The sequence below is a fragment of the Rhinolophus sinicus genome, chromosome 18, assembly GCF_057876585.1.
Source record: "Rhinolophus sinicus isolate RSI-liver-muscle chromosome 18, RSI-T2T, whole genome shotgun sequence".
In the NCBI taxonomy this organism is placed as follows: Eukaryota; Metazoa; Chordata; class Mammalia; order Chiroptera; family Rhinolophidae; genus Rhinolophus; species Rhinolophus sinicus.
The window spans coordinates 68,930,424-69,002,512 of record NC_142518.1 but is presented as its reverse complement, the minus strand read 5'-3'; the positions used below and the strand labels follow the sequence as shown (position 1 = coordinate 69,002,512).

The 72,089-nt window shown below is 44.3% G+C and overlaps 2 protein-coding genes across 2 annotated transcripts in view; both read left to right on the top strand.

The window, feature by feature from the left end:
- Positions 1–29,631: 29,631 nt before the first annotated feature.
- LOC148754656 (glycine receptor subunit alpha-4) lies at positions 29,632–55,143 on the top strand. The gene is made up of 9 exons (XM_088794880.1): positions 29,632–30,089; positions 33,632–33,762; positions 34,032–34,099; positions 34,753–34,976; positions 35,115–35,197; positions 36,729–36,869; positions 39,617–39,831; positions 44,495–44,644; positions 54,054–55,143. Exons 1-9 carry the CDS (start codon positions 30,019–30,021, stop codon positions 54,342–54,344), a joined length of 1,374 nt encoding a protein of 457 aa, XP_088651006.1. The 5' UTR covers positions 29,632–30,018; the 3' UTR covers positions 54,345–55,143.
- A 16,909-nt stretch (positions 55,144–72,052) lies between these two features.
- Positions 72,053–72,089, top strand: part of MORF4L2 (mortality factor 4 like 2) — a 13,209-nt gene continuing 13,172 nt past the window's right edge. Inside the window, exon 1 of the mRNA XM_088795270.1 lies at positions 72,053–72,089. This exon is cut by the window's right edge and continues 4 nt beyond it. The gene's annotated coding sequence lies outside the window, so the exon portion shown is untranslated.

The following is a 72,089-nucleotide window of genomic DNA, read 5'->3' as shown; positions in this document are numbered from 1 at the left end:
AATAGAATTTCTGGAGATTAAGAACTCAATAGAAAAAATTAAGAATGAAATAACCAGCTTAGGTAGTAGAGTTGACCAGATGGAGGAAAGAATCAGTGACATCGAAGATAGAAACCTGGAAATGACACAGATAGAAGAAGAAAGAGACTTGAGACTTAAAAGAAATGAAAGAACTCTACAAGAACTTTCTGACTCCATCAGAAAGAGCAATATAAGAATAATGGGCATACCAGAAGGAGAAGAAAGAGAGAAGGGAACAGAGAATATATTCAAACAAATTGTCGATGAGAACTTCCCAAATTTGTGGACAGAACTGGACCCTCGAATCCAAGAAGCAAATAGAACACCTAGTTACCTCAATCCAAACAGGCCTTCTCCAAGGCACATTGTATTGAAGCTGTCTAAAATCAACGACAAAGAAAGAATCCTCAAGGCAGCCAGGGAAAAGAAGACGGTAACATACAAAGGAAAGCCCATTAGATTATCATCAGATTTTTCAGCAGAAACTCTACAAGCCAGGAGGGAGTGGAACCAAATATTCAAACTATTGAAAGAGAGAAATCATGAGCCAAGAATAATATATCCAGCAAAGATATCCTTTAGATATGAAGGAGGAATAAAGACCTTTCCAGACATACAGAAGCTGAGGGAATTTTCTAATACACGACCTGCACTACAAGAAATACTAAAGGAGGCTATTCGACCACCATCAACAGGGACAATTTGTGGCAAACAAAACTCAAAAAGGGGGAGAGTAAAGGCCTGAACCGGAATATGGGAATGGAGAAAGTAAGCGTGCTGAAGAAAATGGAATACTCTAAATATCAAACTTTCTTTTACATAAACTTAAGGGTAACCACTCAAAATAAAACCAGAATTGAAATATATACTGAAATAAAAGAAGAAACAGAGGGAAACATCATAGAATACCACCACACAGAAATAATAGACAACAACAAAAAGGCAAAGAAACAATGGAGACACAGCCTTACCAGAAAACTAAAGATAGAATGACAGGAAATCCTCACATATCAATAATCACCCTAAATGTAAATGGACTGAACTCACCAATAAAAAGGCACAGAGTAGCAGATTGGATCAAAAAACTAAACCCAACCATATGCTGTCTACAAGAGACACATCTCAGCTACAAGGACAAGCATAGACTCAAAGTGAAAGGGTGGAAATTGACACTCCAAGCAAATGGTACCCAGAGAAAATCAGGTGTAGCCATAATGATATCAGATGAAACAGACTTCAAGGTGAAAAAGATAACAAGAGATAAAGATGGACATTTCATAATGGTGAAGGGGACTGTACAACAAGAAGACATAACAGTCATCAATATTTATGCCCCCAATCAGGGAGCACCGAAATACACCAAGCAACTACTAACAGAACTAAAGGGAGAAATTGACCAAAACACAATTATACTAGGGGACTTAAATACATCATTGACAGCTATGGATAGATCATCCAAACAGAAAATAAATAACGAAATAGTAGCCCTAAATGACACATTAGATGAAATGGACATAATTGACATTTATAGAGCACTTCATCCTAAAACATCAGACTATACATTCTTTTCTAGTGTACACGGAACATTCTCAAGGATAGACCATATATTGGGACATAAAATCAGTCTCAACAAATTTAAGAAGATTGAAATCATACCATGCATATTCTCTGATCACAAGGCTTTGAAATTGGATATCAACTGTAAAAAGAAAGCTGGAAAAAACACAAATACATGGAGACTAAACAACATACTTTTAAAGAAGGACTGGGTCAAAGAAGAAATTAGAGGAGAGATCAAAAGATACATTGAAACAAATGACAATGAAAATACATCCTACCAAAATTTTTGGGATGCAGCGAAAGCAGTTTTAAGAGGGAAATTTATCTCATTACAGGCCTATCTCAAGAAACAAGAAAACTCTCAAATAAATAACCTCATGTTACACCTTAAAGAACTAGAAAAAGAAGAACAAGTAAAACCCAAGGTCAGCAGAAGAAAGGAAATAATAAAAATTAGAGCAGAACTAAATGAAATAGAGAACAAAAAGACAATAGAAAAAATTAATGTGACAAAGAGCTGGTTCTTTGAAAAGATTAACAAAATTGACAAACCCTTGGCTAGACTTACTAAGATAAAAAGAGAGAAGACACTGATTAACAAAATCAGAAACGTAAAAGGGGAAGTTATCACGGACACCACAGAAATACAAAGGATCATCCAAGAATACTATGAAGGACTATATGCCACCAAATTCAACAACCTAGAAGAAATGGACAAGTTCTTAGAAACATATAGCCTTCCAAGGCTGAACCATGAAGAACTGGAAAATCTAAACAGACCGATCACCAGTAACGAAATTGAATCAGTCATCCAAAACCTTCCCAACAGCAAAAGTCCGGGACCAGATGGCTTCACTAGTGAATTCTACCAAACCTTCAAAGAGGATCTAATACCAATTCTGCACAAACTCTTCCAAAAAATTGAAGAAGAGACAGTACTCCCTAACTCATTTTATGAGGCCAACATTACCCTGATACCAAAACCTGGTAAGGACAGCACAAAAAAAGAAAACTACAGACCAATATCTCTAATGAATACCGATGCAAAAATCCTAAATAAAATTCTAGCAAATCGAATACAACAATGCATTAAAAAGATTATTCATCACGACCAAGTGGGGTTCATCCCCGGGGCACAAGGATGGTTCAACATACGCAAATCCATCAATGTGATACATCACATAAACAAAATAAAGGACAAAAATCATATGATTATATCAATTGATGCAGAAAAAGCATTTGACAAGATACAACATCCATTTATGATTAAAACACTTAATAAAATGGGTATAGAAGGAAAATACCTTAACATAATAAAGGCCATATATGACAAGCCCTCTGCTAATCTCATAATTAATGGAGAAAAACTGAAGCCCTTTGCTCTACGTTCAGGAACACGACAGGGCTGTCCCCTATCACCTCTGCTTTTCAACATAGTGTTGGAAGTCCTTGTCAGAGCAATCAGGCAAGAGAAAGAAATAAAAGGCATCCAAATTGGGAATGAAGAAGTTAAATTATCACTCTTTGCAGATGACATGATGCTATATATAGAAAACCCTAAAGACTCCACCAAAAAGCTATTAGAAACAATCAACGAATACAGTAAAGTTGCTGGCTACAAAATCAACGCACAAAAGTCCATTGCCTTCCTATATACTAACAATGAAATCTCAGAAAAAGAAATACAAAAAACAATTCCTTTTGCAATTGCAGCAAAAAGAATAAAATACCTAGGAATAAACTTAACCAACGATGTGAAAGACCTATATGCTGAAAACTATAAGACATTTTTGAACGAAATTGAAGAAGACACAAAGAAATGGAAAGACATTCCGTGCTCATGGATTGGAAGAATCAACATAGTTAAAATGGCCATATTACCCAAAGCAATATACAGATTCAATGCAATCCCCATCAAAATCCCAATGGTATATTTTAAAGAAATAGAACAAAAAATCATCAGATTTGTTTGGAACCACAAAAGACCCCGAATAGCCAAAGCAATCTTAAGAAAAAAGAACTATAATGGAGGTATCACACTTCCTGACTTTGGTCTGTACTACAGGGCCACAATAATCAAAACAGCATGGTATTGGCAGAAAAACAGACACATAGACCAATGGAATAGAATTGAGAACCCAGAAATAAAACCACATAAATATGGACAGATAATTTTTGACAAAGAAGCTAAAAACATACAATGGAGCAAAGACAGCCTCTTCAATAAATGGTGCTGGGAGAATTGGATAGCCACGTGCAAAAGAATGAAACTGGACTGCTATTTGTCACCATGTACCAAAGTTAATTCAAAATGGATCAAAGACTTAAGCATAAGACCTGACACAATAAACTGCATAGAAGAAAACATAGGTACTAAACTTATGGACCTTGGGTTCAAAGACCATTTTATGAACTTGACTCCAAAGGCAATGGAAGTAAAAGCTAAAATAAACGAATGGGACTATATGAAACTTAAAAGCTTCTGCACAGCGAAAGAAACCATTGACAAAATAAAGAGGCCACCAACTGAATGGGAGAAGATTTTTGCAAACAGTGCCTCCGATAAGGGGCTAGTATCCAGAATATACAAGGAACTCATGCAACTCAACAACAAAAAAACAAACAACCCAATTGAAAAATGGGCAGAGGACTTGAAGAGACATTTCTCCAAAGAGGACATACAAATGGCAAATAAACATATGAAAAAATGCTCAACATCACTAATCATCAGAGAAATGCAAATCAAAATCACAATGAGATATCACCTCACCCCAGTCAGAATGGCTATCATCAACAAGACAAATAGAAACAAATGTTGGAGAGGCTGTGGAGAAAAAGGAACCCTCATACACTGTTGGTGGGAATGCAGACTGGTGCAGCCGTTATGGAAGGCAGTGTGGAGGTTCCTCAAAGAATTACGAATAGAATTGCCGTATGACCCAGCAATCCCTCTCCTGGGTATCTACCCAAAAAATCTGAAAACATTTAGAGATAAAGACACGTGTGCGCCAATGTTCATTGCAGCTTTGTTTACGGTGGCCAAGACATGGAAACAACCAAAATGTCCTTCGATAGATGAATGGATAAAGAAGTTGTGGTACATATACACAATGGAATATTATTCGGCAGTGAGAAAAGATGATATAGGAACATTTGTGACAACATGGATGGATCTTGAGAGAGTAATGCTGAGCGAAACAAGTCAGACAGAAAAAGCAGAGAACCATGTGATTTCACTGATATGTGGTATATAAACCAAAAACAACAAAAGAACAAGACAAACAAATGAGAAACAGAAACTCATAGACACGGACAATAGTTTAGTGGTTGCCAGAGGGTAAGGGGGGTGGGTTTGGAGGTGAGGGTAAGGGGGATCGAATATATGGTGATGGAAGAAGTGACTCTGGGTGATGAACACACAATGGGATTTATAGATGATGTAATACAGAATTGTACACCTGAAATCTATGTAATTTTACTAACAATTGTCACCCCAATAAATTTAATTTAAAAAAAAAAAAAAAAAAAAGAAGTTCCATATGTTCAGGCTTTTTTCATTCTAAGGGGCAACCCAGACCACTGCAAGAAATGTAAAGTTGATTCAGCTCTTTTAGCTGTGGTCACTTGTCTCCCTCTTCTAAAAGAGACCCATTCAAAGGCACCTCCAATGGGATCCTCCTCCCTAGAGGGGGCCCCCACAAGAGGTACCCAGTCAGAAAACCATTCCAGAACCCTATACGCTAACTTTCCTCCTGAGCCGGCTCCTGTCCCGGCTCCCTCTAGTTGCCCTCCATATCCAGGACCTCCCGTACAAAAGTGCTCCCAGCTTGGAACAAATCTCCTTCCCTTACAAGAAATGCCGGGGGAATTTGGGCCTATCAGGGTTCAGGTCCCTTTCTCCCTACAGGATCTCAGAAAAATAAAGGGAGATCTAGGAAAGTTTTCAGACAGCTCCAACAAATATATAGACGCTTTCGAAAACTTAACCCAGGTCTTTGACCTCTCTTGGAAAGATGCCATATTAATAATCTTAAATCAGACTCTCGCTAGTTCTGAAAAACAAACAGCCCTATGAGCTGCCGAAAAGTTTGGAGACGATCAGTTCCTAGTATATCATGATAGACAGACAAGACAGGACTCCATTCGGGAACACTGCCCTACGGGAAAACAAGCAGTCCCACTGACGACCCACAATGTGATCCTGATACAGCCATGGGAAATTGGCAAACACTTCCTGGCATGCATCTTAGAGGGACTAAGGAGAGCTAGGACCAAACCCATCACTTACTCAAAACCATCTACGATTAGCCAACATTCAGAAGAAAATCCCTCAGCCTTTTTAGAAAGACCTGGGGAGGCCTTACTTAAATACAGTCCCATCAGGCCAGACTCCCCCGAAGGGGAAGTTATGTTAAAAGACAAATGTATAATTCAGGCTGCCCCAGATATCTGCTGAAAATTACAAAAATTGGCTATTGGCCCCACAAAAACATTGGACCAATTACTCAAAGTAGCCAATACTGTCTTTTACAATCGGGACCAGGAGGGAGCCCAGGATAAAGAGAGGAAAATAAGAAAAATGCAGAAGTATTCGTGGTTGCGCTGCAGACTACACCCCAACAGGGTACCCAGGGGAAATCCAGCTGCCACCGTGCGGGCAGTCCGGACACTGGGGAAAGGAATGTCCACGGCGACTAGAGCCGACCCAGAGACCTCCATGGCCCTGTCCCATCTGTGAAGGGGATCACTGGAAGTCAGACTGTCCCTGGGGGTCTCCACCCCCAAGGCCAGCCTCGTCCAGCCAGACTCCCACATAGGACTGAGGGGGCCCAGGACTTCTAACAGAGGCTCCTTCGTCCCATCTAATCATCGGGACTCCCGAGCCCTGGGTAACCCTAGAAGTAGAAGGAAAATCCATTGATTTCCTTCTAGACACAGGAGCCACCTTCTCCATCCTCCTCTCCAACCCAGGGACCCTCTCTAATCGACATGTTGCTGTCTGTGGAGTAATGGGCAAGCCAATTACTAAATATTTTCCCCAGCCCTTAGGCTGCCTATGGGGCGACCTAATGTTTTCCCATTCTTTCTTAATCATGCCAGACAGCCCCACCCCATTATTAGGAAGGAACTTTATGAATGAGATGGGAACTATTATTCTCCTAGCCCCTGGAAATAGTCCTAGCTGCCTCCCGGTGATAGGGGCCGGCATCAACCCGTGTGATGTTTGGGCCACACGGGGCTAATTGGTCATGCCTTAATGGCCACCGCAGTCCACATTCATCTTAAGGACCCCACTCTATTTCCTTGCCAGAAACAATACCCTCTAAAACCCGAAACATGGAAAGACTAATACCAATCATTATCAATCTCAAATGACAAGGCCTTCTTAGAGAATGCAGTAGTCCTTGCAATACCCCCACCTTAGGAATTCCCAAACCAAATGGGGAGTGGAGGTTAGTTCAAGACCTCCGGGCCATCAATGAGGCAGTTATTCCTATACACCCTATAGTTCCAAATCCGTACATACTCTTAGCCCAAATATCTGAAACTGCCACATGGCTCACAGTTATAGATCTAAAGGATACCTTTTTCTGCATGCCTGTACATCCCAACTCACAATATATCTTTGCCTTCACAGGCTTCACAGCTCACATGGACAGTCCTCCCCCAAGGATTTAAGAATAGCCCCCATCTATTTGGACAGGCTCTCTCTAAGGACCTATCAAAATTTTCTTAGAACAGTGGTACGTTTTTACAATATGTTGATGACTTCCTATCATGCGCTCTATATCTAAAGACCTCATCAGCCGAGGCACCACCACTCTTCTAAATTTTTTATCCTCCAAGGGCTACAAGATTTCCAAGGCCAAGGTGCAAAGGTGTCAAACTTCTGTCAAATACCTTGGGCTAATTAATTATCTCCGAAGGGACTATGGCCCTGGGAGAAGACAGGATCCGTCTCATCTCCACGTAGCCCCTACCTAAGACCCTTAAACAACTAAGGTGCTTCCCGGGCATCACCAGCTACTGCCGCCTTTGGATCCCGGGATACGGAGAAATAGCCCACCCTCTATATCAACTGATCAAAGATACTCAGATTGCAAATACCCACCTGTTGTTACTTTGGAGCCCAGAGGCAGAACAGGCTTCAGCCTTTTTCAAAAACAGGCACAATTAAGTGCCCCAGCCTTAAGCCTTCCCATAGGAAAATCCTTTTATCTATATGTAACAGAGAGAAAAGGAATGGCTTTAGGAGTCCTAACGAAATCCAGGGGACTCTCACAGCAACCAGTGGGCTATCTCAGTAAGGAACTAGACCTCGCAGCGCGTGGCTGGCCAGCTTGCCTTCGGGCCATAGCGGCGGCTGCTCTCCTAGTTCCCAAAGCCACCAAGCTCACAATGGGACAAGACTTAAGCGTTTTCACCCCACACCACATCTAAGGGCTTTTAAATGCTAACAATAGTCACCGGCTTATAGATAGCCGCCTCCTACAGTACCAGGCTCTTTTATTAGAAGGTCCTGTAATCCAAATACGGACCTGCTGCACCCCTAATTCGGGCACATTGCTCTCTGAGACAGAGGAGGAAGTAACTCATAACTGCCAAAAGTTTTAATGCAAATTTATGCTGCTAGAGCAGATTTACACGAAACACCCCTAGATAATCCAGATTGGACGCTCTTCACTGGTGGGAGCTCTTTTATGGAAAGTGCATACAAAAGGCTGGATATGCTGTGGTGATTCCACATAACATCTTAGAAAATGCAAGTCTTCCCTCTTGGGCCAGCACACAACAGGCTGAGCTAATAGCTCTCACCCAAGGGCTAGAACTAAGTAAAGGAAAAAGAGTCAATATATATATATATATACTGATTCAAAATATGCCTTTTTAGTATTACGTGCGCATGGAAGCATTTGGAAAGAAAGATGCTTCCTAACAGCCACCGGGTCACCCATCAAATATCACCAGGAGATCAACCGACTGCTACAGGCAGTACATACTCCTCAAGAAATAGCAGTCATATATTGCAAAGGACACCAAAAAGGAAGTAATGAAGTTTCTGAAGGCAACATCCGATTAGCAGACCGAGCAGCTAAAAACGTTGCCAACATGGGTCTCGACCCTATATTAGCTCCTCTGGTTTGGGATGAATCCAGAACTCAAATTAAGCCCCAATATACTCTAAAAGAACAAGATTGGGCCAAAACAAGGGGCTATACTGCCCAACCCACGGGTTGATCTGCTCAACCTGGAGCAGATCAAAAACCCCTATTTAGTCCAGGAGATTAAGTCTACACCTCCCAGCTGCCAACCAATGGAATATTCTTAAAATCTTCCACCAAACCTTCCACCTGGGAAGGGACAAAACTTTACAAATGGCCCAAAGATTATTCAAAGGAAAAGATCTTCAGAAGACTATACAATATATTCTTACACCTTGTGAAGTCTGTCATAAAAATAACGCTCAGACACCCATAGGGGTACAAAGACAAGGCAAATGCCCAGGGGAAGACTGGCAGTTAGATTTCACGCATATGCCCAAAGCCAAGGGATATAAACATCTCCTAGTATGAGTAGACACCTCCCCACACTGGGTCGAAGTCTTTCCTTGTAAGACAGAAAAGGCGATGGGAGTAGTTAAAGTCCTAATCATGGAAATTATACCTAGGTTTGGCCTCCCCAGGTCTCTCCAAAGTGACAATGGACCTTCTTTCAAGTCTTTAGTCACTGAGGGTGTATCCAAAGCCCCAGGAATAAACTGTCACCTCCACTGTGCTTGGAGACCACAATCCTCAGACAAGGTAGAAAAAACCAATGACATCATCAAGAGACATCCTCAAAAGCTATCACAAGAAACCAGTCAAAATTGGATAGCTCTACTCCCCATCACTCTCCTTCACATTCGAAATACTCCAATTAAGTGTGGCCTCAGCCCTTTCGAAATGTTGTATGGGAGACCGTTTTTTCTAACCAATGACCTCCTGGTCAATCGTGAGGCTATAGAATTAACCCAACATATAAACTCTCAAGCACAATTTCAGCAAGCCATCCAGCAATTGTCAGAAGCTCAACCCGGAGCAGATAAAAAAGCCCTATTTAACCCAGGGGATGAAGATCTTATTAAACCTCTCCCTTCTCTGCCTCCAACGCTAGATCCAGTGTGGAAGGGATCCCACACCGTGATTCTCTCTACCCCCACGGCAATAAAAGTCCCAGAATTTGACTCTTGGATTCACCACTCTCGAGCCAAGCCCTAGACAAAGATATCCCCAAAGAAGAAAGAAGACAAAAGTCCTAAATATTCCAGCCAACCCCTAGGGGACCTAAAACTCCTTCTGTGTCGTACAGATAAATACTCAGATGATAAAATTTAACTTCAAAAAAAGTGTACTGGGGGATTCATTTTTCTAGCTATAGCCTTTATTCTCTTCTTTATCGCTTCACTTACGTGTGCTGTCCTAGATTCGGCTCCCCCTGCATGTCATTACCTATCTTGGGTGGGTCTAGTATTAGGAGTAGTCTGCAATATATTCCTAAACTGAGCTCCCGGATGGCTCAGTTGGTTGGAGCGCGTACTCTCAACCACAAGGTTGCTGCTTCAACTCCCGCAAGGGATGGTGGGCTGTGCCCCCTGCAACTAGCAACGGCAACTGGACCTGGAGCTGAGCTGCGCCCTCCACAACTAAGATTGAAAGGACAACAACTTGACTTGGAAAAAAGTCCTGGAAGTACACACTGTTCCCCCAATAAAGTCCTGTTCCCCTTCCCCAATAAAATCTTTTAAAAAAATAAAAAAAAAAAAAAAAAAAAATATATATATATATATATATATATATATATATATATATATATATATATATTCCTAAACTACATTCTAATCAGCCTATGGAGATTCTCTGACCTCTAACATAATATACCACCTTTAGGCTTAAGAGCTGTTCAACAGACTCACTCCGTTATTCCAGTAAAACTCTAAAAGATTTAAAAATGTATCAATATCAATTCTTGCTCTTTTTAGTGGCGTTCCTAAGGGGAGTTTCAGATAGTCCTATAACCTTCCAAAAAAATGAAAACGTGTGGGTTTATTTAGTCAAACATATAATGAATGTATCAGATTTTTGTCTCACTGGAGGAATCTATGTAGAACAAACCTTCACCTCCTGCCTAGTAGGGGTTTGCACACCCTTGAGTCATATAAAAAAATTATACTATCTTTCAGTTTATTTGTAAGCCCTTATCTTATTCTGACATCTACAATTGGAGTCCCATCTGCACTCAAAAGGACATAAGCATGTTTTCTCTCCAGGTAAGAGCCGTAACTCTGGCGGATAAATGTGTTAATTTCACTGACTGCTCCAACCAGTGTTTTAATCTTTCGGCAGTAACAGCTTCAACTATAGTTCTACCACTTCTATGAGTTATGCTAACGCACATGTCAAATTGCCGGCTGGTGGTTTCTCATTTGTGGGAAGATTGCCTACTCTTGTGTCCCAGCTTACAGCACCGGAGGACCCTGCTCTCAGAAGATTAACTGTCTTTTCACCCCAGAAGCCTCATCAGGGTAGACATCGCAGAGAACTTACTTTGGACTCCGGTTGTAACAGAGATGTACATTAATCAGCCCGGCTGAGTATGTATCCTTATCCCTTTATGTAGTACCTGCTATGACCATTGCCTTAAATGTAGAGATTAGTCGAATAGCTTGCTCAATGGCAAAGCCCCTAAACACTGCCTCTCAGGCTATCCATGCCATGGGACAAGAGTTAGGGCAGGTCAGAGAAGCAGTTCTAGAGCACAGAGCTACCATAGATTATCTACTCCTCAGACACAATCAAGGATGTGAAAAACAACATAAAGGATTATGTTGTTTCAACCTCTCTGATAATTCACAGTTAATTAAAAATAAAGTTCAACAAATTCATGATATAGTTTCCAATATTAAACAAACAAACAAACAAAAAACCCACAGGATTCCTCAGCCTAGATTTTTCCTTCCTTGCTTCCTGGCTTCCCAGTTTAGTGGGACTTAAAGAAACTTTTCTCATTTTTATTTCATTCATTATTATAGGGATTACCTCATGCTGTTGCCTGCAATGCGTCTCGACTTGCAGACTACCCACTAGTTTGCTACAACGGCCTGCACGACTACAACAACTTCACATGGACTCGCTCATCTACCTGGGACCCTTAGACCTCTGGACAAGCCCTAGCTGCTGGTCTCTCTACACCCCTCCTCAGCCTGAAGTAGCCAGAGCGGTCATCGCCCCCTCCCTAACAGCAGTTAGGGTTTCGTCTCCAGAGAGGGGATTGAGACAGGTTAGTTGGCATGACATCAAGCCGTCAGGAATTCCTTGGTAGAATGAACAGAAACAGTCATTTTTTAAAAAAGATTTTATTGGGGGAGGGGAACAGGACTTTATTGGGGAACAGTGTGTACTTCCAGGTCTTTTTCCCAAGTCAAGTTGTTGTCCTTTCAATCTCAGTTGTGGAGGGTGCTGTTCAGCTTCAAGTTGTTGTTCTTTCAGTCTTAGTTGTGGAGGGCGCAGCTCAGCTCCAGGTCCAGTTGCCGTTGCTAGTTGCAGGGGCCACAGCCCACCATCCCTTGCGGGAGTCGAACCGGCAACCTTGTGGTTGAGAGGATGCGCTCCAACCAACTGAGCCATCTGGGAGCTCAGCCGCAGCTCAGCTCAAGGTGCTGTGTTCAATTTTAGTTGCAGGGGGCACTGCCTACCATCCCTTGTGGGACTCGAGGAGTTGAACCGGCAACCTTGTGTTTGAGAGCCCACTGGCCCATGTGGGAATCGAACCGGCAGCCTTCAGAGTTAGGAGCATGGAGCTCTAACCGCCTGAGCCACCGGCCAGCCCGGAAACAGTCATATCTTGAAAGACTTAGCCCTGAGATAACTCACTCCGACCAGAGCAAAAACATAAATTATGCTCTGGGGCTACCAGAACAGAAACTCTGGGGCAAGTACGTCATTTCAAAAGCCTCCTCCAGGCTGGGAAACAGAGCAAATCTGATAAACAGTACCATTAGGCGCAAGCTCTTCTCCTCGCTTATGCAAGAAAAAGTATAAAAGCAAAAGCCTTTTGCGTTAGCTAGTGGGCATCCCAGTTTCGGGTATCCGCTCTCGCTTGAAAGCTGTAACTCTTTGCTTTAATAAACTATCCTCTTCTACAAAACCTTACCTCTCTGGTCCGTGCCTCCATTCTTCGGTTCTGCGAGACCACGATCCCGGAGCACACATAAGAAATATCCTACATCAAAGTCACAGGGCCAGCACTGGGGTGAAGGAAATAGAAGCATTGAAATTGGTATGTATAGTAAATGTATAGGAAGCAGAACCATTAAAAGGCAAAGAAAGAAAGAAAAGAAAGCTTTCCAAAAGTCCAGAGATCCAAATAAAAAGGGAACTTAAAATCTCCATAGGGAGGGGGCTCTCCCTTATCACAAGGGAGGCAGCAATTCAGGGCCTGGGCTCTGAAGCCAGGCTGCCCGGGTTCACATCCCAGTTCTGGCTCTTTCAACTAAGTGACCATGAAAAACGTTTAGCCCCACAAAGCCTCGGTCTCCTCCTCTGTAAACTAGGAACAACAGTACCCAGCTCAAAAGACTGCAGCAATGCACGTACAGCAGTCAGCACGCGCCCTTAGGAAACACTGCAAAACGCTAGCTATTTGTCTCATCAGAGATCCTCATTCTTCAGCATTTGAGCTGTTGAACAGTGTCTGATAGACAGTTTCAGGTCTGTCATTTGTCCCAGTGTTCAGGTTACTGGGACTTGGCTTTTCATTCCAGAGAGAGCATGACATTCCAGCCATGAGAAGACTGTGGTTTGCACGGTGCCTGAGCCAGCCCTCGGAATACATGCAGCTCGATGCACATCACATGTGATTTCGTGCAAATGCACGTGTGGCTTGGCCCTCCTCATTTTTGAGGCTCCCTTGGGAACGGTGCTTTGGAGACCAAGGCACCGGGCTTTGAGGCCACCTGCCTACAACTGCATATGGCAGGGTAAGGGCTGTGGGGGAGGAAAAGTAAATTTCCCTCTACTCTTGTAGGTTCTTGGCTGAGAGCCCCTGTATTAAAAGACAGATTAACAGGAGAAAACACAAAGAAGTTTAATAACCTGTATACCTCCTGTATACGTGGGAGAGACACAGAAAAACTGAGTAACCCCTTGAAATGGCCCAAGCCACCACCTTAAAGAGCATCTGCAGTTAGAGACAAAAGAAAATGTGGGGCGGGGGGGGCAGGTAAGAGAGATGACCAGGCAAAGCACAGTGACCAGATTTAAGTCTCTGCCCTCTCCATTGATAAGGGTTTCTAGAGATTTTGTCATCTTCTTCCTGGTACAGAGAGGGAGACACCCTCACAAATGGAGATTTCCCTTATACACGTAAATGCCTCTCACAAAAGAGTAACTTCTACTCAGTTTTCAGAGCTTTCCCTGTGTCTGCTGATTTCAAAAATAATCAGCCTGAAATAATCTTTATGCCTAAATGGAACTTTTGGGGGCGGCAAATTCTGTTCCTCTTCTGTGCCCTGCCCCAGGGAGCCAGAGACGGGATAGGCCAGGGCTAGGGCAAGAAGGCAGCAAGGCCCAGGGCCACCCCCCTCCAGCCCAGCCTCTGGTGCCCAGCTAACCAGCTGGAAATGTAGTGCTTCCACTGGTCTCTTACCCCAGGCCTGGCTGCCTTGGCTTCTGTTTGCTTTACATGTCGGGAGTCACCTAGGTGACTCCCCAGAGGGGAGCCTACGAAGAAGAGGCCCTGCTCTGTCACCTTTCAAGTCCATTCATGGTGTGGCAAGCAACCTTGCCAACAGAGCAGCTAGGACTGTCCCCACGGAGGATTGCCACTCGGCACTGTCCAAGCTGGAGCTGCCACCAGTGCCTCCCCATGCATTCTTTGACTGATTCATTCATGCATTTGTTCCAAAATATGTAGCTGCCACTTTTCCTGTGCCTGCCCTGCACTAGGTGCTGCAGGGCGCTCAGCGATGAGAAAAACAGGCATGGACCTGGACCTCAGCAGCTTACAGTCTAGTGGGGACGGAGGCCTTTATGAAAACACACACATGCGCGTGGGTGCGCGCGCGCACGCACACACAGACACACACAGACACACACACACACACACACACACACACACAGACACACACGCAATGTGAGATCCCTGTTTGTGATAAACAGAAGAAAATAAAAAGCAGAATGTTGTGAATGTCTCTTAAGATAGAGAAGGAGGTCAGGAAAGAACTCTGAGTGTTGAGGCCCGACCCTGAGGAAGAGAAGGCACGGGCCAGGCAAGGAGAGCGGGGAGGTGGGTGCAGGAGGCTGAGGTGTGCTCCCACCCCCAGGTCAGGGCATTTCCAAGCCCGTTTTCCTTGGTGGAGTCAGGCTTTCTGAGTTCTGGACACATGTTGGCTTTCACTTGCCAACCTCTCTGACTGCTGTCACCCAGGTTTTTCAGCACCCAGCCCTCAGACAATGTGCATCACAGCTAGAAAGCTAGAGAAAATATAGATGCATGGGTGGCACTGCACTGTCCCCCAGGGACTTGTATTAAGCAAGTTGAGATGGGGCCCAAGAATTTGCATTTTTAGCAAGGTCCCCAGATGGTTCTGATATTACTGGAAGTTAGAAAACGTTTTATGTGCTATAGTATGGAGAAGATGATTTGGTGGCAAAAAAAAAACACAAAAAAACAATCTATGAAATTATAGCCATGTTTATGAGCCTGGGTTAAATAGTGACTTTCTCTCAAGAGCCTTCTGTGGCCCCTGAATGTGATATTTTCATGTCACGCTCTGAAGCGTATGGGCTCCCTTCATCTTGGACTATCTTTTTTTGCCCCTCCTTCTTCTGCCTCCTGCCCCCCCCCACACACACACTGCTTCAAGACGTTGTTTCTCAGTCTAGTAGGACACAGCTCCCTGACCCGTGCTGGTATTATGAGTCTTGCGCTCACCCCGGCTGAGGCAGTCGGTCGCCAGTCATTGGTCAGCAGCTCACCGCAGCCCAGCTCCAGGGAGAGCTGTTGTTCACAATCTTAGCTGTAGAGGGCGCAGCCCACTGGCCCATGTGGGGATCGAACCGTCGACCTAGACTTTAGGAGCACGGTGCTCCAACCACCTGAGCCATGGGGCCAGCCCCATCTTGGACATTCTGAGTGGGGTTTTTTCTTAGGGTTATCAACCATCTGGTTTGTCTGGGATTCTCCTACTGTGTAATAAAAGTTCCATGTCCCAGGAAATCCCTGTGTTGGCAAACCAGGATGATTGGTCTTCTTAGTTTCTTAGAGAACTGCCCACCTAGATTCACCTTGAAAAGGAAGGAGTGACTAAAAGCCCCCCCTACCCCATATGCCTCTGGCCAAAGTGCTCCTTACCTGCTAAACTTGCCTTCTCATCTGTCTGGAAAGAGCTGCACAAAGTGCTTCTCCCTCCAGCTTCTCAGCGTGCACCCTCTCCTTTGTTGTTTTCTTTTGTTTTGTTTTGTTTCTGTACAGGTTTTATTTCAAAAAGGAGTCCTGACAGCAAGCCAGCAGGTCCCACAGCATAACCAAAGTGCTGGACATGGAAACACCAAAGCTTCATCGAGGGCTAAACTCTGGACTTAGAAACCAGAGCAGAAACTATCAGCTGCCAGATTTGCAGTGTAATAGAAGACATATAGCATCACCATGGCAACAAGCCTCGGAAGGCCCCCAGCACCTGCTCCTTTCTACACAAGATTTCCCCAAACAGAGATATTTCTTACTTCCTTGTTTTTCTTTTCAATAAAGATGTTAATTTTATTTCCCCTCATTTGTGCTTAATGTTCCAATAGCAATTTAGCTTCTCCTGGGCTCTCCAGCCCCTCCCTGTCTCTCCCAAATCTTCTCTTCCCCTGTTTCCTCATCCTTCCTTTCCCTTCAGTCTATTTACTCTGTTTATTCTGCCTGTCCCCACAACTTCCTGTCCCCTCTCCCCCGAAGCAATAGTTTTAACCATCTCTCTTCTCTCAGAGCTAAGCCCTCATCCCGGATGTTTCATCAGCTGCAGTTCTATTAGCCTAGTAAGCAGTAAGCATTGGTCTTTGCTCTGGACAAACACTATGTGGTACTCCCTCCAAAGTCGGCATCCTCTGTTCTTGTAACCCCAGCTGGGGGCACAGTGCGGTAAAACTACTTCATCCCACAGGGAAGATAAAGGGAAAGAAGGTGTTCCAGGGTCCAGAATAATGATAGTTTGTCGAGTGCTGACTATGTGGCTGGCCCTATGCTAAAGCTTTATGGCTATTATCACATTTAATCTTCATGACAACCCTGATGGCACAAGTTTTATTATCTCACTTAACAGATGGGGAAACAGAGGCTTCGACTGGTTAAGCCACTTGTAAAAAGTTACACAGCTGATAAATGGTAGGGCAAGGATTTAAAGCCAATTTGCCTCGCACCAAATCCTGCCCCTTTCACGACTACATTCAGAAGAGGTTTGGGGAGGCAGATCTTGTCCTGATTCGCCGAATGAGAAGGGGTTAGGTAGGCCCTTTAGTCAGCATTATTTGGAGGGGTTCTGGTCAACAAATAAAAAGGTCTTGGATAACAAACACGTCTTTCTGCTTAGGTCCATGTGAACAGTGGAACAGAAAGAGGAGCATCAGAGTTGAGGAACCCTAGCTATGAGCCTCGTCCCCCTTCAGACACTCTGTTCATGCATTCACTCATTCTTTCATTCATCCAACACACATTTAGCAAGAATTTCCCATGACGCAGGCTCCACAGCCTATCCATAGGCATCTGTGTTGTTGTAGAAATGTTATCAGGAAAAAGATGTTGAAACGTTGGCTCTTGTCTTCTTGAAGGAAAGACTTCAATCAAGAGACAGAAATTAGCGCAGCATGAACGGCAGAAGTTTATTAGTAAAGAAAGTACACTCTGAGACGTGGAGCTGGCTGACCCAAGACAGGGAAGCAGCCTCGCCTTATATTATGTGAACGCTTTTATTTCCATGGGTGGCATTGCCTCCCCCCCCCCTCTTATCTCGCTTTCTTCCTGTGAGGTGCCTGGTCCTCTGGCGTTTAGCAGTACATTTCTTTGATTTAGGGGCATGTGTAAATATGAGCTCTGACAATTAAGTTCCTGAACGTGTTGCAACAACGTTGCTAACCTTTTTTTATATCAGAGGGATTATTCATTACAAATTTCTACCAACTGGACAGTTAACCAAGTTTACTATTTGGAAGTGCTGAAAAGGCTGCATGAAAAAGTTAGATGAAAATGACCTAAACTTTTCTCCAACAATTCATGGCTCTTGCATCATGACAACGCACCAGCTCACACAGCACTATCTGTGAGGGAGTTTTTAGCCAGTAAACAAATAACTGCATTGGAACACCCATCCCTACTCACCTGATCTGGCCGCCAATGACTTCTTTCTTTACCCAAAGATGAAGGAAATACTGAAAGGAAGACATTTTGATGACATTCAGGACATCAAGGGTAATATGACGACAGCTCTGATGGCCATTCCAGAAAAGGAGTTCCAAAACTGCTTTGAAGGGTGGACTAGGCACTGGCATTGGTGCATAACTTCCCAAGAGGAGTACTTCAAAGGTGACCATAGTGATATTGCACAATGAGGCATGTAGCACTTTTTCTAGGATGAGTTCGCAAACTTAATTGCCCGAACATGTACATCCCCTTGGTTTAGGGGCATGTGTAAACACATCCCTTTAGGGTACATGAAAACCTGGCATCTAGTAAGGTATTGGTGACAAACAGGATGGGTTCCTCCACCCCTTCTCTGACTTTTAACAACGTATCTCTTTGATGTACGTGTATGTGTAAGCCTGGAGTCCTGCTGGGCAGCTGCCAGGGGTCTTGACCCAAGTAGGAGCTGCAGCAAGGGGCTTTCTAACCAGGGCTAAATTTCTCCTTCTCTTGCTCATTTCTATCTATCTTCCTACCCAATCAGAAAGACTGTTGGGTGCTGGGAACCCTGTTTATGAGGTCTGGCTCTTTACTTACCATCTCTGAGCCTGTTTCTGGGGATAATAATACTTGTGAGCTAATGGAAACCATGACTCTAGAAGCACTGAATATGGTGCCTGACACAAGGGGTGGGGGGTGGGGTAAACTTTGTAGAGGTAGAATCACTTCTACAAGGGAAAGTTTCTCCTGTCACAAAGGGGAGTGGGGGCATGGTGCAGAATTCTCCCTGAGACGGGATGGGTCTGGAGGTGCTGAGCCCCCTACCAACTCTCTTAGGAGTGGGCTCTCTCAAAGCAAGGGAACCCAAATCTGCCCACAACATGTACCTACTTGCCTCTTGGAGCACCCAGATTCCTCTTTCCAAATGGCTTACTTCTTGTGGTCCAAGGAGAACCAGCCCTCTGTAGAACACAGCATTTGGTTCTGACACCAATCTTCTACGCTGATGAGGTCTCTGGGTAAAGAAAGGTACTGCCAGGGCAGCATCATTTTTATCATTATTAGCAGGACTGTGTGCGTCCAGGGAAATTGGCCCAACAGAACAGGATTACAGAAATGGTTTGGGTAAGACAGGGAGGTGGTGCCAAGAAATTCTCAGGAAATCTACTCATTCCTGTTTCTCTGTCTTGCTCTTTCCTCTGTTTCTTTGTGGTTTTTTGTTTGTTTGTTTGTTTGTTAGGAGAATGAATTATCGGCTAAAGAGTGGAGAAACCAGCTTATGTGTGCATAATTTAGCTGACTTGAGGCTTAATATAAAGGGACTCCCTTGGCCCTACTGCTTAACTTTTATTGCAAAGCAGCAACTCGGAAAGGCCAGATTGCCCAGGCCTATGCTCTAGTGGGAAGAGCTCCTGGCTGCCAGGTGCAGTGCAGAGTGTAGGTGTGCACATGTATGCATGGTGGAAGGGCCCAGGGGAAATGTCGCAGAGTCCAAAGCAGATAATAATGGGGACAGCAGAGGACTGGTTTGGGCTTTCGGTGGAAGGCAGAAATGTGACAGGGAGCCAGTGTCTGAGATCTACTCTAAGCTTTGCACCAACTAGCCAGATCACCTTCAACCTGTCATTTCACCCTTTTGGTCTTTTCTTTGGCTTTGAAGAAGAAGGGAGTGGGTTTCATCTGTAATATCCTAGCCGTTTCTAACATTCTATGCCTTGGTGATTGTGCATGAGGTTTTGAGGGGAATTCTAACCCCTGTTCTCCATTTGTCCCATTCAAGTATCTCCTATTAAATTTTAGTCTTTCCCATGCAAATCAAAACCACAATGAGATATCACCTCACCCCAGTCAGAATGGCTATCATCAACAAGACAAATAGTAACAAGTGTTGGAGAGTCTGTGGAGTAAATGGAACCCTCATACACTGTTGGTGGGAATGCAAACTGGTGCAGCCACTATGGAAAGCAGTGTGGAGGTTCCTCAAAAAATTACGAATGGTATTGTCATATGACCCAGCAATCCCTCTCCTGGGTATCTACCCAAAAAGTCTGAAAACATTTATCCATAAAGACACGTGTGCTCCAATGTTCATTGCAGCTTTGTTTACGGTGGCCAAGACATGGAAACAACCAAAGTGTCCTTCGACAGATGAATGGATAAAGAAGTTGTGGTATATATACACAATGGAATACTATTCGGCAGTAAGAAAAGATGAAATAGTGCCATTTGTGTAAACATGGATGGATCTTGAGATTATTATGCTAAGCGAAATAAGTCAGACAGAAAAAGTTGAGAACCATATGACTTCAGTCATATGTGGGATCTAAAACTGAAAGCAGCAAAGGAAGAAGACAAACAAAGAAACAAAAACTCATAGAGGCAGACAACAGTTCAGTGGTTACCAGAGGGTGAGAGGGGAGGAGAGATGGTAGAAGAGGGTAAAAGAGGTCAAATATATGGTGATGGAAGGAGAACTGACTCTGAGTGGTGAACACACAATGTGATATACAGATGATGTATTACAGAAATGTACGATTGAAACCTATTAATTTTACTAACCATTGTCACCCCAATGAATTTGATTTAAAAAAAAAGAATTTTAGTCTTTCCCCCCGTTCCTCACAAAATCAATATATTTCAGGCACCAAATGGAAGCCACAAGGCGCTTCTAAACCACTTATGAGGGCAGTCAAGACTGCTGCCATCTCTGCTCACGGTAGGCTGGGCCAAGCTTCTGCACAGACAATAGAAGAAACTTGAGAGTCAACCACATTTTCCTTCTACTCAGCTCAGGCAAAGAACAGGTTTGAAGAGGATTGGTGACAGGGAGCAAGAAGCAGTGGAGCAGAGCAGAGAAGAATCGTGCCGTTCAGGAAAAAAATACCTGCTGTGTTCATTTCATCCATGATTTGTCTTGTAGTTGGAAGGGTTCCCTCACTAGGATAGAAACTTCACCACTAACCACAGCAAAGTTTGATTTGGAAAGAAGTATTGAACGTGGACTGACTGTCCACCATCCCTTAATGTGTTAAGGATCCAGTTTGTTCTCACTTGACTAGAGCAGCCAGTTGGGTCATAGGCCTGCCTGGCTTTGTCTCCTGGCTTCATGGTCAACTCGTTTGACTTTTAGGGGAAAATGCCTATTCCACAGTGAAGTTCTGTGGAACGCAGCCTATAGATGTGTAATTTTTTTTCCTATGAAAGCCTCCAGAGTGGCCTTTGACTGCTAGGAAAGCAAATGAATAGAGGTCTGAGTAGGTGCAGAGCAGTGGAGAGGTTAGAATCTGAATATGGAATTAGACATGAGACAGACAGCTAAACATTTCCTGGACACTAACTACCAAAAAGAAGCCTACTGTCATCTTTGCTTCAGTTTATCTTATTGGTTGGCTTGATTTTCACCAACTTGTAAACATAATATAGTTATGTTTGGCAAAGTGGAGATGGAATGAGAGTAGAGGTACAGGATGTGAGACAGAGAAGACAGAGATGAGAGTGTTGTGCATCTTCATTTTCCCATCTGTAAAATGGATCTAGGAAGGATCAATAATGACAGACCAGATTGAAATTGAAGTTAAAATAAAGACACTGAAATGTATCTAATAATAGTTATGAATCCCACCATCTTGGAACAAAGAAGCTTCTTTAACTCTGACTATTGGAGGCACTTGAAAGTCAGAAACGTCTCTTCCACAGTAGCTAGAACTGCTTTGCAGTCTCCACAGGGACAAGAGAATCCTGTCAGAGTAATGGGATGAAAAGGGCCCTTTGGTGTCATTAGAGTCTATGGTGGATTCAGTTCTACACTAAGAGTCAATTGATGCAATTAATTGGCTTTCTTAGCACTGATTAACAGCTTCTCTAGGATTTGGTCTCTGGTCTGAGGCATATGTCTTTAGTTTAGCTCTCTCTGGGAATCTTCTGAGTACTGCTGGTTGCTACTTGATCTTGAATGGAATCTCAGCAAAATTTTTGCCAGAATCTGAGCCATCAAAAAAGAGTCGCTTCAAGTTCTCTTCCTCCAGCAGCTCAGGTTGAGCTGAGCTCCCCTGCCCATGCCTCCAGTTTCCTCCTGGGTTCTTCTCTGAAGTGTGAAAATGTCCACCCTTACTCAGTGAACCATCTTCATGGCCCTCTTCTCCTCCTTTGTACTATTTCATAGACCTGGTTCTGTACATGGAAAATAATCTGGTCTCCCAGGTGCTTTTGCTGAAGGTGATGCACCTGAGCCGACTTCCCGGGCTCTGGGCCACTGCTTGCCTGGAAATGTCAAGACCTCAGCATCCTATTTGTCTCCCCTGAAATTGGATCATAATTGAGGCTGGTTGTACTGGGGTTGCAGTTGTGAAACAGCACCTGCCTTTGACTCAGCAGCAGGCAGGCACACTGCTGTGGAAAGTGAGGAGATTATAGAACACGTGGGATGTAATGCATGGTAGAAAGGCAATGTGAAGGTTACAGAAAGAAATTGACAATGAACGGGCAGGAAAGGGAAGTCAGAGTTCTCAAAGCAACACTCTCTCGATGTCGAATAATGATGTTGCTGACAATGCATGAGTGGGTGGCAGCCAAAGCTAGCATGTGTGATCTGCTAAGGTTTGGAGTAGCCTGTTGTGTTCTTAGCATCTCTGGTGACTCTTTGGGAGTGCCTATCACTGATTAGAATCTGTCACTTTGGGCCATATGCAGCATAACTTTTGCAAAATGAATTAACCCACCCTGTACAGAGAAGTGATTCAATTTGGCACTTTACCTAAAGATTCCAGTTTTTTCTTCATAAATGACTGTGGCTGAAAGGGCTTCATTAGTGCAGTACATGTAGAAGCCACAGCCACAAATCAAAGAGCAGGATCCACTTGCACTCAGGATGAAAAGGACTACTCATCACACCCCAATGTCACACTCTTGGATAATAATTGCTGGCAGCAGGGACATCATCTTTAGATGAGCAGGAAGAGCTCTGTGTGGATGTGCTTGTCTGCATGCACACACGTGTGTATACTCTGACGGTGAACAGGAGTGCAAGATTAACCTAGTGCATCTTCCCTAATGTTAAATTTCTAATTCTTGTCATATAACATTTGCTGATTATTTAACTATAACTGTATGATTGGTATCATTAATGCAAATTCAGCTTTCTATGTAGCCACCAACTAAAATTTTCCTTACCTCAGTGTCCAACGCCTATTGCAGCAGACATTGAATATATTCACGGTACAACCAAAAAAAAGAAGAAGAAAAAGAAGGAGGAGGAGGAGGGGGAGGAAGAGAAAGAGGAGAAGGAGAAGGAGAAGGAGAAGAAAAGGAAAGACAAAGTCAGAAGGGAGGGATGAAGGGAGAGAGAGAGAGAATCCTAACTAATTGGAGATCATTTAGAGAAGCACCACAGCAAGAGTGCTCAGTGCTGTTAATCCCCCTAAGTCTCCCAATGAGGAAGGTGCTTATTAGCAGTCACACACAAATATGTATGCACCTCCAGAGATACTCATGGGCCTTGGACATGTGTATTCTATTTAGGGTTTGGGAGGATTATTGGAGGATAAGCTTCTTGGGAAGGTGTCTAGTCAATGATGATCTGTGTGACGTGACTAGCAGACAGACTCTGAGATGGATGGAAATGAAACTCATTCCTGCTTACTGAAAAGTAGTGTCTCTTTTGTCTAAGCCATGGAATAAATGCCCAATTCCCTGATGTTTATTGTGGCATTATTCACGGTGGCCAACACATGGAAACAACCAAAGTGTCCTTCGATAGATGATTGGGTAAAGAAAATGTGGTATATATACACAATGGAATACTACTCTGCCATAAGAAATATGAAATACTGCCATTTGCAACAACAGGGATGGATCGTGAGATTACTATGCTGAGCAAAATAAGTCAGACAGCAAAAATCAAGAACTGTATGACTTCACTGATATCTGGTATATAAAACTGACAACAACAAAGGAACAGACAAACAAAGAAACAAAAACTCATAGACATAGACAAAAGTTTAGTGGTTACCAGAGGGTAAAAGGGGGGGTGGTGGTAGATGAGGGTCAAGAGGGTCAAATATATGGTGATGGAAGAACTGGCTCTGGGTGGTGAGCACACAATGTGATATATAGACGATATATTATGGAATTGTACACTTGAAACCTATATAATTTTACTAACCAATGTCGCCCCAATAAATTTAATTTTTAAAAATGATGTTTAAAAATAAATAAATACAGGGTGGCCGGTTAGCTCAGTTGGTTAGAACATGGTGCTAATAACACCAAGTTTGCTGGTTCGATCCATGTATGGGCCACTGTGAGCTGCGCTGTCCTTAAAAAAATTTTTTTAAATAATTTTTAAAAAATTTTATTTTTTTAAATAAATAAATACCCAACTCAAATGCTGTGACAGGTACTGAGGCCCTGCAGCACTGCTGATGACGCATGCAGAACCTTCTTTGGGAAGGAATTACAGTTGATCCTTGAACAATGTGGGTTTGAACTGTGTGGGTCCACTTATACATGGATTTTTTTTCAATAAATACGCATATGTGTTTCCCTGAAAATAAGACCTAGCCAGGCAATCAGCTCTAATGCGTCTTTTGGAGCAAACATTAATATAAGACCTGGTCTTCTTTTACTATAATATAAGACAGGGTCTTTAATATAACATAATATAATAGAGTATAATATCATATCATATCATATCATACCATATAATACCGGGTCTTATATTAATGTTTGCTCCAAAAGACGCATTAGAGCTGATTGCCCAGCTAGGTCTTATTTTTGGGGAAACACAGCAGTACTGTAAATGGATTTTCTTTTCCTTATATTTTTCTTAATAATCTTTTCTGCAGCTTACCTTATTGTAAGAATACAGTATATAACACATATAATATACAAAATATGTGTTAATCAACAGTTCATGTTATCAGTAAGGCTTCTGGTCAACAGTAGGCTATTAGTAGTTAAGTTTTGGGAGAGTCAAAAATGATATGCACATTGTTTTGTATACCTGAAACTAATAGAAAAAATTATATGCAGATTTTTGACTGTGGGGGGGTGTCAGTGCCCCTCACTCCCACGTTATTCAAGGGTCACCATTACTACTCCACTAGATGTAGGCTACATGAGGGCATAGACTTCATCTGCTTTGTTCACTGTTGTATCTACAGCACCTAGAATGTCTGATACGTGATTTGCACTCAATAAATATGTGCTGAGTGCACGCATGAATTAGTGGGAAAGCGATCCATTCCACACGGTAAATATTTATTCATCTTTCCACGTTCTGTTGCTTTTATGTTATGTAAAGGCTTCACACCTTACATAGCATGGATGATCATAATCCCCAGATGAGTGAAATAAGGTATTCATGAGCGTGATCACAAGCAAAAACCAATTTACTTTTGAGGAGACGCGTGACATCTCCTAAAAAGAATGTTTCAGCGTTATGACAGCCAAGAGACAAGGAGAGTCAATGCAAACTCTGTGGAAACCTTAATGAAACTCTCCTGCACACCTAGTGAATTACTCTCAAGTGGCTGATGGGATGAGTGATGATTCTGAGGGCCCAGCAGAGGAGAAATGGTGCATACCTCGGTGCCAGTCGATATAGCTTCCCCGACTGGAGCCCTAGCTCTCTGTCATCCCCTGGACGCAAAACAGAGAGCCCAGCAACAGAGATAGGACCAGTGCTCACTGGTGCTATCCTGGTGCTGATACCTGGTTTGTCTTTGAAGACTGAGAGGGGTTCAATTAACCTCTCCATGGGCTTCCCTCAAGTTTAGATCCCCCAGGCTTTGTCTGCAAAACTCATGTCTGAAACATTCCATAACCAGAAGGAAGGCTAATCTTTGAAACATCAGACTTAAACCAATCACTCTCTAAAAGTCTTAGGAGAGCACTGAACATGTCTTTGTTCTTCTTCCTTCCTCCAGCTGAGTCGAGGACAGTGAAAATCCCACCGCCACGCAACCTATACATAGTATGCATGTTTCCTTGAGTCAGAGGGGCGAAAAGGCTTCCTGCATTGGCTGGCAGCACTCTCTCAGCACCAGAAGTTGAGCCCTCACTTTCAAGTAAACTGTCACATCCTTGGAAGTTGAAAATGACCCTGAATAGAAAAACACACACAGAAAAAGATGCACCCTTGCTCCTTGGAGATCCAACTGAAACTCCCTCATGCTTATCAGCAGATTTTTAAATAGGCATCTGTCTTTTATTTCACCCACACATACACGCATGCACACACACAACGTGTTATCCCAATGTTTCTGAAAAGTAGCTAATGCCCTGGGAATTTCTTCAGATTGGGGACACAACTTGCTCTTTGAGGTACTCCTCAGACCACTTTCTACTACAATAAATGAAATAGGCACTATGGGGGAGTTGGGTCCAGGAAGGTATGCCAATAAGTCTTTGGCTTTGCCCCCAAAATTAAGCCCTAGAAGTCACTGAATTCACCAAATATACCCATCCCAAAACAGACATACTGCTCCTCAGACTGAGGTTTCAGAAAGCCTACTTGTCAGGAGGGCGCAATTGCAATTGGCCTTACATAGGGCTGAAATGTGACAGACTCTTTCCTGGAACGAAATATTTACGAAAATGTGCTTAATCCATTTTTAACATCTCAGTAGTTTTTTCATGCTGAAATAGTACCTTTCATCCTGAAAAAAACTTTTATTTTATTTTAATTGTAGCTTCTACACAACCTCAGCATTGCAATACAGCCAGTTTGGGGGCCATTTTGGCAGCAAATTGCAAAACAAGAAAAGGGTGCAATACATTTTCGGACATGAAGATTCATATATACCATAGTTTGATAATAAAAAGCGATAAGGGTATGGGTCAAGACTGAACACAACTTTGTACCCTTCCCAGAAAATGCTGAGGTCAACTTGTTGGTACAGGGGACTCTTGAATGGGCATCTCCCCTGCTGTTTGTCAACTCCTAGGAGCAGCCTACCCAGTTCTTTGCCTCTCTTTCCTCCCTTCTTCTCCCAAACAGTTGGCTTCCAGCAGCCTAGGAAAGCTAAATCTCTTCTTCATGCCAGCCAGACATTTGGTCATTGCTACAGCCTCTCATAAGGAGCGGTCTTTCCTCTCAGCAAGCTGACGCTGCTCTGCTCTCAGTACTCAGAAATCCCTCGCGGCACACAGGAGGTGACACCAAGAGAATGGAACCTTCTCCAGGAGCCTATGCCTTCCATTATCCAAGAATTCCAGGTGACTGAGTGTGAAGTCACAGGCCTAAGGGACAAGGGAAGGGAAACTACTTGCTCCTTTCTCCTTCTTACCATTACCTCATGCTGTGCGTCAAATTTCTCATTCTTTTTTTTTTTTTTAATAAAGATGCAGAGGCGCCGTGCTTGGAGAAGCATCTCTGGATACATCTTTTAACAAACGTTCACTATGCCTATAATGTTCCATGTTCTGGGCGGGGCCCGGGGATTTGGTGGATAATGCATCTCTGCCCTCAAGGAGCTCGTGGAATAGCCTTGTGGGATAGTGGTATCGCTAGGGAACGAGGCTCAACTGTAATGGGCTGTGAGGGGTGCTGGGAAAGGAGAAGGCAAGGGTCCTGTGGGAACACATTGGAAGATCTCCTAACTCAGACCTGAGGGGGGAGCGCAATTCAAGAAATCCTTCTTGAGAAAGTGCCAACAAAACTTAGTCTAGAAGAATGAGTAAGAGCGGAGGAACAAGATGTGAAAGTACCTGGAAGCTGGAGAGACAGGTAAGTCTAGATGCATCAGTGGGACAAGCAGAGTGATCAAATCATGCAACACCTTGAACTTCAGCCTGAGAGCAATGGGGAAACAGTTGAGGCAGTGGAAGTGACAGGATTAGGCTTGTCAAAGGGAGTGAGTTAAATGAAGGTGCCAAGTGCTTCCCAACCCACCCACCCCCACCCGCCCTTAGCTCCCTAGCTGGGAGTCCTGCCCTGGAAAATTCTGTAAGGCTTGGTTCCTGCCCTCGGAGTGAGGATTGTGATGGTAACAGAAAGCAAGAAGGGAGAAAGAACAGGTGAAAGGGCTGCTAAAGATGTTTTTAGGAAAATTAATACTTTGTACTTAGTGGCCATGTAAGCGTTATTTGAGGTTTGTAATGCTCCCAGTGTCAATTCCAAAAGCCCAGATCCTCCATCAACATTTCAGTGTGTATTCTTTAAAATTATCTTCTTTCCCTTTCATTTGGGGTTTAAAAATCCCTCCTCTTTAGTAATAACACAGCCACAAGAAAGATGCAGCACGAGTTCCACCCATCGTTGCCTTGTCATCATTAATCCTTCTAAGGACTCAATGGGCCCCAGTAGAGGAGCTTGCAATCCCCCCCAACCCCTGTCTGGTGAGGCTGGGAGGCTGCAGTCAGCTCTGGGATTAATCCCTGTAAAGTGGCACGAACGCGCCCCCAACACACACTCAGAACTCAGCAGAGCTGGTGTGTGAGTTTCCACTGAGAAAGAAATGAAAACCCTTGGCTTCTCGCGGCTGTAATTTAGGTGGCCAGGGTGAGAGAATGGAGATGATGGGAGATGGGGAGAGAAGATAGGGATGGAGAGAACGTGAGGGCAAGAGGAGGGGGAGACAGACACAAAGGTGACACAGAGAAGAAGCACGGAGGGAAATGGAGATGGAGAGAGGATAAATGAAGGAAAGCTTCAAGGAGAGAGGGAGGAAGAGAATGGAGAAAACGGGGGAGGGGGAGGAGAAGGGAGGGCAGGGAGGGAAAGGTAGGAGGGAGGGAGGGTGGGAGGGTGAGGAACTTGGGGAAGTCTCAGAGCCATTTAGATGGTGCATGGGCAAGTTTGGGGAAGGGTCCAGCAGAGGCCATGGAGCTGCTGAAACACCTGGATACTGTAAGCAAATGGACAGAGGCAAGGGAGGAGATGGCCCACCCTCCCTGCCTCTCTCCTCCGTCCAGGGCTGCCAGTCTCTATGTCATTGCTCTTGCCCTCCTTGATTCCTCTGAAGCTTGCAAAGCCTGCTGTGTGCCAGGCCTGCCCTGGCCCTGCCAGGGACCCCTATCGCTTCCCACAGCCAAGCGGAGCTGGAGAAAGGGTGTTGGGAAAAGGGGCATTCGGGGAGCTACAGAGGAGCGGCCAGGCTGACCAGAGATGCCCTGAGAGAGGGAAGCAGGCAGGGAAAAGGATGCGCATCTGCAAGGACGAAGGACATGAAACAGACAGACAGACAGACTGACAGGCAAGCAGACCACATATGAGGAGGAGTCCAAAGTTTCTCTGTTCCTCCATCCCCTGTGCCTCTACCCAGAGGGCTGAGGAAAAGCCGCCCTTGCACTTGGCTTTCTCCTCCTCACAGACCTGAAGCTGTCAGCTTGAGAATGCTCGGTGGCTCCTCCCAGGTCTTTTCCCCCTTCTAAAAAATCATTAGGACTTTACAGTTCAGCCCCAGCTTGGCTCCAGGCTAAAAGGGAAGCTGCGGGGAACCGGGAGCAGGGCAGCCTGCCTGCACTCCTCCAGCTGGAGAGATAGAAGCTGGACAGCACACCTCAGGCCCTCTCCAGGCAGCAGCGGCAGCCCCAGCCCCTCCCGAGCACACGGTTGCGCTCTCGGAACCCCACTCCAGCTGCCGGAGACTGTGCCTTTAAATTGCTGCTTTCGGAGGGTGCTTCTGGGGGGAGGTGGGAGGGAAGGAAACATCTTCCTACCAGTCTCCCTCCTCCCTTCCCTCCAAGACTCTCCAGGTTTTGGAGAGTGATTGATGCCCAAAGAGAATCTCTTCCAGCTCCCGCTGGCAGGCTGAGGTCCTCCGGAGCCCAGAGAGCCAGAGCAGGAGCCGGTAGGGTTGTCTGTGTCAGGATCGTTTCCAGGGGAAGAGTTCTGGCCCCTGACAGGTAACGGCTGGGCAGAGGAGAAGAGAGAAGAGCGCTGCACAACTCCTAGCCTGGCCCCGGCTCCTTGCGAGCTGACCAAGTTGGAGGAAGGCTCTGTACTTCCAGCGGTCCCCACAGGATATCCCCTCTCACCTTGGCAGCCAGGCTGAGAAAGGGCTCCAGGGTCCCCGCGGAATGACAACTTGTGTTCCTGCAACCCTCTCCATCCTTCTCCTCTGGACACTGCCAGGGCAGGTCCTCCTCAGGTGAGCTGAGTGGGGGTGAGAAGGAGGTGCATGCAAACTCTGGCCAGGGACAGCAGAGGCCTCTGGCATAGTTTCCTCCAAGTTTGCAAAAAGCCCACAGTCTGGAGGGCTCCGGGGGAGGACACGTCTTTCCCCAGTCAGAACCCAGGAGCCTTTCATGAAGCATGTTAAGGCCCGGGAGCTGGTGGGAAGGCTTCTGCTTGGGTGGGAGCTTTCTGGGCCTGGGGACGGGCTAGGTAGCTGAGTCCCAGAACGGAGGCCATCTGTCCTGCCATCCTACTCTGTCTCCCTACCATCTTGGCCACACACGGCTCAGACCCCTAAAAATGACACCAACATCTGCCAGCTGCCCACCCAAAAGGCTTCAAGTAGCAGGGATGTTTACCTGAAACAACATCAGAATGAAACCGGGCTGACCAAAATTTGGCCCTCTGCAGTCACCCTGCCTGTGCAAACACGGCTGCTTGCTGTCCCTGGAGGGGCATTAAGTGGCAGTCATTGCCTGGCCTTGAGGAGCAAGACATGCCTTGGGCTCCCGATAAATGTCCCCCAACCTATTCCCATTAGACCAGGAGCCAATCTAGGTGGACAGGGTGAGCTGAGGAGGAAAGATGGCTGTGGCTTAGGCTGAACTGGAGTAAGAAGAGCGCCTTCCAAAGCGGGGGAGGGGTGAGGGCCAGCACAGTATCCTCTTCCTCCTCTTCATTCAAGGAGCACCCCAGGACTGCTTGCCTCTGAGGAGCCTCCTGCCTCACTGCTTGCAGACACAGTGGCTGGCAGGCAGGCAGGGATGCAATGTGGGGGGGGGGGGCAAAAAACTTCTGATGAGTGAAAGGCAAAGTAGAATAGCAGCTCAGCTGGAGTTGATAGGAGGATGCAGGCTGAAGGGGGCACCCAGCTGGGCCTTGATGGCCCTCCTGGAGGGGTGCTGCCTCAAGACCCAAACTTCAGCGGTCAGCATTTGGCTTGGGCAATTAAAGCAAGGCAGACCCTTAGGAAGTCTTGAGTCCAAGTCCTTTATAGTGCATGTGGAAACTAAGACCTAGAGAGGAGGAGTGACCTGTCCAACATCACTCAGGTACCCAGAGCAGAGTCAGAGTTCTCTCCCTACCCCTCCCCAGGGCCTTGCCTGAGCAAGATTTTCAGCACTGGAACCAGCCAGGCCTGCCAGCGTTTGGGACTTCCCAGGAATGAAAGGGAGGAAGGAGTAGCTGTACAGTGACTCTGTTCTCAGGTCCACAGACAAGGTGGCCCCAGAATAGAACGGCTGCAACAGAGGTTGGGGCCCAACACAGCTAAGCCCACTGCCTGTGCCAGTGTCCTGGGGCTGGAGCTAGCGGGAGAGGTGACCCAAAAGTGGGGCTGAGGAAGGTGGCAAAGGTCAGCCTGCGTTGCGTGCAGGTCCATGTGGCCTGCCGGCTGGCAGGTGGCCGGTGGCCAGCAGCAGCACCCAGTCGGTGTGGACAGCCTGTGGTGAAGCCACGCACTTCCGCTTGCTCCAGCACCACCACCAGCCTCCTTGGAGTTTCCGTCTCCTTAGGCCAGCTGCTCTGGCAGCCCCTGCTTGGGGCCAAGGTGGCCTCTGTGCCCAGGGTAAGGCATTCCTTCTGCTCGGGGAATTCAAGGAGGCAGAACTTTTGGAGGTCAGGGTGTAGCTGCCACTCACCCTCTCCCACTCTGGTTCTTTGGCAGCCCACCCTGTCCTGCTTGTGTCATGTGTTGTGGCAAATGGAATTAATTTTGAAGTCAATGGGTCTGGGTTCGAATCTCGACTTTACCATTTACTAGCTCTATGATCGTGAACAAGTCTCTTCACCTTGCTGATTCTCTCTTCATCTATATAACGGGGATAATAATAGTACTTACTGAGAGGATTGATGTGAGAACTAAACTAGATAAGGTGAGTAAAGCGTTTAGCATGGTGTCTTGGCATTTTTATTATCTTATCCTTTACTGGTGGGTGCATAGGTTTACTGGGAACGAGGAACCTGCTGGCTCAAAGGAGACTTGGACCCAGAAGGACAGCAGTCACCTTACTTCCAGCCCCACAGTGCAGCAGTGGGTGAGCCAGCTCTAGCCCGTGGAGCAGAGGTGATGGCAGGAGGAGCAGGAGGCGCAGGGCCCAGCCAGGAGTCCACCTGAGCTCAGCCTTGAGCCCCACCCCTACACTCGAGGCTTTGCTGAGCTCCTGGTCCCTCCTCCAGCTATTGGCTGACAAGCAGACAAGCAGGCATGTGGAAGGGGCTTTGCTGCTGTTAGAGGGATACTTATCAGGGCAAACTGGGGCTGGCCTCCAGGCTAGGCCAAAGCACACTGGCTCTTTTCTCAAAATCAAATCACTGGGGGAAAAGATGGGAGTTGACCTTATCAGCATGGCCATCCTACTGCGAGGCTTTCCTATGCTCCTAGAGCCCTGCTTCCCCACCTATTTTGTTGCCAAAGCAAATTTGCCTGCCTGCAATTGCTACAACCCTGAACTGTGGTCCACCTCGAACATAGCTTCCCACTGGAGCAAAGACCAGAAGCCAACCCTCCCTCTCCAGAAGCTGGGTCCTAGCTCCTGAGCAGCTCAGCATGAAGGCCAAGCAACTAAAGCCAACTGTCAAGGATGCAATTATCCTTGAGCCCTTCCCATCCTTGGTTAGGCCAGACGGGCAAAACATTGCAACGGCCACATTGTTTCCAGTGAGCAGTCACTCTTTGAGTACATTCAAGGCACCTTCAGAAAGAGGACACTGGATGAGGCCTCAGCCTTGGATCTGAGTCCTGATCCTGTCACTTACCAGCTCTGAGACATTGGGCAAGTCAGTCCTCTTTCTGTTTGTTTGTTTAGTTATTTATTTTAGAGTCTACATATAAGTGAGATCATACAATATTTGTCTTTCTCTGACTTATTTCACTTAGCATAATACCCTCTAAGTCCCTCCATATTATGGCAAATGGCAAGATTTCATTTTATTGTTGTGTAATATTCCATTTTATGTGTAATACGTGTGTGTGTGTGTGTGTGTGTGTGTGTGTGCGTGTATCTAGGTTGCTTCCATTTCTTCGCTATTGTAAATAATGCTGTGATGAACATAGGGGTGAATATATGTTTCCGAATTAGTGTTTTTGTTTTCTTCAGCTAGATACCCAGAAGTGGAATTTATGGATCATGTTTTAGTTCTACTTTTAATTTTTTGAGGAACCTCCATACTGTTTTCCTTAGTGACTGCACCAATTTACAATCCCACAAGTCGCTCCTCCTTTGGAAGCCTCAGTTTTACTCATCTGTAAAATGGAAATAATAGTCCTCACCCCCATCACACTGAAAATGGTGAGGATAAAAAGATCTACTATATGTGAAAGCCATTTTTCTATTACTAACTGGTGAGCTGCCATGTTGGCTTATGGCTGTTTCTGTTCTCATTTTGCAAATGGGCACCCAGAGACCCATCTCCTCCCACCCTCCTGCCTGATGGGTAAACCAGCCAGAAGTGGTTGGGACAGGGAAAGATAAAGGCAGGATACAGCTGGCCTCAGACTTTATCTCTCCTGTCCAGGGTGGCCTTGGCAACAGAGGAAGTCAAATCTGGGACCAAGGGGTCCCAGCTCATGTCTCCCTCTGATTTCTTGGACAAGCTTATGGGGCGGACATCTGGATATGATGCCAGGATTCGGCCCAATTTTAAAGGTAAGAAGCATTCCTCCTACAAAGTCCCTCTTTCCCCACTCCTTTTTGGGGACACACTGCTGAGCCAGCCCCTATTGCCTGCCCCAAAGATAAGAGGATGGAGGTACAGCTCAGAAAAAACCTCCCCTCCCCGTTGCCCATGGGTCTATGTAGCAGGTTCTGCCCTTTCCCAGAAGTGCTCTGGCCTCAAGCTCAGGGAGGGAATCCTGGAACCTGCTCCCAGCCTCCTGGAATGCCCTGCCAATATGGCTGTGCTTTGCTACCCACAGGCCCGCCCGTGAACGTGACCTGCAACATCTTCATCAACAGTTTTGGCTCTGTCACTGAGACTACCATGGTAAGGTCTCCCCATTCCCCGCTTCCACTCTGGTGTGAATGGGAGAAGCCCTCCAGATCAAAAGCAAGCCTTTTCTCCCTATGCTGTCCTCCCCCAGTTTCATGGTCATAGCCAAAGCCATGACATGTGTGAAGTTGGTCAGTAGGAGGGAAGTATTCCCCAGCCTGGGGTTTCAGTGGCTAAAGGCAGACAAGCTTAAGCAGTAAATGGTCCAGTCTGGGAGGTAGCTTAGTGCAGAGCACAGGCTTTGGAATCAAGACAAACCTGTGTTCAAATCCTGACTCTACCATCGAATAGCTGTGTGACCTTAGGCAACTTACTTAAATCTCTCTTTGTCTAAGTTTCCTCATCTGTAAAGTGGGGGTCATTACAGCACCCTCCTCACAAGGTGAGTGTGAGATTTAATTGCGATGGTGCACATAAAGAAAGCATTTAGCACAGAGCCTGGCTCATAGTAAGTACTTAATAAATGTCTTTTCCCTGCCAATCTTTGCCATATCAGCCCAAGGCAGGCTCCTTCCCCAGTGGAAAACGCCCATTGCCTCTGAAATGTGCTCGCAGCATTTCTTCCCCGCAGCCCTCCTGCCCACGTAGGCTTCCTGTGCCCCTGGGATAGCACTGCCTCTGACGGGCCCATCTCTGCACCTTCTCAGGATTACCGGGTGAATGTCTTCTTGCGGCAGCAGTGGAATGACCCGCGCCTGGCCTACCGAGAATACCCTGACGACTCCTTGGACCTCGATCCTTCCATGCTGGACTCTATCTGGAAACCAGACCTGTTCTTTGCCAATGAGAAAGGGGCCAACTTCCATGAGGTGACCACGGACAACAAGTTACTGCGCATCTTCAAGAATGGGAATGTGCTATACAGCATCAGGTGCACCTGGGGGGCAGCCCGTAGAGTTTGGATCAAGGGGATGAAGCCAGATGAAGGCTGAGGGGTAGGAGGAAGGTCCCCTGTGTTGTGCTGAGCCCCAGTAAGCTGACGTCACTTCTTTCTTACGGTCCCTGCCAGGCTGACCCTGATTTTGTCCTGCCCGATGGACCTCAAGAACTTCCCCATGGACATCCAGACCTGCACGATGCAGCTGGAGAGCTGTAAGTGTCCCCGGAGAGTCACAGAGCAAGGTCTGGGATCCCAGCTACTTAACCCCATCCCATGATATTCCAGACAGGAAGAGGGCATCCAGAGTGGAGAGGGACTTTGCCAAGCACACAAATCAGTTCTTGGCACAGATGAGACAAGCAGCCAGGGCTCACTAGCACACAATCCAGTTTGTTTTCCCGTTCCCATGCTATTTGCTGGCCTGGGTGTTCCGTGGGGCTGGGGAATGGGAAGGCCCCAGCCTTACACATTTGTGTTGATTGTGGACAACCATTTTGGGGGCACTTCCCCAGACCCAAGATATGTTCCCTCTCACAGTGCCTGAAGTAATTCTACCACAACTCCCCCTGAGTTAAGACATTCTAGATGCCTATAAAAATGTCAGAGTTGGCAGAGATGGGGTACTCTTTGAACCCTGATACCTCATGAACACAGATAACCTTTGTAGAGAGGTGGGAGAGGACAGTTCTAGGACAGTGCCCAGGGTGGCAAGGTCAGCCAAGGACTACTCTATGGCAGAGGTGCCAGCCTGAAGGGGCTTCCCCAAGTACAGAGAAGCTAAAGGACAAGGCTGAACCATCATCTATATCTACTCCTTTGCCATCCTCTGGGTAAGGTGAGACTGTGAGATCAGAAGACATCCATTCGGTCCTCAGAGAAGTAGGCTCGTATGTTTCCAGCATATAATGATTTTGATGGATAGAATGTGTCCTACGTGGTCAACTCTTTAGAGTTCATAAACCACTTTCACATCCAGGTTTCCATTACACCCTCACAACAACTCTAAAGAGCAGGTAGAGCATTTTACAGAAGGGGAAGTGACTTGCCCAAAGTCACAGAGCTACTCTGGGTTAAAGCCCTACTCTGTACATCTGTGAGTCTTGGTGTTACTGCTCCGATTTCTACCTGACGTGTATGAATATTGTCATATATGTGGCAGGAGCCTTCACAAACTGCTAGCTCTCTGTGAGCAACTTGGCCATGTTCTGACCTTAGCTCTCAGTTTGCCCCAGTTCAAGGCCCTGGCTAGGAGTCTGTGATATGCACATTGTCCCATGCATGACTGGCAAGGTATAAATAGCTCTCTCCTCCCTGGAGTGAGGTAGCAAAAGCCCTGGCTCTGAGGCTGGCTCTGCTCAAGACATGTGGTTGGTACGCATGCTTACTCCCCTGGGTTTGAGATGTGGCAGGAGGTTCCCAGCTGGGTTCCTTGGCATCTTTCAAATCTTTTTGACATGCTTTCCAGGTCTGCCAGAATAATTTCTCTTTGGGCTGTTCTCAAGCTTCAAAACTAGGCAGGAGAGGAGTCTAAGAATCTTTCTAATTTACCCACTTTGAATGGGCGCATGAGACAATTGACCAAGTACCCTCTTCAGAAAGGTTGCCCTTTCCAAGATGGGCATGAAACTCCTAAAACCCAGGCCTTATCCTCCTCATCTGTTGTTTCCTGCCAGTTCTAAACCTCTCCCTACCCCCATCCAACACCCACACTCTGCAGCCCTCTGCTATCTCTGTCACTTTCAGTCGGCTACACCATGAATGACCTCATGTTTGAGTGGCTGGAAGATGCTCCTGCTGTCCAGGTGGCCGAGGGGTTGACTCTGCCCCAGTTTATCTTGCGAGATGAGAAGGATCTAGGCTATTGTACCAAGCACTACAACACAGGTAAAAACCCAGGATCTTTACTGGCCGTGAGTCACAGGAGGGTCTCCAGATGGGAGGGAAGGACGTAAGACAGCCAGCCTCTATGGAAGGTCCTATCTGTGCCAGATGTGGTGCTAAGTGCTTTATCACATTATGGTAGGGGTTATCAGTCTCACTTTTCAGAAAGGGAAAACTGAGGTTCTAAGAAGTGAAATCAAGTGTCCAAGTCACACAGCTAATAAATGGCTGATTTAGCATTCAAATCCAGATTTGTCAAATTCCAGAGCCTGTGTTCTTGTTCCTGTCACATGTTGCAGAGCAAATGGGCCTGTGCCAGTGAGTGGTAGGGGTGTGCCACCTGTATTGAGGCCAACTTCATGGGGAAGGTAGGGAATCTACATCTGGGAGTAATTAGTGGCTGCCCTGGTGGGCTTCTTGTCCACACCTCCTACTGTTGCCACCACAGCCCAACTCCCTTGAACTGGTTTGTTTTCTGCCCCCTGCTGGGTCCTCATTTTTCTCCCCTGGTAATTTGGCTGCAAAGAGCTATGACCCTGAGATAGAGGCCACAGGCTGAAGAGGGAAGATCCTGGATCCTTCCAATGGTGTGCTGACATGGTTTCGGTGCCACCCTATGAATATGTGTGTTCATGTGTGTGGGGGTGCGGGGAGTGGGGAGAGGAACAGGGCCACTGAATTTAGAAAATGCTGGTGGGAGTAGAAATTGGTATAACTTTTATTGGGGGAGAGGGGAAACCTGGTAATTCATATATAGGTCAGAGGTTTTTAAACTTTGGTGTGCATTATATATCCCTAGGGAAACTATTAAAATGCTAATTCCTGGGCTCTACCTCTCAGAGATTCTGATCTGCATTTGAACACTCATCCTGAGGCTTCTGATACATGTGGTCCAGAAACTTCAATCTAGAAGCTAAAATGTTTCCCCTTCTTATTGATCCAGGAATCCCACTCCTTGGAATTTATTATAAGGAAATATTCTAAAATGTCTTATTAACTTTAGACCTCAAGAAGGTTCCTGGGTCACTGTTTGTACTAGCAAAAACTTAGAACTGTTCTAAATATCCACCAATAGGGCAGAGGTTAAGAAAATTACATAGTGCATCTGCTTGGTGGTATATTACCCAGATTTTTAAAAGGATGCTTGCAAGTTGCTTGTATCAACATGAGAAAGTACAAGTGGAAAAGGCTTAGATTCAAAGTTGTATACACAGAATGATTACACTGTGGTAAAAGAAACAAATCAAAAGCATGTCGTTAAAAGCCTGGAAGGAAACAGCACAAAATATTTCTAAAGTGGATGAGAGCAAGAACTTTGGAGTCAGAGCTGAGCTTGAATTCTGGCTCCAACACTTACTAGTTGGGTGCCCTTGAGAAACATGACTTGATCTCTTCCATCCTCAGTATTCCTATCTATAAAATGGAAAACAATAATTTTACCTGCCCTAAAGAGTTACTATGGGATTTAAATGAGATTAAACTATATAAAGTCAGGGCACTTAGTGCGGGCTTGGTAAATGTCAGCTTATGAAGATTATTATTCCTTCTCTACTTCTCACTTTTTTCTGTACTAAACAAATGTGAATTTTGTCATTAAAAACAAAACTGCTATTACCAAAAAAAGGGGGTGGGGGAGAAAGGAAGGAAAGAAAGAAAATGTGAATACCTAGAAAAAGCATGTCATGGCTAGAAGACCGGAGTGAGGTGAGGTGGGATGGACTCAGGGAGCAGTAGGAGATCACAGCATCACAGAGCATGTCAAAGCCAAGACCAATCATTGATGAAGTCATTAGCCTTGAGGAATCAGACATACCTGATAACAGCAAGCTTAGGCCAGAATAAAATACCAGTTTACACATCCTCTGCTTTTTGGTTATCCTGAGCCTCTGCTTCTGGGAGAAGCTCTGAGCTAGTGTTTTCTTAGCCTCGGGGTGCGGGAAGTAGGGTAAAGTGAAGGTGGCTGGCAGGGGAGGCAGAGCATTGGTACATGTGCCCGGAACCAATGCACTTTTTGTTGGTGGACTAGAATGCTGCTGCCTGATGCTCTATGGGAACCTGCCGACCGCTTGCTGTCCAGAGCTGGTTTCTGTTGGACATTGTTTCCCGATGTTTGCTCTCCAGCTGCTCTCACTTGCTTAAGACACAGGCAGGCAGTATTTATTTCAGTGAATCGTTGTTGCTAAAGAGTTTCTGGGGTACCAGCAAACTCAAGCAAGGCTGCTGAGATTTGAGCAGAGTCTAAGCTCATTGCTTTGCTAATAATGATCATAGTACCAGCTACCTATGTGCTCAACACCTCAAGTACATTATCTCATTTAATTTCCACAATAACCAGTAATGGAGTTGATTATTACTCTGTTTTATAGGCAAAGAAACTGAAACTCAGAAAGCTTAGCTATTTTACCTGAGGTCACACAGCTAGGAAATGGAAGATTCAGAATTCAAACCCAGGCATTCTGGCTCTGGAGTCCTCCTGCTCTTAATCCTCTTGCTGTGCTGTCATGTGGAAGTCCTTCCGCTGGAAACTAAAGTGCTAGGAACAGGAGGTCAAGTGCTTGATGGCTTCTCCGAGAGCTTCCTTTCAAACATACATTTGGCGTTTTCTGGGACCATTTTGAAAGGCTCACTTATTGGCCCAGCTGAGGTACCCAAAGACTGGCCCTCAGAGATGAGACTGCTCTCGTCCTGCCTCTCAGGCTCAGCTGCAGGCTGGGGACCTTGGCCCTCATACCTCACCTCTTCCATTGCAGGGAAATTCACCTGCATTGAGGTCAAGTTTCACCTGGAACGGCAGATGGGCTACTATCTGATTCAGATGTACATCCCTAGCCTACTCATCGTCATCTTGTCCTGGGTCTCCTTCTGGATCAACATGGATGCTGCCCCTGCCCGTGTGGGCCTAGGCATCACCACCGTACTCACCATGACCACTCAGAGCTCTGGCTCCCGGGCCTCTTTGCCTAAGGTAAAGGACAGGCAAGGGAACTTGCTTGCTATAGAGCTCCCCATTTCCCATCTGTCCCGTTTCCTCCTGCTCACTATTTTCTTTGGATTTAAGATAGAGTAGAGCCATTGAACAAAAGCAAGTGGACTGCATTCTCTCCACCTGCCCCCACCATTCCCTAACTGCGTGGATGCTGGGGTTGTCTGGCTAGGGAATGGGTAGATAAAGTGCCTGATTTACTTTGACTTTCAACAGGCAATACTAGCATGTTGAAGATCAAAAGACTCTTAGCGAGTAGAAAGTCCCCCTGCCTCATAGTACAGATGAGGACAGTACAGCCCAGAGAGACAGAATGACCTTCGCAAGGTCATGAGCCACACAAAAAACAAAGAAATACAAGGAGTTTAAACCAGCACCTGTCTCTTACTATGTCAGAAATCAGATACTACCTATTACAAAGAGCTCTAGAGACAATGTCTGTTCTTTTGGGATGAGAAAATGTTGAGGTAGCAAATAGCAATTAAAGTCAGTGGACTTTGATCGTACAGGGCCTGGTGATGTTTTGATTATGCAGAGATTTGTGCTAATGGGACTGGTCAGGGTCTCCCTGCCTCGTCTCTTAATATAGGGAATTTAGAGGTCACCTCTAAGTCCCTAATAGTCAGCAAGCCTCTGAGAAAATCAGAGAGCAAGCCCATTCACTCATTCTATAAACAATTATTGAGCATGTACTATGTACCAGGCACTGTACTAGGCCATGGAGAAATCATGGAAAGCAAAAGCAATACAGTTCCCTGTGGATCTTACAGTGAACTTATCCCCTTTTGCTCTGATTTGAAGGGAACCAGGTCCTGTAATCTCTTATCTCCCAGTGCTTATTCCTAAAAAGATGTTTACTGGGGACTTAAACAGCGGTAATCTGGACATAAATGGTGAATTTACCAGTTTGCCATATGAGAGTGAATAGTGTGGTTAACAGGAGATTAGATTTGGGCAGATTTTGGTTTAAGTGCCAGCGTCATCATTTACTAATGGTGACTCTAGGTAAATTTCTTAACCTTTCAGTCTCCTCTCCCATGGGAATAAGAATATTAACCTCTTCCATAGGGTTATTGCAAGAAATAAATAAGACAATATATTAACACAGAACAGTGTTTGGCACATAATAACCACGCAGTAAATGCTAGCCATTGTCATAATTATTAGATGTCAGAGTGGAAAGAATTGAGTGGTGGACCTAGGGCTAAAGCAGCTTATAGTGGTCCCAATTATTTTTGAGATGCCGAGAAACCTTTGAGGTGGTCCAATGCCTCTATGGATAAATGGTGACAAAGTTCAGATTATGATCAAGTGTCTCAGGGGAAATTGTCAGAGATCTTTTCGTATAAATGTGTTTCCTAAATGGACAGGGGTATTGAGAAGGGGCTGTGATGGCCGTGCTGTGGTAATGGCCTTGTACGAAGACCAGAAGCAGAAAATAGTTCAGACTGAAGAACCCTACCTTAGTTTATTGCCACTGCTACACAAGGAGATTCTTCTCTAATTCGGGGAGGTGTTGCGATTTATGCCTTATTTTTGCCAAGAGAACTTCCTTCTCTAGCGCCCTCCTGTAAGCAAGCACAATCAGTCGGCTCCCAGGAATCACTTAGTTTCCTCATTTGGAAAAAAAATGGACTTTGTTGGAGGTTTTGTTTTGTTTTGTTTTGTTTGTTTTGTTTTGTTTTGTTTTGTTTTTGCAGTATTTGGTGCCTTCTGATTAGAGTTTGATGACCTTCTTGTGGCCTCATTGACCAGTAAGCAAAATCTATAGGCATGCACCCCAGACTAAATAGCTTCATTGACCAGCCCCACAGAGCAAGGGACTGAGTAAGTCAGGGAGCTTCTACTCACTTTTTGATTTGTGCAACATTAGATTTGGTGCGAGCCTCAAGGGAAGAAGTGGGGCCAGGTCGGGGGCTTCTGAAAACTACACCAATCCTACCCCCAATATGACCCTAGTGTCCAGGATGAGAGAAGCAAAGGCTCACTTTGTAAGAGAACTCAACTGGGATGGCCATTCCCCGGGAAACCCCTCCTTTGTCATAATGGGACTTCCGAAGGCACCAATCACTGTCTCTTTGCCAGGTTCTTGATCTATACAACTGCAAGTGGTTTGGTGTAGAATGGAATGGCTAAATGGAAGTTTTTACCAGAGACTGACAGATTTGACCTAAAGTCTCAGCAGTTGGAGGAATGACCCAATTTTCTCAACATCCAGTAATCTAAATGGCCCATAGTTCTTGGAGCAGGCAGTAAAAAGGAAGGCAAAAAGAGCAAACAGAAGCCAGCAGACAAATACATGCTAAACCACCAATCCATCCATCTATCCACTCACCCGTTCATCCATCCATCCATTCATTCAAAAATATGTACTATTGTACTATTTTTACTGCCAGGCACTCAGCTAGGCACTGGGGATTGAACAGTGGACACGATAGAAACTGTCCCTCCCATCGAAGAGCTCAAAATCTAGTGAAGGAAACAGCCAATTGTATTTTATGGATGCTAAGAAAGTGTAGATAGCCTGGGCATATATAGAAGAGACAACCAACTCAGACTGGGATGATTACGGAAGGCTTTCCAGAGGGTATGGTATCTAAACTGAACGTTTAAGTAAAACTTATCAAGGTAAAGGAAAAAGACAGAGAGAGATTGTTTCCTTGGGAGACTGCTGAAATAGTTCACCATGTCAGGGTCATAGATCGCAAGGGGTGAGATGAGGCTGAAGGAGTAGGCAGGGACTACAAAGATGTCATGCTAAGGAGAGTATAGACTGTATCGTAAGGGTAATGGAGAGCCAAAGAAGGGTTGGTAGCAGGGGAGTGATATGATCAGGTTTATATTTTGAAAACAAAACTCGAGCTGCTGCTTGGAGAACACATTAGAGGTGACAAGCATAGATCCAGGGAGACCATTTAAGAAACTGTTGCAGTCCTTCAGATGAGCTAGGATAGTGAGTGGATGGATTTCAGAGATATTTGAGATGTATTATTGACACACTCATCGTTAACAAGACTTTCTTCCTGCTGCTTAAAGTGTCCTTTTTTTTTGATGTTCCAAAGGCCTTTATGGACCTCCCTAGTCATTACCTCACTGCTAGTCTTTATGGCAGTTACTTGACTTCCCTGGGGGCACAGTGGGACTGGGAGATGGTGAATGAAATAGGATGCCCTCTTTGTAGTAAGTGCAACTGGAAACACCAAAGGATACTTAATCAGGGTTGCCTAGCAACCCACCATCACCATCTACCTCAGTGAAATTGCCCTAAAAGAGATAGAACAGGATTTCACAACCTTAGCATTGTTGCCAGTTGGGGATAAGATAATTCCTTGTTTTGTGTGTGTGGTGGGGGGCGGGGTGTCCTGTGCATTATAGAATGTTTAGCAACATCCCGGCCTCTACCAACTAGATGCCAGTAGCTACCACCCCACCCCCCAAAATTGTGCAACCAAAAATGTCTCCAAATATTGCCAAATGCCCTTGTAGGGAGAGTGGGAGGAGTCATCCCAGGTTAAGAGCCACAGAGGTGGAAGGTTTATCCAGTGAGACCTGCTCCTTACCCGGAATCTGCAGTACTTTCACTGTCCAACATAGCAGAGGCTGATGAAAGAGGTTGTCTGTCATCAATTCTGCTCCAGCTGAGGAGCCCCTAGGGTGAATTCAGCAGTTCAAAACTATGGAGGGAATCAATCTAGTTGAGGAGGTGAAAAGACTTTATAAACCCAAGTTCTGAACTCTCTCTTAGCCCCACCCAGCCATAACCCTGTTCCAGGAGAGGTGAGTGTTCAATCTTCACGAGGGAAATGAGAGAGAAAAGTACTTAAGAGCTGGTAGTGAGAGGAGAGAACTAAGGACTGGATAGGCGATGCCAATGGTGTGCCTTGAAATTAGAGAAGTTTCCATAGCTGGGGTGGGTGGTGCTCCCTTGTGATCCCTGCCTGTTCCACTCTCCAGTGTGGGAGGTGAGGCCCCAGTTCACCACTGGGCTCAATTCCTCAGCAGGGCTTCTCACAAAGAGCAGCAGGAAAATACACAGGGTCAAGGGAAGAGTAGGGGTGGAGGAGGGAAAGGAGGGAATTCCTCGTCTTGATAGAGACTATGGCATAGGTAAATGACAATGCCACTGAACTGAAAGCCCAGAACCTCCACCCCAAGATTATGCCTCCTAAGGCTTTTCCTCTCTAGGCCTCAAGTGTCCTCACGTGTCTCACATGGAAATAACGAACCCTGCCCAATTACCACCGTGACCGTGAGGGCTGTAGGAGATAACAGAAGGCTGACAAATGCAGTGTTCATGTCCTCTTTATTGAAAGAAAGAATCAGAAGAATGAAAAGAATAAGAAGCAGCAGAATCAGAAACAGAAGTACAAAAAGAAGAAAGAAAGGAAGGAAAAGAAGTGTAGAGAGAAAGGCAGATGCTAGTGGGGGCTGGAGAATGCAGAAAGGTGAAGAATGATGGGTAGCCTGCTCTTTTTGACATGGGCCTTCAGACAATGGGACAGATCAGGGAAAGCTTCTTTAAAAGGCAGAAGAAATTCAGGATAAAACTGAAGAACAGTGGGCAGTTGATATGGGCTGGCAATCCACTGACTAGGCCGTGGAAGGACTCCGAGAAGGCTTACTGCTCTGTTGGTCGATGTTGCAGGTGTCTTACGTGAAGGCAATTGACATCTGGATGGCTGTGTGCCTGCTCTTCGTGTTCGCCGCCTTGCTCGAATATGCTGCTGTCAATTTTGTCTCACGTCAGCATAAGGAATTCATAAGACTGCGAAGAAGGCAGAGGCGCCAACACATGGTGTGTATAACTAGGAAGGGGCCTGCTTCCTTTCTCCCTGGGACTCCTTCCTCCCCCAAACCAAGACCCAACCTGGGGCTGCAAGGATTAGACAGGGAGCCTGGATCCTAGCCCCAGGCTGGTCACAGATAAGCTAAGTACTTTAACCCCTTTGATTCCATTTCTTTTTCTGTACAATGGGACATTAATCCCTGTAGGGCAGTTCAGCAGGGTGATTAAGAGCATGGGCACAGTGCCTGGTACACAGTAAGCACTGAAAAAAATGTGAGCCAGTATTAGAACCTTATGAGATTAGTCAATATGAGATTGCTTTGAGAATTAGTAATGGTTGCTCCTGGCTCTCCCCCCACCCAGGAGAAATGTACCTCCAGGTTGTCATATACGGATTGGTGGTTAAGAATTCAAGAGTCAGGTACTGGTACTTTTCTAGGGGAGCATTGCAAAAGAGTCCCCATAGCTAAGCTAGAAAACCACCACTTGCCTCTTCTGGCTGTTGGATTTCTTCACCTTGACCTTCATTGGAAACATCACAGTTGTTGGGTATGAGCTGTTGCTCTCCTTCACTCTTGTCTGTTAACCCCATTTCTTCTACAGTAGAGAGATCACCTGGGGAAATTGAGTAGGGATCTTGTCGTCATGACAACAGAGTTCACCCCATTGCCCAGATAATAGGTGCTAGGTACATTGTCATGGCAACAGAGGTGCCTGGGCACTCTCACAGAATCAAGTGCCCAATTATGAGCAAAGCAGAAAGCCTTTGCTGAAGTATGTACTGGCTGCTTAATCATCAAGACACAGAGTTCTGGTCTGTCTTGAGCTCTGACTCCTTGTTTTCTGCCTAATCTGGAAGCTCTAAGGCCAAAGGGGCAGGCGCATGTGACCTCTGGGGGAAAGGGGAGAGAAAACAATGATCTGAGCTCTAGCCTGTCCCACTCTAGCACTAAGGCTCTTCTCTCCTCCTAACACCCCACCTCCCGCCTAAGCTGCTCCTGGGGTACCCCTATCATATGTTCTCACTAAATACATCTCACAACTACCTCTGAGATTTCATGTCTCTTGCTAAGGTCCCTTTCTGCAGAGGGCAGGGTTCCTATCTCATCTAGTGGTTTTTAGAAATTTATCAGTTCTTTTTTTTTATTTTTATTAGAGTTCATTTGAACTAAACTGACAACATGTGCTGGGGAGCAAGATCTCAAATGCTCTGCAGAATAACAGTTCTGCAGTTTCTTTCTTCTTCTTCTTTTTTTTTTTTTTCAATTGGGGAACAGTGTGTTTCTCCAGGGCCCATCAGCTCCAAGTCATTGTCCTTCATTTCAGTTGTGGAGGGCGCAGCTCCAAGTCCAGTCTCTGTTTTCAATCTTAGTTGCAGGGGGCGCAGCCCACCATCCCATGCAGGAATTGAACCAACAACCTTGTTGTTAAGTGCTCATGCTCTAACCAACTGAGCCATCCGGCTACCCTGCGGTTTCTTTTGTGCATTTAAAATTAAGGAGGGAACATAAGGAAGATTACATGGAGGTGGTGGAAAGCAAGGTGGGGATTGGATTACAGGATAGTTAACAAGGTTATGTGCTCTCTTGAGGGTGGTTACGGCTATTTCAAAGATGTATTAACCTGGATGCACAGAAACAACTGGACAGGACTTGCTTAAGGCAAAGATGAGCCTTTCACTAAAGAAGTTATATGTCTGGGGCGTGACTACCCACCATGAATGACCTGCCCAGTTAGGAATTTATGACCAGGTCATCCTGTGAGGTTACTTTCCATAAAACCCCCTTTTTTTGTCCCCAGTTCTCCTTTTTGGTCATAAATCAATTCAAAGGATGCACTGATAACCAACTTTTTGATCGGATAGTATGGTGCACAGTGCTAGGAAGGCTCATTCCTAGGAAGTCTCGGTATCAATGTCGTCTTGTTGGCCATTGGGGATAGGGCAATACTGTAACTGTGGGATCTAAGTTGAGGCCCAATTTTTCCCAAAAAGGGAAGGGTAGATAAATGGAAGGCAGTCAGATCTTAGGGCCTTCATTGTGGAAAAACTCTGGATCATTTCTATCCTATGCACTATCATGATCCAAGTTTTGCCTTCTGTCTAATTTTTCTGTATTTAGTATCTAGTATAATATTTACTATGTTTACTATATTATAGTATAAGCCATAAAAAGAGTATTAACAGTTATCATATACATGTTCTGTAATCATAAACATTAGCAGACAAGTAAAGACAATGAAACAAAATGTATTCTGAGTTCAATATCAATCCACAGAAATTTGTAAATTCGTGCCCGATTTTAATCCTTTGTTTGGGCCCTGGGAAGTATACCCTCTAGTGGAAAGTTCCATAACTGCATCTCCTTGAGTAGGACCCATTCTTCAAAAGACCTGTAAGCCCTTCCTTTTCCATGCTGAGGGTTGGGAAAAAAATACACAGACTTGGCAGAAGGGCTAGAGTAAGCTAATTGCCTCTACTGTCTCTTTAGCTATTATCAAACCCGCCTGCAGGTACCAAAATCTTATCTTTATAGGAGTTTTTGATCTTGATGCTTTCTCAATGCCTACTTTGGAAAACAAGAGCAAACTGCCAACCAGTTCCAGAGTACTTTTGCCAGCTGAATTGCCTGTGTGGGTGTCCCAGCAACAAAAGAAAGTTGCAGTTACTATAGAGCTACTCCAGGTTGACACTAGTTCCACCACTTCCCCTGCACCTCTCCAACCCCCAACTGCCCACAAGCTATCCTGGTTATATATAGATCGATCCTGACCTCATAATGAGGTCTGTCCTAACCAGTGCTCAATTATGACAAAGTTTTAACTTTGTAGGGATCTGCTTAGGCTCCTGGATCCTGCCTGTGAGTGGGCTCGGCTTATTATTAATGGAAATAAAACCTGAAAATCAAAACCTGTGCCATTAGTCCATGTCCCTTTTTGAGTTTCCTAAAGCCATCGCCATCCCTGCAGAATGGTCAAGGGGGTCTTGGAGGTCACCAAGCAAGGTGGAAAAGTTTACGCAGAGTTAAGCCATTTCTAGAACTTCTGTCTGAGACCTGCTGTTCCAGCTAGAGAATCAGAAATCTTTAGTCTGAGAGGAGCCCTTTTAGGGAAGGGAAGAGAATCCATATGATTTTCAGGGAGCCCTTAGCCAAGAGCAAGTTAGGAGTGTCCTAGGAGCCAGCCAGCTATTCACCCAGCTCTGGGCTTAATCCTGTTCTTCTCTAATCTCTCCTCAACCACCCATCTCCAATGCATGGTAGTCTTCTTCCATGTTACTATCTAAAGTAGTTTAACTTTTTCCCATACATTTCTACTTTGTCTTCCCAGCCAGTCTATAAGTTTCACGGGGAGGGGTCTGCCTCTCTCTCTTTCTCTCTTATTTTTTTTTTATATCTTCAACGGGCCCTAGCACCAGGCTCAGGACACAGCAGCCATGTAACTCAGTTTACCATTCTTTGCAGGCTGACTGACGAGTGTTCTTTTTCAAGCTGGACAGAAAGGAAGCCTTGCCATTAGCACGAGAATACCTTAAGAAATGGAAGAAATGTCGAAATACTGCCAAGTTCTCTCAGGACCTTGGTCCCAGAATGCTGCTTGCCTCTCTTCCTCCCCCAGCACACTCCCTCATTCTCCAATCTCTTCTCTTCACTTCAATACCTATCACTCAGTAGCTATCACTCTTTCTCATCACCACACCTCACCTCCCACACTGTGTATTCCCTCCACAGCTTGGTTTTGGAATATCTTCCCTCTCTAGCTCTCCAGCCCTCCTCCCCTACAGATAGCTGCAACAAAAATGTTCTATTTCAACAACTATGAAAGCCACAATGTGGTGGTTAAGTCTCCATTGTCCCTCCCCAACCCACATACACACACACACACACACACACACACACACACACACACACACACACCAGAATTGGGCCTAAATAGATAATACCCAAATCCAGGACCCTCACCTTTGGATGTCAGGCCACGCATCATTGCTCCCCCAACTATAAATGGTTTAACATGTTAAAGAAAAAAAAAGAAGCCAACAACTGCTTACTCTATTAGCCATATTTTCTCTCCTGTGTAAAATAGCATTTTTCAGCCTGGGCAATATTTCCAAATAATTCCCTTTAGATTTACTGTGATTGCAGAAAAGGGGAAATAATTAGATCTATAGAAATAGCAATTGGATTCAACTTTCTCTTTCAGAGCATTTTGCAAACAAATTATGCTGTGTTTGTGTCCTCTGGCTGGGGTGCTTAGGGGGATCATGATGAGTGGTGGGGAATGGGGTGTCTGAGGGACCCTGAACTGGAAAGCAAAACAGAAAATCATTTATTTATAAGCCCCCCCCCAATTTTTCAATTACTTGAGAGATATTTTATTTGCCTCTGGTTCTTCATCTCTGAAATGGGTCCTGCACAACCTGTCATGTAGGAATAGCATGGAAATAAATTCGAGAATACAGGTGAAGTGAGCCAGGGCCTTTGGTGATTGAGGTTATGTGAATGACTTTGAGGAGAGAGCTAAGGCTGCCCCACTACAACAACTCAGAGTCAAGCAAAACCACAGTACTGAGTTGCCCCTGACCTACACATGTACAGCTTTCTCCACAGAGACTGGCAAATTCAAGGATTGTCTAGCAAAGCTCTCTTGTGCGCAGACTTAAAATTGTCCTTTATGCCAAAGGTGCCACTCTTTCTAGAGGCTGAAGGACATCAAGATATTGTGCATGTGTGGGGCAAGGAGTAATTGTTTCTCCTGCTGAGCACTTTGTAACTAAGATTCTCTTCTGAGTAGACTCCTCAGTTTGAGACCTCGAGAGAGTACTGGCTTCATGTGAACAAAGCGATTCCCTGTCCTATATTATGAAGTGTGTGGCTTATCAGACCATTCATTCAATCAACTGATATCTACTGGGTGCATACTAGATGCCAGACCCTGTCTTAGGCACTGGGGACCCAACAAAGACCAATGATCTTTCCCAAGTTTGTACCATGAGCGCACAGGAAGCAAAGAAAGAGGTGGGATCTGTTGGTGACTCTCTGACCTGAGCTTGCCTGCCCCTGATGCCCAGTGACAGGCTAGGCCTTCTGGTGATGTAATAACCAATGGTCACTGGGACCCACCAGACCAACATCTCATCTATGGAGTCACTTTACAATGTGTTATCACAGCAGCAGAGGTACCATTATAAGGATTCTAACTGCACAGCATGTATAAAATCTCCTTTATCCACATTTTACATGTACCGTGTTTCCCTGAAAATAAGACCTAACCGGACCATCAGCTCTAATACGTCTTTGGAGCAAAAATTAATATAAGACCCGGTCTTAAATTACTATACTATAAGACCGGGTCATATAATATAATATAATATAATATAATATAATATAATATAATATAATACCAGGTCTTATATTAATTTTTGCTCCAAAAGATGCATTAGAGCTGATTGTCAGGCTAGGTCTTATTTTGGGGGAAACAGGTTATGTATATCGATGTCACATCCATTCAATATGCATATACCTTATTCTGTTTTAGCACTGAAAGTCTCCAGTCTCAGGAAGCCCTCAGTTCTGGGCAAACCAAGAAGGTAGTTGGCATCATCCATAAGGGGGCATTTCACTTAAGGTGATTTCTTAGATGACTGAAGCTTTTACTTGTGTAAACATCAATACTTTTTTTAAAAACGTAACCATCTTTGAATGATTTCTAGGTTCTGGTATATACTTACGTGTCTTCTAATTACCAAACTATGAACTATCACATTTTTTAAAATAAATTTTATTGGGGAATATTGGGGGACAGTGTGTTTCTCCAGGGCCCATCAGCTCCAAGTCGTTGTCTTCAATCTAGTTGTGGAGGATACAGCTCACTGGCCCATGTGGGAATCAAACCGGCAGCCCTGTTGTTCAGCACTCGCGCTCTAACCAACTGAGCCACCCAGCCGCCCCACTATCACTTTTTTTTAATTAAAGTTTATTGGGGTGACAACTATTAGTAAAGTTACATAGATTTCAGGTGTGCAATTCTGTAATACATCATCTATATACCACATTTTGTGTTCACCACCCAGACTCAGTTTTCTTTCCATCACCATATATTTAGATATTTGATCCCCTTTACCCTCATCTACCACCCTCCTCCCCCCGACCCCTTGGTGACCACTAGACTACTGTCTGTGTCTATGAGTTTTTGTTTCTTTATTTGTTTGTCTTGTTCTTTTGTTGTTTTCAGTTTTATATACCACATATCAGTGAAATCATATGATTCTCTACTTTTTTTTTAATTTGTTTCACTTAGCATTATAATTTCAAGATCCATCCATGTTGTCGCAAATGGTACTATTTCATCTTTTCTTACGGCAGAATAGTATTCCATTGTGTATATATACCACACTTTCTTTATCCAATTATCTTTCGAAGGACATTTTGGTTGTTTCCATGTCTTGGCCACCATAAATAAAGCTGCAATGAACATTGGAGCACATATATCTTTACGGATAAATGTTTTCAGATTTTTTGGGTAGATACCCAGGACAGGGATTGCTGGGTGATATGGTAATTCAATTGATTTTTTGAGCCTCCACACTGCCTTCCATAGCAGCTGTAGCAATCTACATTCCCACGAACAGTGTATAAGGGTTCCTTTTTCTCCACAGCCTCTCCAACACTTGTTACTATTTGTCTTGTTGATGATAGCCATTCTAACTGGTGTGAGGTGATATCTCATTGTGGTTTTTATTTGCATTTCTCTGATGATTAGTGATGTTGAGCATTTTTTCATATGTCTATTGGCCATTTGTATGTCTTCTTTGGAGAAATGTCTCTTCAGGTCTTCTGCCCATTTTTAATTGGATTGTTTGTTTTTTTGTTGTTGAGTTGTATGAGTTCCTTATATATTTGGGATATTAGCCCTTTATTGGAGGCTTCTCCCATTCAGTTGGTTGCCTCTTTATTTTGTCGATGGTTTCTTTTGCTGTGCAGAAGCTTTTTAGTTTGATATAGTCCCATTCATTTATTTTAGCTTTTGCTTTCCTTGCCTTTGGAGTCAAATTCATAAAATACTCTTTGAACCCAAGGTCCATAAGTTTAGTACCTATGTTTTCTTCTATGCAGTTTATTGTGTCAGGTCTTATGCTTAAGTCTTTGACCCATTTTGAATTAATTTTGGTACATGGTGACAGATAGCAGTCCAGTTTCATTCTTTGGCACGTGGCTATCCAATTCTCCCAGACCATTTATTGAAGAGGCTGTCTTTTCTCCATTGTATGTTTTAGCTTCTTTGTCAAAAATGATCTGTCCATATTTATGTGGTTTTATTTCTGGGTTCTCAATTCTATTCTATTGGTCTATGTGTCTGTTTTTCTGCCAATACCATGCTGTTTTGATTATTGTTGCCTTGTAGTACAAGCCAAAGTCAGGAAGTGTGATGCCTCCAGCATTGTTCTTTTTTCTTAAGATTGCTTTGGCTATTTGGGGTCTTTTGTGGTTCCATACAAATCTGATGATTTTTTGTTCTATTTCTTTATAAAATGCCATTGGGATTTTTGCTGTGAATTGCATTAAATCTGTATATTGCTTTGGGTAATATGGCCATTTTAACTATGTTGATTCTTTCAATCCATGAGCACGTAATATCTATCCATGTCTTTGTGTCTTCTTCAATTTCTTTTAAAAATGTTGGGCCGGCCCAGTGGCTCAGGTGTTGGGAGAGCAGTGCTCCGAATGCCCAGGTCTCCCACTAGATTCCCACATGGGCCAGTGAGCTGCACCCTCTACAGCTAAGATAGTGAACAATGGCTCTCCCTGGAGCGGGGCTGCCAGTGAGCAGCCGGAGGTCAGCCGGAGGTCGTCGTAGGCTGCTGTGTGCTGCCAGAAGCGGCCAGTGACCACTAGCGAGATCTGCCAGGAGCTGCTGTGAGCGGCCAACCCACGACCAGCGACCGACTGCCTCAGCGCGGGGAGCACAAGGCTCATACTACCAGTGTGGGCCAGGGAGCTGTGTCCTACACAACTAGACTGAGAGACAATGGCTTGAGCCAGCGTGGGGGGGAGGGGGGAAGTGTGGGGGAGGGAGGCAGAAGAAGGAGAAAAAATGTCCTGTAGTTTTCAATATATAGGTCTTTCACATCTTTAGTTAAGTTTATTCCTAGGTATTTTATTCTTGAACTATCACTTCTGATGGCAAGGTGTCCTTTAGAAGTAGACAAAATTAGGTGTGTTTGGGTTGTACATAAACTAAGTAAATAGGCTCTGAGTGGGGGCCTGAAGGACTCTTATATGAGTGAGCAAACCTCTCTCTATTAAACACCTAGGGGCTTTGGTTCTCTCTCTCTCTCTCTCTCTCTCTCTCTCTCTCTCTCTCTCTCTCTCTCTCTCTCTCTCCTTACTTCCTGGATCTCAGCTGTGTTATAGCTACTTAGTCAGCTGACTATTGGATAAATGAACTTTGTGTAGGCTGATACATTACTTAGTGCTTATATAAAATTTACTTCTTCAGTGTTAGTATGTTCATCATAATGCATGTATTATAGATGAAAGGGATATGTACCGGGTAACAAATGTTACCCTAGATGTACTCACCCCTATGTCAAAATCTGATTTACAGAGGAACACATGTATCTGCAATAGAGTAATCAGCTTTACCCTACTTTGGATAACCCACTAAGTTATTTAAAACTTCTAAAATTTTCAGCTTTGAGTTAATATAAACAATTTTTAAAAGGATACTGTGTACAAGGAGAATTAATTCTGCAGCTCTTGAAAGGCATTAAAGTCAAGTTCACCGAATCTAAAAATCTCAGCTGTGCTTTCTAAAGGTTTCATTGTTCTGTTTATTCTGTTTATTATCATTCAGAGATAACTTGACATTGAGATGTTCCTCCCACAGTGAGTTGGCACTTCACTGGATTTTAGATGGCTGTAAATGATGTTATGCATTTTAAAAAGGCAGCTCAGGGCTTATCTGCAAATGGAATCATAACATACCATAGGTACCATGTATAGCTGCTTAGCATACAGGTACTGTGTTTCCCCGAAAATAAGACCGGGTCTTAAATTAATTTTTGCTCCAAAAGACACATTAGGGCATATTTTCAGGGGATGTCTTATTTTTTATGTACAACTATCTACATTCATTCAAATACAGTCATATCATCTTCTTCTGGAACATCATCATAACGTACTAAATGCATCCGTCCGGCTTGTGATCTTAACTGGGGCTTTTTTAAAGGGTAGGTCTTATTTTTGGGGAAACACAGTATCTCATGAGTAGTTTTGTGGCCATTAAAAAGCATACAATGGGCCCTCCAGATGCTTCATCTGCATAGGCTCACCTATGAGCTATTTGTGTGGCCTGGTCTCTATCCCTCTGCCATAGAGCTGTGACCTCAAGTTGTGCCTTTTCTTCCATGTAACTCCAGGAAGAAGATATCATTCGAGAAAGTCACTTCTATTTCCGTGGCTATGGCCTGGGCCACTGCCTACAGGCAAGGGATGGAGGTCCAATGGAAAGTTCTGGCATCTATAGCCCCCAGCCTCCAGCCCCTCTTCTAAGGGAGGGAGAAACCCTGCGGAAACTCTACGTGGACCGAGCCAAGAGGATTGACACCATCTCCCGGGCTGTCTTCCCTTTCACTTTCCTCATCTTCAACATCTTCTACTGGGTAGTCTATAAAGTACTACGATCAGAGGATCTCCACCAGGCACTGTGAATAGGGTGGGGGCTAGAGAGTGCAACTGTTGGCTTCCTGCTTCCTCCTGGATGGACTTTCCCTTCTGGTAGATTCCATCAAGAGCTTGGACAGTTCCTTCCTGATCTCCCACTCAGAACTTCATCAGCGAATCCCAAAACTACGTGGGTCTACAGTGCATAATGCCAATGGTGGCTGTTCTTAGAAAGATGGTTTGACTACCCGAATCCAGATTTTCTCCATGCTATCCCATTTCTCATGAGAGTAAAGTTTGGCTGTGTTCCTGAGGCCAGGATGACCTTCTTCCCTAGCTGAAGGCTCTCTGTTTTCAATTTCTCCAGTGGAGAATATTCAGACCACTGCTACTAGATTCTGGCATTTGTCATCTTAATCTGCACCACTCTTTGCCCTGCTACCTACCACCCTGAGCCTGGCCTTTACTGTGCCCTCTGTCCCTCCTACCACAGGCCCAAATAGGGAGTCTTTCCCATCCACAGGCATTGCCCTGTGTGACCCAGTCAGGTTTCCTTGACTGTGGGAGGAAGGCAAGGTGACATATTCCCCACCTCTCAGCAAGGTTGGAACAGTCATGGGCTGCACTGGGGTAGGGCGTTGTTATATGACCAAACAGAGAGGTCTTCAAGTCTCCTAAGATGCTCAACACTGTCAGAATGGGGTCAGGAATTTTGGACTCTCAGACCATCCTTCCAGATCCACCTGAACTTCCTTGTCTCGGAAATATTTGTTTTATTCCCTAACTACCATGGTAACAGGACATGTTTGGCTGCTGGGGAGTGTAAAAAACATGCTTACTCTTTTTTTTTTTTTTTTGCTGATTTTTTTTTATTAGTTTCAGGTGCACAAGACAAAGCAAAACTTAGACGTTTATCATTTATATCCCTCACACTGTGTGAACCCCCCTCCCCCCATCCACTATCCCTCTGTACGTTCCCCAAATTAATTTTCGAACTACCTTATGATCCAGCAATCCCACTCCTAGGTATCTATCCGGAGAAATCCAAAACTCCAATTCAAAAATCTTTATGCACTCCTATGTTTATTGCAGCACTATACACAATAGCCAAGACCTGGAAACAACCGAAATGCCCGTCAGTAGATGACTGGATTAAGCAACTGTGGTACATTTATACAATGGAGTATTACGCAGCCATAAAGAAGAAAGAAATCTTACCATTTGCAACAACATGGATGGACCTAGAGAACATTATGTTAAGTGAAATAAGTCAGAAAGAGAAAGACAAATACCATATGATCTCACTTATATGCGGAATCTAAATAAAAGAATAAGTGAACATGCTTACTCTTTAAGAAACTTATTCGATGATGCTAGAAAACTTTCAAGAAAAGTTAAATCCAAGGTAGTAGAACCAGGAAGAGTAGAGTACAGAAACTATCTTCACAGAGTCTTTTGTTGGCTGGGATTTCATTTGTTTCTTATTTTTCTCCAAAGTTTTTTTCCCAGGACCCCTTATTTCCAACTTGCTCCTTCACCTTTTAGTGAGCAAATAATAGTGCCATCCAACTTTGTCCAAGATAAAGTGGGCTTCAAGGTTCCTGGGAGGAACTAAGCATATAGAGGACCCCTATCCTGGACAAACATTGACTCAGCCAACCTCAGGGTAGTAGTTGTAGAAGTTACAGAGCCATAAGTTGGAATTATTTCTTAACCCTTCTCTTGCTTCCCTTCTCCTTCCACAGTGAGGAGGGGTAGCAGTCAGTTGAAGCTACCAGAAATGTCAGAATAGAAAAGGTGTGGAAGAGTCCATTTCAGGCCTGACATACCACTGGGATATGGGGAAGCATGGGCCTAGTACACTGAGTCCTTTGAAATGAAACCCAACTGTGAGGAACTGAAAAGGGGAAGATTAAAGTATAGAACTAACAGCTGGAAGACAGAGATGATCAAATGATCTCTTGAACATCTTGACCTTTTCCCTGGACCTAGAATAAATAACTATGTAAGTCCAATCTCTCTCTCTCTCTCTCTCTCTCTCTCTCTCTCTCTCTCTCTCTCTCTCTATCTCAATCTCTCTACCCCTTCCTCCCTCCCCCTCTCTCTCCATCCCTCCCTCTCTTCCTCCCTTCTTCTCTTCCTCAAAATGGTGTTCTAAATTGAAAGTCAATAAATCCAGTGACCAATGCAAATCCTATAGTCAAACCAAGAGTTCAGCTTTCTTTCTCCCTTTTTCTTATTATCTTGTTGGCTCTTTCCATTCACTGAGATACTCCTCTCATTCTAGGCTAACTAGGGTGGCTGGACCAGAAATTAATCCTACTGACGATACCAATTATGACTCTCGTGCCAAGGAGATTCAAAACTAAAGGACTTGGGCCGGCCTGGGGGCTCAGGCAGTTAGAGCTCCATGCTCCTAACTCCGAAGGCTGCCAGTTCGATTCCCACATGGGCCAGTGGGCTCTCAACCACAAGGTTGCCAGTTCAACTCCTCGACTCCCGCAAGGGATGGTGGGCTCTGCCCCCTGCAACTAAGGTTGAACACGGCACCTTGAGCTGAGCTGCCTCCTGGATGGCTCAGTTGGTTGGAGCGCATCCTTTCAACCACAAGGTTGCTGGTTCGACTCCCGCAAGGGATGGTGGGCTGCGCCCCCTGCAATTAGCAACTGCAACTGGACCTGGAGCTGAGCTGTGCCCTCCACAACTAAGACTGAAAGAACAACAACTTGAAGCTGAACAGCACCCTCCACAACTGAGATTGAAAGGACAACAACTTGACTTGGAAAAAAAGGCCTGGAAGTACACACTCTTCCCCAATAAAGTCCTGTTCCCCTTCCCCAATAAAATCTTTTAAAAAAAAGAAAAGAAAAGAAAGAAAAAAACTAAAGGACTGGCTTAAGGGAGGAGATTGAATTGAGAGGGCAGACAGTCCCTGTTTTCCCATTTCTGCCCAGGTACTGCCAATCAATGACAGGCCACAAGCAATACCCCTTTGAAAGAAGCAGAGAGTATCTCTTTGATACTCTCTATGGTGGGGCTGGGGTGTCAGGCTGCTGCAGCCCGACGGCGGGGGTTGTGGGGGGTGGACTATGGAGATGAGCTTATTGCAGACAGAGCTCTAGTTGTTATAGATCTTGTCCAGATGGGCCAACTGCACAAATCTGCCCTGTTGGAAGTTTCAAGAACAATGCCCTGGAGACACAGCACTGAGCAATAGAGCCTGCCCAACTGGAACTCAGCTCAGGGCATCAGCTGGTGCTGGGAGCCAAAGAAGCCAAAGTACCAACCAACATAATAGCCCAAAGGAGTTCACAAAGCTACTCAGAGGCAACCCCCGGTGGACGGTACTATCCCTTCCCATCAGAGCCCCCAAGTGGAGAAGAGAGACACATGGTGTCAGAATCTGGTACAAATGGCTTTCATTTTCCTCACCGTTCCCACACATGTATTGGGGAGTGGAGGGATGCTGGGTCCCACTGGAAGTGTCTAACACCTATAAATTCATTCAATCATGAAATTCTTGAACTTGGACCCTTCTCACCACAGTGAGTTGGCAGGAGGTGACATAAGAGACTCGCTTGGAGGTCTCTTCCATTTACCCTCATTCTTAAAGTACACACCCCGCCAGAGACCCACATTACTTTCTGCCTGGATCACACATGAAGTGATTTTGAGTTTTAAAACAGCATATTTTCTAAAGGAGAAAAAATTTCCCATATAAATAAAGTATTTTTGGTGTTTTCATTCATTGATTTTTAATATTTAATGCCAGTTAAATATTTATACATATATTTTTCCAGAGAAAGAGATTTATTTATTCAGTTGTTGAGGCTATCAATGCCTCCATCTTCCCGGAGCTGAGCTGCACCCTCCAGAACTAAGACTGAAAGGACAACAACTTGAAGGCACCCTCCACAACTAAGATTGAAAGGACAACAACTTGACTTGGAAAAAAGTCCTGGAAGTACACACACTGTTCCCCAATAAAGTCCTGTTAAAAAAAAAAAAAAAAGAATAACCATTAAAAAAAAAGAGCTTTCTGCGTGGAAAGATGGTAGGGAATACAATTTATTCCTTTTACTTTTTTTTTAAATTTATTGGGGTGACAATTGTTAGTAAAATTACATAGATTTCAGGTGTACAATTCTGTATTACATCATCTATAAATCACATTGTGTGTTCACCACCCAAAGTCAGTTCTCCTTCCATCACCATATATTTGATCCTTTTACTTTTTCCCATAAGCCTTTTTCCCCACCTATCACCAAAGAACTGACACTCTTCTAGTTGAAATGAAGTTGACTCTTGAAGTTCTTTTCCCTTTTCACTGAGCCGTGCAAATACCCAGCTTTGTCCAGAATATATCACTTCCTGGGAATATTTATGTGTCCCCAGTTGCTTCTCTCCATTCTCTATTTACTCTTATTAATATTGTAATAATTATTATTATCTTATCATTTCTGGCTGTCAAAATCTTAAATGCAAATTCACTATGTTGAAATTAAAGATCTTCCCAGGGTGCTCTGCTGATGAAAGACATATCAGCTAAGCATGGGAACCACCAAGGGATTAGGAATGTAGGTAGTACGATCACTTGTGGAATGGAAGAGATGTAGAATCAGCCCTTTGAGGGCAGGGATTGCATCTTATGCAACTTTTTAGTCCACACAGCTCCTGATTCATAGCATATGTATGTGCAGAATAAAAGCATGACTTCTCACATGGCTTATTATATACCACATTTCTATTTATCCCCTTTCCATTCACCTATTGATCACAGAAAAACAGACCTAGAAAGGAACTTACAAAATCAGATAGAGTGTACACACACACACGCTGGTCCTTGGGTATAACAAAACCAAAGTTTAAAAGACATCGAAACCCAGTAAATTACGTTGCTGAATAACAAATGATAATGATCTGATTAAACATTAATCATATTCCAAATATGAAGATTAGTATCGAGTTATATTTCAAAAACCAATCAGCAAATGAAAACCCTAGCAATGACAAGTGAGTACATTCAAGGGATTTGGTGCTGTACAGCCTCCTGCCTCTCACTGGTCCAGTTGCTGTTCCCACTGGAGAGCCAGTCATCCCCGCAGTGATGGCAGTTAGGCTGTTCCTCCCAGCCTCATAGTCCTTGCCTCATTATACTTCACATCTAGGATGACATTTACAAGTCCACAAACTTGGACTGGTGGCATCAGAACAGCATGTTAGCAAATCTTAGGCCAGGAGAAAGAAAGATGTCTGAGCCAGGGGCTTTCTCGCTCACAGAGCATTCTCTCCATGGACGAATGAAGTATGGCTGCTGTCATGAAGCCATCTGAAAAAGTCACATGAGAACTCAGCTATGGCCGCCCTGCCTGAGTAGCTCTGTGTTCCTCAGTCTCTGCTTTCACCCTGGGGCTTCCTACAAATTCCCTGGCTGCATTATACTGGGTGGTGCATTACCAAGGAAACACAATGATCAACTCCTTGGAACAAGGGCCATTCTTACTATCACTTAAGTCCAGGGCACATTTTGCCTTACTGGGCTGGATCTAGAAAAATATGCACACATATCCTCTATTTTAATAGCTTCCATTCATGATAGTGTAGTGATTAAGAGCATGACTTTGGTACCAGACAGAGCCTGGGTTTGCATTGCAAGACCAATACTCACTGGAAATGGGTGCTTGGACAAATGACTTCCCCTCCGTCAGCCTCACTTGCCTCCTCTAAAGTGTCATTTGAAGGCTCTGAAAGACCTAGCACACAATAACTATGTGGCCTTGAGCAAATCATTGAATCTTTCTGTGGTTCAGTTTTCACATCTGTTAAATGAAGGCGATACCAGTGTCTACCTCATAAGGTTGTTGTGAGAATTAAAAGAGAGAATGTAGGTAGTGCTTCTGTGCTTGGCACACAGTAAGTGCTCAATAAAGATTAGCCAGTTCATGACCAGACCACATCATTGTAGTCTCTCTTCTACACCTGTCAAACTTCTAGCATGTGCGCCTTGTTGGAACTTCAGATTTCTATTTTGTGTGTCTCATCTTGCTGAGTCCACACTCACAAAAGCACAGAAGAGGTCAAGTTAAAAATCACCTCTCTTTTGTATTTTCAGTCTATCCACTGTCAGTCACTGGGCTCTTCCTGCCGGCATATAACATGCTTACAAACGCTGTAACTGTGACAAATGGCTTAATCTCTCTGAGCCTCAGCTTTTTCTGGGTGGGGGGGGAGAGAGAGAGAGAGAGAGAGAGAGAGAGAGAGAGAGAGAGAGAGAGAGAGAGAGAGAGAGAGAGAACAAGAAGAAGAAGGAGGAGGAGGGAGGAGGAAGATCAGGAAGGAGCAGAGGGGCAGGGAAAGAGGGAAAGTCTCTCCTATTCAAAATGAAAAATAAAAACCACATTCCATTTTACCCTAAATTTCTCTCTAGCTATTGATTTATTGCCCTCCTTCTATTCATCACCAGGTTTCTTAAAAGAGATATCCTATTACACCTTTCTGCATCCTCATGACTACCATTGACTCCTTAACACACTGCAAACTATCCTCTGCCTTCTCTCTAACTCCCTCCCGAAAATGCTTGCCAGTGCCTCCAATCTCTTCTCTCATCACTCCCCTTGCTCCCCTAAATGCACCCTGCCATGTTGGCCATGTTGATTCACCCACACATTCCTGAACCCAACAACTCATCCTGTCTAATGCTCTGTGCATTTGCACATGCTGTTCTCTAGCCTTTAAATGCCCTCCTCCGAACTCTTCCACCTTACTCATCTGGCAAGACTCTAACCAGATAACACGTTTTCTGTGAAGCCTTCTCAAATCCGTCACCCCAACATCCGGACAGATTGGGGTTCTCCAGTAACACCCTGTACATAGCTCTATATTTGTACTTGTAAGATTACATAGTGATCTTTTGTCCTTTTCCCTCACATAAATGAGTTTGAGGTCAAGGATTATAATGCATTTATCCTTGAATTCCCCATACCAAGCTCATAGCATGAAATTAATTAGTGCTTGCTAGATAATTTTTTTAAGTACTGAGCACTGTAGTTCTCAAAAAAAAAGTTTAACTAGCCAACTGCTGCATTAGTTCTCACCATGTATACTTACTTTGCAAGGATTATGTCATGAGGGACTATAATATGAAGGTAACAAGCATCCTTGTATGCCTTTCCTTTTTAAAGCACTTAAATGGCATGTCATCCTCAAAGCAAACATTTGAGGTAAAATAACCATGCATCCATGCAGGAGGTGAGGCAATGAGGCTCAGAGAGGCCAAGTGACTTACCCAAGTCTCACAATGAGTTAGCAACAGTGGCAAAACCAAAACGCAAGCTTCCTGTTTCTCAGTTCAATGCCTTATCTACTGAGCAAGGGATTTTCAAAGTCACCTTCAAGGAGTCCTAGAACAGGCAGCCACCCCTGTCACACACACACTACACATACATTTCAGTTAGAGTAACTCTACTTTTGGTTGATATATTTACTTCACCATAATATTTTGTTTGGGGTCGGAGTGTGGGGTGTGGGGCAAAGAGAGAGTTTACGGCTGCTTTAAATTTTTTGGGGAAAAAACTGCATTATCTCAGAGGTAATCCATTTATCAGGTCAAGGAGTGTTACAACTTTAGTATTTGAGTAATAGTATATAGAAAGACCTTGTTTTTGAGAATAGGCCAAAATGAAAGGCTGTCATCACAAAGGAATCTAACAATTGAGCATCTATCTGACCCTAAGCTCCTCTTCAAATTACCAACCTACATAGTCCTGAATCCTTATCAGAGTCCCTCCCCTTACACTTACTAACAATGCCTTGCTGGCTGACATCAGTCTTATCAGTCCTTAATTTAACACTAGTCCCTAACTGCTTCAGGCAGTGAGAATCACTGTGATAAAAAAAAATCCCTGACCCTCACAAGGTAGAGAATGCTTGGGACCTTTGGTCACAGTACGTTTGCTATCTTGACTGCATTTACCACTATTCCCACACAGAGAAACAAACAATTGGCTCTTTTAGAAAACTAATCTCTTATGGGATTTCCCATAAGGCAATGGGGTCAATGGATCACAATGTCTTACAATTCTGGAACCTGACTCAATAGAGCTGTAAGTTTCTTCCCAGATCATTTAGTCTGGTCTGCTTATCAGAAAATATAGGGACACTGAGGACCTAACTGGGCAAAGCCCAGGCCCTAGGTTTAACTTCCTTATTTTTTCAACTTAATTGAGCTGTGAAGGGAAAGAACAAAATAGAAATCAAAGAACCAAAGTGTCTTACAATTAGTTCATTAGCTCCCGAGGCTCACTTCTGAGACTGCGTTGACACACAGACTGCGGCAGATTCAAGGCCAAAGGTAATCTGTAGCGGAGGAAACTATTCCTGTGATGACCATTCAGTCCCCAACCTCTGCCATGTTAATCTGTTGGCTGATACTCATATTAGATGTCCACAGTCCCCATAGAAAGAGGATAGCACAAATCTTGGCAACAGTTATGATATAACAAGTATGAAATGGTCATGCCAAGCTCCAAATTCTACAAACTCAGGGTATCCTTCTCCAGAATTTCTTTGTGAATTTATTTGTGAATCCTTTAGACTTATACTTCTAGCCTTTCCCTAATAGAAATATAACCTGTTACCCCATTTGATTGGCTTAAGCTTCAGGATGTTCCTTTAAGGAAGGACACAATGTGGTTTCTCATTAATACACTGTTATCCTTCTATGAAATACACTCCATTGATTTTGGAGTTAACCCTTCCTGTCCTGTCTCTTAGGATTTCAAATTCCAGGTGTATGAACCCTCTTCACCCAAAGCTGCCTAACAGAGTAGAGCAATAAATCATGGAAATTAATCTCATTAATGTCTATCTGCTACTTATGTAATCTCTCTCCCTGGTGAATGCATGTTCAGGACAAAAGGTTTAGGGGAAAGAGAGGGAAGGTCAAAACTAATGAATATGTGTTCAAAACATCACTGATTCCATGTTTGATGTTATCTCTCAACCAAGAAATAACCAGCTGGGACTGCAACTACAAAACAGTACCCATTTCTTCCCTTTACCCTTCTTTGGGGAAGGGACAGGGTTACACTGTCTCGCTTTCTTCCTAACCACCTGGGATCTGAATCTAAGATGAAAAGAAACCATCTCCTTGCATTAATGTCTACACTAGAATGAGAATGGGTGCTTTTGATTATCTTTAAAAGGTTTCTTAGAGCCACATTTTTGTTTCAGTCCCCCTCAGGGGGCAAGACAGCTCCTCAACTTTTATTGGGAAATCTAATTCTTTTCCCTGTCATTCCTTGAGTTACTCCACTTTGCTTTACCCAAGGAGTGCGCCTTGGAGGCCTGGTTGCCTTATTAGACCCGGCCTCCTAAGGTTAAAGAACGGTTACTGCCTGAATGACCTTCCAGACATTCTCCACCCTGCTATTTAGCCTCCTCCTGGAAACATAAAAGTCTAGTGTAGATTGGCATACGCATCAATTCTCTAAGTCTCACCGAGTCCCCATTCAGCCCCCAACCTCTGCCACATTAACCTGTTGGCTGATACCTGTATGAGATGTCTCCAGTTTTACAGAGGACCTACCCCCAAGATTTAGGTCCTTAGCAGGCTCTTAGTGCCCTGAAAAGTCTCCCTAACCGAATCTAGGTAAGGCAAAGCCTTTCACCAGAAATATGAAGCCATCAAGTGAGTGATCAGTGGGAGGGTTTCCCTCAATTGTGAACTCCATTAAGGCAGGAAGAAAAATGGTGTTTTTCATCTGTAGCTAAGAGTGCAGCACTTGAAACAATGGAGATGGGCAATAAATGTCAGCCGAGTGAACTGCATGTGTGGAAGTAAGTGCATTTGGCCCTACTGTCAAATCTGTCTGGTTACAAAGACCAATGAGTGCATTTTCTTGTGTTTTTGGAGGAGGAAGTTGTTGGGAGGAACAGGTAAGGAGAGAACATGAGTCCACAAGATAATTGGGAGGCTAGAGTTCAGGGTAAGCCCTGAGGTTGGAGTTTTCTGAGTTTTGTTTGTTTGAGTTGGTTTTTGTTTTTTCAAAAGTCAGGATTGTCTAATGATGCCTTCATTCCATAATCAAAACATTTTAAAGGTTTCCCTTTGCCCATTGATGTAAGAACAATCTCTTCAGGCTGGCTTTTCCCTACCAATATTGCCTCATGTCCCCTGCATTCATTCACAGATTTTTGTGAAGCACCTACCACATTGTGACAGGCACTGTAACTAACTACAAGGGCAACAGAGTGAAAAAGAAACATAGCTGCTACCCTCAGAGGGCTTATATTCTGGTGGGGAAGACAAATGTGGACTATGTTCTTGGAGAACAGTAAACTTGAGAAAATGTGGAAGTACTATGGAAGTATATAAGAGGGGGATTTGACCTAGTTGTGGTAGAAGTGGGGGGAGGGGATGTCTTGGAAGGCTTTCTTGAGACAGAGACATTTAGGATATGGCCTCAAGGAAAAGTAAGAGGAAGGGAAGCAGGAAGGATGGAAAGGGAGGCAAAAAAGAATGAAGGGGCTAGGGATAGGAGAGCTTTAAAGAGAGAAGTGATGGAACAGATTTGCATTTTGCAAAGAACATTGTGAGTGCAGTGTGAAGAACAAATTGTAGGGAGACAAGAGTAGGTCATTGGGTGAAAACGGTAGTGGTTTAAAAGGCGGAAAGTAGTGGGTGCTAGCGGAACATAAAGCAAGGGTACTTAACCTGGTCTTGGAGACCAAGAAAGGCCTCCCTGAGTAAGGGACATTTCAAGTGAGACTTGAAGGTTAGGTGAGCCATGGTGAGAAGTTTGAGGGGGTGAAGAGAGTCCCTACACAGTAACCTTGTGTTTTAGCCAAAGCAGTCCTCATTTTCGCTAATGCTCTGGTGCCAACCCGGAATGCCGAGTGCCTTTTCCTTCTAGCTAAACCATGTCTATCTTTCGAAGGCCCTCTGAAATCCCACCCTCTCTGATCACACCTAGATATGGTTTCTCTTGTTTCTAGACTCCTATTCCATGTTTCTCACTTAGCATTTAAAGATACACTATTTAGTATTGTTACTTGACACATATCCCCAAACTCCTTGTAAGCAACTTGAATTTGTGAACTGTCTTCGATTACTTTGGCATCACCCAGGATACCTAGCACAGTGATGGACATTGATCAGTAAGGTACTTGTTGAATGAATGAATGAATGAATGAATGAATGAGGCATTAGAGACCTTGCAGGCTTCCTTTAGTAATTTTGTATGATCTGCGAGGCTGACAAGGTCTGCTTTCCCTAAAAGTTTCTACTACTTGCATCCAAAGACCTAAGATTTGAAGTCGACAGCTCCTTCCCACTGTTCTGCTTCTCACCCCCTTACGATTCTGCCCCCCTGCCGCCACCACCACCTTCTATTGTTTCTTCTGTCGTCTGGTTGTCAGCCAGGATGAGAAAATGGTCTAGCTGTCCTCAGCGACTTACACCAGCCCGGACTGCTCTGCAGTGCCATGAAGGGCCAGGACTTTTGTTTACAGCTGGGACCATGGTGAGGCAGTGAGCACAGCTGACAGCCCCACTATGGAGCAAACATCAATCCTCCTCTGTCCTCTCAGCCAAGTTTCACAGACCAGCTCTATTGAAAGCTGGCTGCACTCGCCTGGGTCTCACTGACATACCACCCACAACTCTGGCCTGGGAGCAGCAGGGTGAATGTAGGCTTTGTACCTTTTAGGAACTGCCCTAGCTCTCTTCTCTGTCCCCAGTTTCTAATCATGCTACCTCAACCTCAGGGCCTTGCAGGAACATGTCCTCCTAGGTCCCCACACCCTAAACAATGCCTCACCTCTCCAACCATATCTTCTCACTCTCAGCGCTATACCAACACCCTCGTTTGCTCTATCGTACAGTAAAAACACCACAAAAGAACCAAACCATAGTTTTCAATGTGTACTTTATGGAACTTGCCTTTGAAGCTAAGCAGACTGGTTCTAGGTCCTTGGAACCGCGCGCGTGCGTGCGTGCGTGCGTGTGTGTGTGTGTGTGTGTGTGTGTGTAAAATCTTTGCCTTCAGACAGCTTTCCCACTGTTTTAAAACCTGCAAATCAAGTGGGGTCTGGAGCCTTCAACGACTATCATTTGAGATCCCAGGTGAGGGCCTCTTCGCCACATTCTGCTCCGTCTCCTCCTTCCTCAGCAGCTTTGTCCTCTCCAGCACTGTCCTGGGGTGAGAACGAAGCTCTATTACACTACCAGCTGCCTCTTACCCCCAGGTTCCCTTTGCCTGTGTTTCTCTGCCTGCTGGCTAACAGAGTTTTCACCCATTCACTAAGGCCCGTTTCCATGGTTTTCAACTTCCCTCCACTCCCAAATGCCTCTTGCACGAACAGTGGCTCATTACAGCAAGGCTTCTTCAGGGGTCTGGTGGAGGGGGACTGCAGGCCGGAGGACATTTCTCTTCTAGACCTTATCAGAATTTTTGGTGTAAAGGCTTTTTCAACCTAAAACACCTCTCTCCCCAGATTTTTCTCTGGTACATCCTACCACAGGGGTGTGCATTCCACCCAGCCCCTTGGTTAATAAGTACTCTTCTAAAGGGAAACCCATGTGTGTTCTCCCCAGGAGTGATAAAGCACTTTTAAATTTTTCTGTCTTTTAAAAATGTTTTATTGTGGAAAACTTCAAAAAAAAAAAGTAGGAAGAATAGTATAATGAACCCCCGCCCCCATGTACCCATCATTAAGCTTCAACAATTTAGACCAAAGATGCAGCACTTTTTTTTTTTAATTTTATTTTATTAAATTTATTGGGGTGACAATTGTTAGTAAAATTACATAGATTTCAGGTGTACAATTCTGTATTACATCATCTATAAATCCCATTGTGTGTTCATCACCCAGAGTCAGTTCTCCTTCCATCACCATATATTCGATCCCCCTTACCCTCATCTCCCACCCCCCACCCCCTGCCCCCCTACTGTTGTTTTGTCCTCTTTAATAATATGACAGCTGAAATTTTCCAAAGACATAGCTTTTATCATTCCCAGTAAAATGGGGACTGTGGGTGCAGGTTATAAGCACAAACAGTTATCTCTGGAAAACCGGCTCAAGGCATCTACCTGTGGCAATGTCGGATTGTAGGAGTCAGCGTGGACTGGTGGAAATCAGTCCTCATCTCTGTTGGTTGATGTGTAACATGGATGATCTGACACGATCATTCCAATTGAAGTCTATGGTTTGCAAAACCACAAATTTCAGTGAATTGCATACTAAACTATTGACTCAGGAAGGAGAAACCTAGGGATTATGTGTAAATCTGGCACCCCAAGGTTACCCAAGGACTACATTGATTAGAGTCAGGTTCTCAATCATTTGAGGTAACGTATTTCTGCCAAATGGATGGGTCAGTTGGAGCAGCGGGGAGGGGGTTGATTATAGGAGGAGAGAGGAGCTGGGAGAGAATGGATACCACTAAAAGGATATAAAACGTTCCCAAGACGATTTCTATTGTTTGCCCTGTCATGGGCTAGCAAACTAGACTGAAGCAAACTAATTTGCTGAACTGGTTTTAGGAAATCCCTATGGAATGAGGCAGGTATAAATAGATAGAAAAACACCACTATTAAAGAAATACCATTCTGCTTAGCCTTGAAATATTAGGGTTTTTTAACTTAAATTAACCAAACATTCTTTCAAAAATCATCCCATAAGATAGTCAGAACCAAGTGAAAAAATATCCAATTGACCTTAGAAGAGAGCAATTTTATCTTCTACCTGGAAGCCATGAGAAGACACTGAAGTCCCTGACCACCCTCCAGAACACACTGACCACTACTTTCCAGACCTAGGAAGGCTCTCTTAACCGCAAGGTAAGATACACAAGGCCAGCAGATACTGATGGCCAGGGAAGGTTGCACCCTGCACAAGATTACCCAACTGAAAGGGAACAAGTGGAGGTTGAAATTCATTCTTCAGCTGCCCTGGTGAAGCTCCAACATCCCTGAGAAGTAAAAGTATTTTTCTCATTGTTCCACTGATCATTTGTTTGCACAATATCTGCCCAGCAGGTGGCACATGTTTCTGATCAGCACAAAGGCATTGTATGAGCAAATGTGGCCTTGAAAAATGACATAGAGATCTTGGAGCCACTGAGTGTTCTGTGAAGGCTAGGGCTGTAAATAGTCTTGTTCTGGCCTTGAAGCCAAACAAACATTGACCTAAGCTATCTTTCCCTTCCAGTCGAAGCAGATTGTGAAGACAGTGGTTCAGCTGTAAATTCCAAAGAAGAGTAACTCCCATTTTCTGAGGACCCACTAACAGTCAGGAATCTGCTGAAGCTTCATCCCACTAGTAAGTGGAAGGGACAGGAGAGTATTCACATTTGAGACGGTAACATGGCATAATGGGACAAAAACACGGGCTTGGGAGTCAGAGAGAAGTCAGAATCTTTGTTCTGACATTTATTAGCTGGCAACTTGGAGTGAGCATTTAACTTCTCTGGGCTTCAGTGACGATTCACTAAGACAATCTATGTAAAGAGCTGAGCAGTGCTGCCTGGCACATACCTAGAAGACATTCAGCTATGTCTTTTCCTGCTACTACCCTGACTCAGAAGTTAATTCACATTATTCACACCGTTGGCCTTGAGACCTCAGTCAGTAGAGCACAAGGATAAGTCTACTAGACAGAATATGGAAGCGAGAGTCAGGAGATTTGGGTCCTAATGGCAGACGCATCCCCGTTATAGTACTTTGGGTAAGTTACTCCCCTCTCCTGACCCCATCAATAAAACCGGAGAACATGCCTAGCTCTGATGCTGAAAGGGAAGATCAGGGAATCACTTTTCTTGGGCACATGCCATGAATATGCACTATGCTAGGCCCTTTTACATACCTTATATAGTCTAAATCAGCACTGTCCCATAGAACTTTCTGTCATGGTGGGAATGTTCTGTATCTCTTGGTATCTAATATGGTACTGTTGGGGAGGAGGAGAATCCCCCACTTCTACCCTTCTTTAGTTCTTACAGCTGGACCAACAGTAAAATAATAAAATTGACACAAGACTACATTTATAAGAAAAAACAATTTAATACGTGCACACGAGAGAATCACAATATGATGCTCAGGTCATAAAACAAGGCTCAAAAGGGAGTCAAATATATGGTGACAGAAGGAGACCTGACTTTGAATGGTGAACACACAATGCAATATATAGATGATGTATTATAGCATTGTACACTTGAAACCTATATAATTTTATTAACCAATGTCACCCCAATAAGTTTAATTTTAAAATGATCAAACTAGGCACCTTTTCATTTTTTTAGACAAAGAAACAATAAATCTGTGAGCAATTGACAAGACAAAAAAAGTTAGTGCTCATTAGAAAGGAATCTAAGCGGTTTGGGGTTAAGTAGTAAATTAGTAAAGGATTTACAAAGTTTGTTTATACAGGCTTTTTTGACTCTGGATTTTATAACTCTTGTGATAAGGTTGTCTGTTAGCCCTCAGGAGAAGGGAGAGCACCTATTACATGGAGATTTATTTCCTGCTTTTGGAGAGTCAGAGAGCTCCTCCTGCTCCTGCTGCTTCTCAAGTGATTTTAATTTGAAATAATCAATATGCCATTGTGAGCTATCTTGGGGAGGCCTGCCCTGGGCCCCGCCAGTACTAACACTAGCCATAAGTAGCTACTGAGCCCTTGAAATGTAGTTAGTGCAACTGAGGAACTGAATTTTTAATTTTAATTCAAATTTAAGTACCCACATGTCTAGTGGCTACCATGTTGGATACTGCAGCTCTAAGATTATGAGGAATAATTATTCCCATTTACTATATGGTGAAACTAAGGCTCAGGAAAGTTAAAGAACTTGTTGGAAGTCACATAAATATTAAGTAACTAAATCACATTGAAAACCAAGCAGTAGAAAGTTTAGCAGGGTAGTACTCAGATATACCAGGAATTACCCAGGCTCTATTTCTTACAAGTTATATGAGCAAAGAAAAATAATTATAGGCTCTGGAGCTCACCTTCATCATCTATAAAATGATGAAAATCCTTACCTAATTTACAGGCCTATTGTTGGCATTAATGGGTACAGAGCCATATTGTGTGGCCCATAATAGGCTTGCAACAACTGTGTTTCCTCACCACCCTGATTCCCCACACACACACATAGGAGAGGTTCAGAAATAAACTGAAAAAGATAACTGCAGGGTAGAGAGCATTTGGGAAATATAAAAGCAAGAAGGGAAACACTTATGAGCTTTAATGTGATATCTTAGTATAGAATGGAGATGAGGGAAAGTATGGAATCATTAAAATATTTCCATTTATTTAGTTTGCTTTCCTGCCCCCTTCTTGATGCTCCAGTCAACACAGCTAAAGCAGAGAACAAGGTATCTGTAATGTATTTTAAGGCCCAGAAAGATAAGCTATTATGGCTGAACAAAAGAGTACTGTCAAGGGCTTGGGCTCGAGAAACAGGTGAAATTCTTATCCTGGTTCCCATAGTTGTACGCACTGAGAAAATAATTTGACACCTCTACACATTAGTTTTTAATCTGTATAACGGGACTGATAATATGCAGGGTATCTCAATAAAACATATAGAATTTATTATTTTGCTTTAAATTCTGTAGCACCCTCTAGTGGAGCAAAGAAAAATAAGCATTGCATCTCTGCCCTCCAAAGCAGTGGTTCTAAGTTCAGTGTGCATTGCAACCACCCAAACAGATTGTTATAACAGCGACAGCCAAACCCTACCCCTAGAATTTCTAATCCACTAGGTTTGAGATGGGGCCCGAGAATCTGAATCTGACAATTTCTCGAAAAGTGATAATGATGGTACTGACGTGTTTGGGAAACACACTTTGAGAACCACTGCTTTAAATCCCGCCTCCCTCCCAGTGTGTGTGCGCGCGCGCGTGTGCGAGCGCGCGCGCGCATGATTGATAACTGAAAGAGGTATAACTTTTGTTGTTCGATTTTGATTTATTACCCATCTAATAAGGATTTTGTTAAGAATAAAATAACATATATGTGAAGGATATGACACGGCATCTAAAATATGGAAAGCATGCAAAAACCTAAGGAACAGAGAAGATAAATCGTTTGCCCGGGCTTCTCAGAGCTAGTAAGTGGTGCAATGGGGTTTAAAATTAGGTCTCTGACTCCAAAGATGTAATAAAGTTTAGCAGTACCACTACAGAAAATAGGGTGCAAACACACATATCTAACAAAAATTTCAAGAGGAAGAGAAGGTCAGTTTTCAATGCCAGGGTCCAAGCTCTTATCTGTCTTTACTGACTAAACAGCCACCTGTTATTTTCTGGGGGGTTTTTTTGGGGGGGAAGGGGGACGGGGTGTTGAGCATTTGAAAAAGTACACAGAAAGGTTAGGATCTTCAGCATTAGTGTCTAGTGTCATTCATCAATTCTTACCGCCCCCCCCCCAAAAAAAAAAGGCAAGGAAGAAAGAAGAGAGGGATGGAAGGGGGGCTTTTTTTGAGGAAAAAATGAAAAAAACTTTGGATGTAGGGCCATAGTCCCCTGTCTAGAGCTATTTATAAAAGCTAATTTGATTTTCCCTAGCAATGAAAGATATACATGATCCCATAGATTGGAGAGTTCAGAAATCACAAAGGCGGAGAACAAAAATCCCATTATTCCAGGGACCAAACAGGCAATTCTTTGCTGGGATTTGGCGGCACCTGGTGGCAGACTCAAGAGGTATAAACCTCACCCAGAGAACTTTCTGGAAAATTAACTGAGTGCGTTTACTTGCTTAAAGGGCACTGTGCTTGGAGATCAGGACAA

What these genes read in the sequence shown, in the direction of transcription:
- LOC148754656 (XM_088794880.1), top strand. Translation starts at nt 30,019, where the DNA reads ATGACAACTTGTGTTCCTGCAACCCTCTCCATCCTTCTCCTCTGGACA. An exon ending in AATGTGCTATACAGCATCAG is followed by an intron (nt 34,977 to 35,114) that starts GTGCACCTGGGG and finishes GGTCCCTGCCAG; the next exon opens with GCTGACCCTGATTTTGTCCT. An exon ending in TACCAAGCACTACAACACAG is followed by an intron (nt 36,870 to 39,616) that starts GTAAAAACCCAG and finishes CTTCCATTGCAG; the next exon opens with GGAAATTCACCTGCATTGAG.